At 39.2% G+C, this 71,625-nt stretch overlaps 4 protein-coding genes across 30 annotated transcripts in view; 2 read left to right on the plus strand and 2 right to left on the minus strand.

The window, feature by feature from the left end:
* Nucleotides 1-1,555, minus strand: part of LOC115430583 (peripheral plasma membrane protein CASK-like) — a 50,194-nt gene extending 48,639 nt beyond the window's left edge. For 12 of the 22 annotated variants that reach the window (XM_030150740.1, XM_030150686.1, XM_030150797.1 and 9 more), the window contains exon 1: nt 693-1,554. In XM_030150740.1, the coding sequence (XP_030006600.1) occupies nt 693-751 (59 nt within the window). In that variant the 5' untranslated portion in view covers nt 752-1,554. Of the gene's footprint in view, nt 1-692 lie in introns of all 22 variants that reach the window. The other 10 variants (XM_030150725.1, XM_030150766.1, XM_030150750.1 and 7 more) reach the window with 2 other exon arrangements.
* A 3,443-nt stretch (nt 1,556-4,998) lies between these two features.
* cenpl (centromere protein L) lies at nt 4,999-10,477 on the plus strand. Its single transcript, XM_030155777.1, has 5 exons — nt 4,999-5,070; nt 6,768-6,930; nt 7,017-7,268; nt 9,463-10,050; nt 10,145-10,477. The coding sequence occupies exons 1-5, from the start codon at nt 5,051-5,053 to the stop codon at nt 10,217-10,219; spliced, it is 1,098 nt and encodes a 365-aa protein (XP_030011637.1). The 5' UTR covers nt 4,999-5,050; the 3' UTR covers nt 10,220-10,477.
* Nucleotides 10,478-11,615: 1,138 nt separating this feature from the next.
* Nucleotides 11,616-15,769, minus strand: LOC115431159 (FUN14 domain-containing protein 1). 5 transcript variants are annotated; one of them, XM_030151401.1, is made up of 5 exons: nt 15,612-15,769; nt 15,089-15,254; nt 14,480-14,555; nt 13,300-13,434; nt 11,616-13,002 (listed from the first exon to the last, which is right to left on the minus strand). In XM_030151401.1, exons 1-5 carry the CDS (start codon nt 15,634-15,636, stop codon nt 12,925-12,927), a joined length of 480 nt encoding a protein of 159 aa, XP_030007261.1. In that variant the 5' UTR covers nt 15,637-15,769; the 3' UTR covers nt 11,616-12,924. The 5 variants fall into 5 exon arrangements, with proteins under 5 accessions (XP_030007261.1, XP_030007268.1, XP_030007255.1 ...); XM_030151408.1 differs by having other exon boundaries at nt 13,306-13,434; nt 15,089-15,257; XM_030151395.1 differs by having other exon boundaries at nt 15,089-15,257.
* A 449-nt stretch (nt 15,770-16,218) lies between these two features.
* On the plus strand, nt 16,219-55,111 carry LOC115431141 (lysine-specific demethylase 6A-like). 2 transcript variants are annotated; one of them, XM_030151383.1, is made up of 30 exons: nt 16,219-16,703; nt 16,842-16,905; nt 28,470-28,578; nt 28,933-28,982; nt 29,243-29,301; nt 31,057-31,177; nt 31,721-31,775; nt 32,648-32,682; nt 33,357-33,450; nt 33,730-33,856; nt 35,032-35,130; nt 35,390-35,609; nt 36,918-37,055; nt 39,718-39,849; nt 39,944-40,012; nt 41,246-41,347; nt 42,463-42,852; nt 44,275-45,161; nt 47,110-47,239; nt 47,747-47,852; nt 47,939-48,144; nt 48,262-48,323; nt 48,537-48,611; nt 48,722-48,870; nt 49,647-49,761; nt 49,846-50,033; nt 51,294-51,435; nt 51,522-51,648; nt 53,325-53,495; nt 54,217-55,111. In XM_030151383.1, the coding sequence occupies exons 1-30, from the start codon at nt 16,525-16,527 to the stop codon at nt 54,244-54,246; spliced, it is 4,431 nt and encodes a 1,476-aa protein (XP_030007243.1). In that variant the 5' UTR covers nt 16,219-16,524; the 3' UTR covers nt 54,247-55,111. The 2 variants fall into 2 exon arrangements, with proteins under 2 accessions (XP_030007243.1, XP_030007247.1); XM_030151387.1 differs by lacking the exon at nt 36,918-37,055.
* The last annotated feature ends 16,514 nt before the right edge of the window (nt 55,112-71,625 follow it).

The raw sequence follows: 71,625 nt of genomic DNA on the forward strand, positions 1-71,625 counted from the left end.
GGGGGATTAGGAAAAGGAAAATTCTAGATGTGCAGCCACATGAATTGTCCACACGATTCAGGTTTCAAACTCTGACTCTGTCAGCTCTTTAGACAGAAGTACTCCAATCCTTTATTTAGCCCTGAAATCTAAACAAACACTATTCAACTAAGAGCGTTAAAGAATGGGTCCTATTAAAGTACTACATTACAGAATTTTATATTATTATGCTATTATCACTGTCACAAGTGCAGATCATGTGAGGCTGATTTGAGATGTTTTGTGTACAATTGGGTTGCATTTTATGTTACATACATTTTTGAACTATAAGTACCAACTATGAGTAATGAGGTAAAAGGCACACTACTTTAATTTGAAATAAATGTATGTCTTAATGCATGTTATAACACACCCTCAACTCTCTCAAGTAAATGAATGGATGATGCATATTTCTGCTCTTTTCAATCAATAATCCTGAAGCAGTTCCCTTCTGAGAATATTACAATATAATACAGCATCCATGTTCTGACTATTAATCCCCATGTTGAGGTGAAATCTCTGCACATACAGTATCTGAGCGACCTCACATCACCTGTGAACACAGCAACCACTGCAATTATACCCGGGCCTTGCTGATGTGCTGTGTGTGGAAAAACAGAGGGATACAAATTGGGCACAAAGGGGATATGGACTGGTTTCATGAAGGTACTTACTTGCCAATCACCTCGCACAGCTCGTAGACATCCTCGAACAGCACGTCGTCGTCCGCCATGGTCTACAGGTAACAGAGGATGCTCTCCACAAGATATCCCACCCACACGGGTTTTTTGGAAAGAAATCAATGGCAGTGGATTTTCTTTGCTTATCTGGGGTGCTACTGTGGCAGACTGCAGACACCTGGTAATTTAAGCCCCCCTGAAGTCAGTTAGAGAAAAACCAGTGGGCAGCCAACAGTCCAAGTTAGCCTGCTAGCCACATTAGCTAGCGTCCAAGCTGTCACTCCGCGGCCCCACCTTCTCCTCAGCTACTCTCCCCGGTAGGCAGGCTAGCCAGTCAGCTAGCTAAACAGTAACCAGAGACCAGACTACAGGGCGTGGATATTTCCTCGCTAGTTGACAGAAAAATACCTCTTTTTGCATGCTTTGGGTGTGTATCTCACTGCTTGGTCTCGGAAGATAACGGACTCCTTCAGCAGCAGCATCCGCCGACCAAGATGCTCCCTTCACCGCAAGCTAACAGGGCGCTTGAAAATGGTTGGCTAGCTGGGTTAATATGAGCTAGCCGTCGATGCAATAACCGGTTGGCTCGCGCTGTGCACACCCAGTGTATCACAGATGGCTTATCCCAACGAAAACGTAATGTGACCGGGCTGCAATATGCTTCAGCTTCCCGAGCCCAAATGGAAGACCTTCACGTTCATGTCGACGACTATTCCGCCGCTCGCACCGTCTGCGGTTTCACCAATTGGAATTCTGTCGGATTTCAGCCAGGGCGAGCTGTCGTCCGCCGTTGCTCCAGTTCCTCCGCTGGCTCCGCTCAGATGCTGGCTGGCTTTGACTGGCTGCTCCCCCGACTTCCACAAATGCCAGGCTCCTCCCTCAATCGTCCATGAAACTGGTGCGGTCAGAGCCAAAATGGTCCGGTCCAGACGCGGGGCCCACAATGGGACTCTAATGGCGGCAGAGCCAAGATGGCGGCCACCGGGGGGCTGATTTAGGCGCAGTTTCCTAATCTCCTTCCAACGGTTGCATCCAGTGTGTCCCGCGCAAGCGTCGACCATCCAAACCCCATCACCTTACGTCAGCCTTTCCCCCCTCACATCTCCATCACTAAAGCGCACACTTATTCCCAGTAAATTGTCCCTTTTTACTTTAATAACCCAATTCACACTCTTTTGCTATGGGCTGTAGGTGTAACCTTATACTCCAGTTTACAGTATGAGGATGGAAAAGCTCATTTTCCATAAGTCATTCCCAAATTCCCATGGGTGTCATGGGTGGTTCCTCTGCAAAATGAATACATGACAGTATTTTACCCCTTTCACATCCATGTTTTGATTTATTGTTGCAGGATTTATCCATGCACGACACTGAAAATCCTGTCAGATGAGCAATCCCTGTCAAAAGCAGATATTATTATTACTATTGTGTCATAATGTGACAGCTGGTTTGATTTGACTCTCTGCAGGTGGGAATTGGCCTCTGGTGCAGGTGCAGGTACAGGGAGGCAGGTAGGATTCTCTCAGGTGTGGAGGTGTGTCAGTCATGCCCCCTAGAGGTGATGAAAGAAACCCTTATAATGCACTGTGTAGCTTTTAGTATCTTCAAAGGCCAGTACAAATATGAGGAAAAGGCAATACAATTTACCTCTTGATATTTGGTCAAAATGGACAAACTATGTAAAACCTGTAGTTGATGTGAATTGAATATATTGGTTATGTGAGAACATTAACATGATGTACATTTCTGTTTAGGTTAGTGTAAACATAAACACCTTAATGTGTCTTATCTTGTTGGTGAAGAAGAGGAGTAAGCCCTCTCCTCCCGCCCACTTGTTATATTTGTTCTATATTCTCCAAAAAAACTTGGATTAGCAAATCACTCTTCCTTCGCATTTGAGGTGTGGACATTGAATTGCATCCGAAAGGGAAGTTTTGTATGATCTACTTCTCTGCATAAATAAAAAATGGGGGGAAAAAAAAAAAAAATTAAATTCACCTCTTGGTATATCATAATATGAGCTTTAACATTGCTCCAGAGGAGGATTTTGAAATATGAATGAAGAGGTTATTCTTTTGTTTTCCTATTTTTCAGTTGCAACCATTTTAGTGGCAGAATTTCTTTGCCATTAGGTTAGACACTATGCTTCGGAATTAAGTATCATCAGCTGTTGGTTTGTTATCAAATCAATGGATCAAATGGAAAGAAATGTTTGACTTCTACAACTGTACATTTGGTGTCTTGGAAATCCTTGAGTTTTGAGTGAGAATAAACAACAGAACTGATCAGTGTAATTTCCTGTCTTTCTTATTTGTTTACATATTAATGCAGTCAGCCTTGCTTACTTGTAATATCTTGAGTGATTAGATTCTTTTATGGTTTGCAGCTATATATATTTTTTTTCATAAATATATATTATAAGAATATTGATGTATATTTATATAATAAACACTTTTATAATCTTATATGAGCACCATGTGGTTTTTTTTATACATTTTGCAAACAGGAAAAATAGCAGTATAAAGAATAAAATGAATAATGTCAGGAGTTTAGTGATATTTTTTGCTTTTGATGTGCATGTTGACCAGACACATATAAGACGGTATTGTTAGTAACACACATGCTCAAAAGACTGCGCTGTGTTCTTTTCTTTGATGCACAAAAGTAAACTTGCAGACTTGGACGAAACTGAGACAAACTGGTACCACTAGAGTGCACTGTTCTCCTAAGGCACCCTCCGCAGTTTCCATGGTGCTGCATCCCTTCTGCTCACACATGATCTTCAAGCAAGCTCCCCTGATTGGTTGGAGCCCACCAACAGCTACTCATAATCCCATTGGCTGTTGATGTGGTCATCCTGCTATACTGTATGTATGTCTGTGTGGGCTTCGGAACACACAACCACTGAATAAAACAACTGACCATCAGCAAAAAACAGACAAACGCTGTGATTATGTGACTATAAAGAGGAAAGTTAGGTGTGAGTCTATTGAACTGAAGGATGGGAGAAGGAAAAGATTGGAAGGAAAGGCAGTGGGGAACCACCATGGCACAGGAAAAAAAAGAAAGAGCACAGTTTCCATGGTGACAGGGAGGGGAATGGTTTTGGTTGTATGTGAAACCACTCACACATGCATACAAACACTGTACACTGTAATGGAAATATTAATTAACCTAAAACTCCTATTAAACCCTGCTACATAGCTAATGTCAAGCTGAAATATGAAGTTAAGTCCTTACCTTAAAATGCAATAATCAGCTTATTTTTTTCTCTAAAATCAAAACAAATTCCTACAACGTGAGTAATGTTATAACAGTTCCATGTTCAAGTCATCCAAGCTTTTTTTTTTTTTTTTTTTTTTAAATTAGTTTAATTTAGTTTATTGTTTTTTTTTCAGGGACAGTGCACAAATACATTCATCTCAAAGAGAAGAGATGCTTTACTCCAGAGTTAGCTATAAGCTACTTTCCATCTGCTCTCCCTGGGCAAGTGCGCACACAACATAGAACATTTACATTACATGCAATACAAAACTAACTTTAGCACATAATCACAATAGTTAAAAACTTATGTATTTATTTCAATTTCGTGTTTCCTAAAAATGCAATTTCATCATACCTCAATCCTAAAACACAGGTTTGAAAATCATGCTTAAAAAGTCAATTTGTTCTCATTCATCAACCATTAAACATACATTAAAAATATTTACCAATGAAAATATATTTGTTGTACTTGTAGTTCTGTAGTTAGTTGTACTAAGGATACTGGATACTTTGAGTTATTTAATTCGCTATTCTTTACTTTTCCTTTAGAACAAGTAGCAACATCAAAAGATTCACTCAGAACAAAAAGAATAGATTCACTGCAAAAGATGTAAGTAATTTATTTTAAGCAGCAAAACAAACAGTAAGTAAGAAAAACAATTAAAACTTAGATGCCTGGAAGCTGCCAATAATTCCATTTTTTTAATACTCTACCTGTAACTTAATTAATAAATAAAGTAATTATATGTAATTATTGACATATATTGTGCATGGTGGCGATAACTAGTGCATTAAATCAACATTAATAGAGTTTAAACACTTATAATTTAAATGTTTTAATTGTGATAGATGAATATTTTTGTATTAACATGACGAAATTAATTATCTCTACGGGAAAATAACGTATTGGCGGCTCCAGTCCAACAGATGGCAGTAATGAGCTAACAAGCGAGTAAAAACCAGTTTACAAATACGTAGAAGAAGACAGGCTCGCTCTGATTGGCTGATTCTAACTACGTCATCCACTGAAACAGCGCGATGTTTAAATATATTTCCGTTTTCTTTTTGCTTTGGGTGATGCACCAGACATGGAGCAAAAACAAACTAGGTATGACTGTCTGTGTTTTTAAAAACAAGTAATGCCTGTCTTATTTATTTTATTGTGATTCGCGACAGCTTAACAGGCCGTGTTTGGTGGAAGGTTTTGTCATTTGAATCTTTTTTTCGGGCTTGTCCACCGTGTGAATCCGACTTTGACGCAAAGTAACATTGAATAACACTCAGGTTTTAATGGTGCAGGAATTTCACAAGCTATATTTCAGAGCTACAGTGACTGCAAAGACCCTTTTCAAGTCGCTTGTTTCTCTTTTAAACTCGACATAACGGAAACAATTTTAACATTAAGTAACGAGACTGGACATAGAGCAGACATGCATTACCCAGGTCTTCAAAAATTAACAATCTAATCAAAATATACATTTAATTACCCAGACATGCATTTTGCCATGTGCAGAAGAATTCAAAATGCAAATACAAATGACCATACTTGTGGAATTTGGCTGTGTTTACACCACTACAGCAACTGTTGAGACAGTCTGGTGCATTTTACAATAAGATGTATGTTGTTGATTCCAGGATTTTTGATTGAGTAGTTTTCTTTTTTGGGGGTTCTATGTGGTCCTGGTTATATAGCTAACAACAACAGACAACAACCTTGTTAATGCTGATATAACTGAGGAGGAGGCAATCTGTTCCATTAATTCATGACAGAATAATAAGTCTTCTGGTCATAATGGATTTCCTTTTGAATATTTGGAAACATTCTCTAAAAAGTTAATGAACCCTCACTCTAACATGATTAAAGAAGCATTAGGTAGATAATCAAGCTTTACCATACTCTATGGTGGTTCTGTCAATAACATTAGTACCCAAACCTGGTAAAGATGGACATGACCTCTCTGCTTACTGAACTCAGACTACAAGGTTTTTTATCAAAGGTAATTGCGTTGCGTTTGGAGAAAGTCTTCCGCAAAATTTGTTCATGCAGACCAGTCCGGTTTTGTCAAAAGCAGACAAGGAGCAGAAAATATACAAGGACTGTTCCATATCACAGACACTGCACAGAAACACAGATCTAGGGCATGATTTTATCAATGGGTGCTGAGAGGGCATTCGACAGAGTACCCTGGAGGCTAAGAATTTTAGAGATATATTTATTTGATATATTAAAACACTTTTCAATGCACCAAAAGCTCAGATTATATCTGAAGGTATTTATTTTCCAACAGTTTTATTTTATCACAAACTTTATTGATCTCCACCAAACAGACAGATTCAGTTTAACATTTTACGTAGAAGATACCACACTCCTTACAGATTAAACAGTCTTAATGGTGGGGGTTCTGACGTGCCAAACATGTAAAACATCTGTTGGGACTTTTCTACACATGTTTTTGCATTGTCCAGTCCCAGGAGACTCTGTTATCATGACAATTTCTGAAATTTCAAATTTTCATATTGACTCTGACCTTAAAATCTGGATTATGATCTTGATGATGTCATATCCTTGAACATGAAGCATTATAGGAAGTATTTTATCTGAAATCTGTGGAATCCTCTAAAATAAAATACTCCGTAAATGAACTTCTGTTCTACTGCACTCCTGAGAAAATACTATATTTCTGTTCGGGGAAAACCTATAAACTCGAAGTGGGTATGTGCACCCTTTTACAGTGACTATATCTGTGATTAAGTGGAGCTGTGACAACAAATAAACTGTTGTCTTGGTCTGTTCATGATCATCAGTGTGGTGAAGACCCCTCGCAACAGTGATGGAGCTCAGAGGAGCAGTTACCGGCAGTCGTACCGCAGCTATGTAGGAGCCGTTTCACGCCTTGGCTTGACCTCAGCATTGACAGCACGGCGGCTCAACACCAGCAGAAGAGCTCCAAGGGCACACAATATCACTGTGAGTCAACAAAGGCCTTTAGTGTCATGTTTATTTCAGGCAAACGCATTTCCATAATCACTTCCTCTTCTGTCCCCTTTCCAAAGGATAAGGTGAGTCCCGAACACCTGGCCGTACTGGTGAAAAAAGAGTGGCAGCTGTCCTATGTTACTCCACTGTTCCAGTTCAGACACACACAGCTGAAGCGCTATTCCCAGCAGCTTTCAGCTTTTATCGCTGCAGAAAGGCAAGGCGTGGCAGTAGAGGTGGAGGAACCACAACACAGCTTTAAAGCCTCCTTCTCTGTGGTGCATGGGATGGCGGAGGCGGAAGAAGATGCTGAGACCATCCTCATACAGGTGAGCTGTAATGTTTTTTCTTGCATATGTAATTTCATAAGCTGTTTTTAATTGCTTGATTTGTTGGTGTGCATTTTTGGCACAACCGGCAACAGGTGCTAGTATTTTAGAACATTTGACCTAGTGCAAAAAAAAAAAAGAAAGCATATTAACCAATGTTGCTGTTAATCATTGACATATACAAGGCTGCAAAAAATAAAATAGAATAAGTAATCACATTTTTATGTAATATATTGAAAAAAACAACAACTTTTTTGTGCTTTCTGCATAAAAAATGGTTTGTTTGCATTACAAACATGGCTTTTGAAGGGTCCAAAAATATGACAGTTATTGAGTTTGTGGTATTTTTGTTTACAGCTCAAGTTGATGAAATACAAAAAAATTTAAAACAGTTCAAAACAAACTGTATGAAAAAAAAAAGAAAATTATTCCACGACTGCCTACTATGCACACTTTGGCGGGATACTGGAGGGTTAATTCAATAACACATTGTAATGGGTCAAAACATCGTAATGTCCTGTCAGAGAACGAACTTTAATTGACTGCCATTCCAACATTTATTTCAATATAAAGTAGCTCCTTGTTTTGGATCATCCCTTATGGTCCAACTAAAGCAAAAATAATTTAAAAGTAAAAATGTGGGTCATTTAGCAACACTAATCTGTCAAATTGTCTCTAAAATGTCCTGTCAGAGAGATTTTGAATACCGTAGTTTGACCCTAATGTGTTGCTGTAACATAAAATCCAAGTCAAAATGGTCAAAATGTTGAGGTAACACTTCAAACTGACTGGTTTTTAAGAGGTTGGGCTATGCAGTGCTGGTGAAAAGTTTTAGAACACCCCAATTTTCCCTGTTTTAGTCAAATTAAAGCTCTTTCACTGTCCCATTGGCAGACTGTTGATGCTCCTGCTGATGTCAGATAGTGCAGGAGCATCAGGACTCATACCAGCAGATACAAAGACTATTTTTATCCATGAGGAATCACATTACTGAAATATCAAACGAGTCAGAACAGTCCATTTTTATCACTACTGAACTATTCTTGTTTTATTTATTTTTTTATATAATATAATCAATATTCCTTCCTGCTGTAATGGAAGTAATTAAGCTTTGAAACTTGATGCGAATAATTTATACAGTTGTCCTGGCTGTGGTTGATTATTTACAGTGTCTGTCTGTATAAAAGTGGTGCTAGAACTGACTGTGTTACTTCAGTATGGACAATATCACACTGCATAAGGTAATCTATTACTCTGAGAGTGAGACAAAGGAAGAAAGACCACTGTAACTGCCATAACATCTGTATTTTCACTGACTCATCCATCATCAGATCATTTATTAGAGATGAAAAGATAGCATCCATAATCACTTTCTTTTTTTTTTTGATTTTACATTAAACTGATTTATTGAGAATAAACTTTGGGCGCCATTGTTTTAACCCATAAAGACCCAATGATACTTTTGTTGGAGTTGCCAAATGAATATTTCTGTTTAACCTTTTACAACTGAATTGTTAAAATTTCTTATAATATTATCCTCTGTATTTTGGGCTTTTTCTGTGAAAATCTGGTATTTTCCTACATTTAATTCACTGATCATGTAGATGTTCATAAAAGTTCAGAGTAAAGTACAGGGTTATTGTATCAGAAACAGAGAAAACTGAAGAAAATAGTCACTTCTAACACACTTCTAACGCAGGAAGAAGTATGAACTTATTTAATCCTACCCCCCATTGTTTTTACACCTTTATTGCTAGCTTGATACAAGAGTCAAACAATAATATTTTCCTAATTTTAACATCAAACCACGACAAATAGATAATGCAGTAACTGAATTACACCCAACAATATGATCATGGCAGTCCAGTCATACAAACAGACTCAACAATTCAACCATTTTCTTCAGTAATTTCAGCAGATTTATCAGTACAACGTCATCCATACACAAACAGTCCTTATTGTCATTATTTAATACTGTACCTCTCAAGAATCATTTTTTTAATATCTTTTTTTAAACTGAATTATGTTAGATATTTGTTTTATCTCCACACACAATATGAACCTACTCGGACTAAATGTACCAAAGACTAATAAAAGTGGGTTTAGCTAAATATGACCCCTTTAAATTTAACTTGTAGAAAACTGTAGGAACCCTGATAAGAATTTTGTTGCATATTTGTTGCTCCCTCCACAGGTCCATTCAAAGCATCATTTCAGCAGACGGGACGACCCTGAGAAATGTGTGTGGAGCGGGTGGCTGGCCTGCATTAACGGCAGTCCAGAATACATCCGCTCCCTACCCAAGGACTTCATCTGCCTCCCACTTTTTGGCAGCAGTGGAGGCGACCCCCTCACCTCTTCGGTTAAATCCTGGTTCCAGCAGACCTTCGACTGCTGCTTTGGCTCCCTGGAAATCAACCACACAAGTTTACAATGGCTGGGGTCATTATGGACAAACTGCCAACCCGAGTCCAACATCCAGCACCTCAAAATGATTTGGGCTGTACCGGTTGTGCCGCCGCTGCAGATCACGTACACAGTGAACCCTCAGGACGCCTGGGAACTTTGGACCTGCGTGAGGAAAGACGCACAGGTGGAGAAAGAGGGAGAGGAGGAGGAGGAGGAAGAGGAAGAGGGGATTATCGATATTGAGGAGGTGAATATGTTCATGCAGGAGCTGAAGAGTCACTTCTACAGACACTTCAAGCTGGATCTGTCAGCGGGAAACTTGGTCCAGGTCTCAACAGCGCTCGGCTCTGCCAAGACAAGCGGAAGGATTAAGGTACCGTCTCACACGCAGCTGTTCCTCTGGTAAAAGCCGCTGACACCTGAAGGAATTGTGTTTCTAAGTGTCTTTTCATGTCACTCCTTTTCAGATCTCCAACAGCAGATACATGATCTCCACCCTGACACTGCTGACGGAGTGTGCTCTTCTCAAAATGCCCGTTTGAGGACAACGCATCTTTTTTTTACAAATCCAAACTTGTTCCATAAACCCCTTTTGGAAGTGTGAAATCGAATATCTTTTTGACAATATGTCTATTTTTTTTCATATGTCATTTTTGCTTTTCGCTTTTCCACAGTAATAATGTTTGTGGTGTACAACCAAACCCTCTCATGTCTTGTCTCTTTTTGTACATAATGCTCATTATCTACATTTTTGTCCTAGTAAAATACTTAAATTTTTTCAGTGCTGCATAATAAACTGACACTGAATGCAAAATCATCTACTGACAATATTTGTTTGGTTTGTTCTTCGTCTGAATAATTCGTGTAATGTCAAATGAAATATTCTACAGCAATTGCAAAAATATGCCATATTTCATCATCGTCTTAATACAAGTTGTTTTTTGTTGTTCGCTTTTCGTTTTGCTTTTCACTAAGTTAGAGCCACAGTTAAATATTATTTTGACTATCAGATCATTAAAAAATTCTGAGGATGGTACAGAGCCTAGGCTTTAGTACATTCATAACAAATATTAGTTTTTTAGGGAGAAAAGCAGTCACAGAACCTACACTTAACCCATAAAGACCCAGCGCTACTTTTGTCAGTTCCTAAATGAAATTTTCTCTATATCTCACCTTTTCAAAGTGATTTATCACCATTTATTCATATTATACTCTGTATTTTATCAGTATAAATCTGGTAGTTTCCTGTATTTAATTTATTGATCATGTACATGTTCATAAAAGCTCAGGTTAATGTTGAAGATTATAATATGAAAACAGAGAAAACTGCAGAAAAAGTGACTTTTTCAGTCAAATATATCATGAACTGAACATAAACTAAGCATCTCCATCCACTGTCACTGATCAAACTCCATGGGTTTTTACTGGTGAATCAATGTTGTAGAAGATGGGTGTTTCCATGGTAACTATGCAACCTCTGAAGGTCCAAGTGGGTCACATCTGATGACCATGAAAAGACGAATAACTATTTTACGCCAATTATTAACATGTATTGATAGGATTAATGGATCAACAGTGATTAAAAACTTTAGATCAATGTATGGTTTTGGTTGTTGATGGATGTTTGGGTCTTTATTAACTTTGTATTGATTTACTTTAAATTTCAGGTCAGTTTTGGGTACATATTCTTTTTTCATTAGGATTAAAGATAATTTGTATAGAAATGGCCTGAATGTTAAAATTTATGAGCATCCGGGATACAATTACACTTCATATAAATAAAGGATAAATAAAAGATAACCATTATAAATAACTTGTCCCTTTTAAGATACAATAATAAATATTTAATATAAAATAAAGCTAAAGATTTTCACTTGCACTTTAGAGGTCTCCTTGGTCTAGTAATTTTCTACTAAAACACACGTGACCTTTTTATTGTTACTTTCAACAAACTCAAGCAACTTTATTCAAAAAGAAAATAAACACTCAAACAAATTCATACAGTTTAAACAAGACTTAAAAAAATAGAAATAAGGAAATACCAGCTTAACAAAAAAAAACCCAAAAAACAGTTGGACACTCAAGTTCTTTAAAGAAAAACGACATGACTCGTACATTGCACTGGTAGAAAAAGGCAGAAAATTAACATAAGCAACTTGTGATCAGCTTAACTGGACTCTGGTGTGGATGTCCAATTTAGACAAAGTGACGACATACGACTCAGCAGCATCACTGCAGCGTTCCACTGACGTTACCAAATGCACAATGACAATAGCTCAGGCGTGGGAGTCACAATTGGTTCTCCATTATGCTCTTTAATGACAGGACTGGTATCCCTTTTGGCGGCTAGCCTGTGATGGCGGTAATTAGTGTACAGCAGATGCTCATCCTGTCATTAAAGGCCAATGAGGAGCGGAGGATTGTGGGTATAAATGAATACACTGGTATGTAATACTCTTCTGTCAGTGTAAGAAGAAAATATTCACAGATTTAACATTTAGTTGAGTTATGATCATGATATGTGTTGTATATCCTCACAGTGGGAATGTTTTTTCCATCCCTAAGCCAGTGCCATTCTTTAAAAAAATAGTGCTTAAACCCAAACTTCACAGCTACGTTAAAAAAACCATCTAAGCACTAGACTGGGGGATGGCGCTAACTTCCCACTCTGCCGCCATTCATGTTGTTTATATAATATTTATTCTTGTGTAGGTATTTACAGCTCTCACAGGGGGCTGGCTTTGTATTTACAATAGTGCCCACACATTCCAACTTAAACCAATCTGAGATCACCATCCACCAGGCAAATAATTAAGACGGATGGAGCGTTTCAACTCAGATTTGTGTTGAAAAGCCAACAAAAACACGCTACCTTGTGGCAACTTGGCATATTCTGCAATCTGGCAAAAATCCACACGGGGTCCCACATTATTATCTTCACAGTATAGTGTAACTGAGACACTCTGGTTCTATATCACACCCCTCAGACATTCTCCAAAATGCGCAGTCAGTTCTATCAAATGACCCCGGATTGGAGTAAAAAACAGCAGGGGTGTAGGAGAACAAAGTTATACAGTTTATATCACTGTCACAACAGAGCATGCTTAAATGTTGAACAGAAACACCCCCCTATTCCATTCATTACAAAATGATTTAATGACACGGAGAGGTAAACGATAAAGGGGAAAGTGACCTATGTAGTGATGTATTTCACAGTTCCTGGAAGTGGGTAAAGCATATGGCGGTTTTAGGATGCCAAGCCCAGAAAGAAGCCGCCGACAAAGCCACTGGACAAGACGATGTTCCTCTTTATGAAGTCTGTGGCCTGTGAAGGAAGGAAAACAAAAGACAGAGGAAGTTGTGATAAGGTCCAACCAAACCAGCATGATGCATCAGCTCAAGAAAAAGCAGAGTGCAGTGGGAAAACAGCAATACATACATATGGCACAATTGTTTTTATCATTTCTACACTAGAGGGCATTGTTGATTTGTGGATGAAGAATTAATAATCCCCTCCCATAAGCCACAATATGAAGAAACTGCTTTTGGTTGTTTAGTTTTGAGTTACTATCCTATGAATAAAAATGAGTAGAAGCTTTAAAGAAAGCGCAAGCTCTGGTACCTTTACCTCCTCAATGAATGTGTTTATTTCAGGAGCTGCTTTGTTTGCTTTCTTCTTCAGGTGCTTCTTTGCTTTGTTCACGTCTTTCTCCACTTTTTTCCAGTCGACCTGCACGTAGCCGCTGTGATTGGCAATCTGTGGAGGAGGAGTTGTGTAATAATACTGTCTTTTGTGAATTCAACAAAAAACACAAGTATGTAGTGTAATGGTCAGTGGGTAACATTTTATGGTGTGCTACTGGCCTACTGACTGGTTATCTGGGCTTATCAACTCAGTTTTTATGCTGTATTGCATCACTGTTTAAAGGTTTACTATATGTTGAAGTGTGTCAATATCTGTTGAACTAATACCAGGTATATAGGTCCCTCTGCAGAATAAACTCTCCTCATATATGCATCAAAAATGACTGAAAAAGTGGATTAAAAGCCATATTTACCCATCACCGTACAATGTAACCTGGTTTTAAAATGGCATATACACACAACAATACAGCATAAAATCTTTACTAGGATGGAAACTAGACAGTAGAAATATGTCTTTGACATCCTAATGGAAGTCTAATTATAAAGGAGTTGGTCCATGCTAATCAATTTCGTCTTCTTACCAAACCATTCCATGTGTTATAATCTACTCATAAGACAGTATGTTTTTGGAGACAAAATACAAAAAGGTATATTATGGCAAATCTCAATATGGCAAAGTGCAATATACTGCAAAAACAGCTGGAGCAGCAATTTTTTGATAAAAATTAAAAGGTATCATAATGCATCATAGAAAATCAAACAATGTGAAGTATAGAAATCATATTATACACGTGTAAATGAAATACTCAGTTGGTACAGTCCCCAGAGACAAATATCCCAACATAATGATTTGTTTAATTTCAATGAAAATGAAATGCAGAATGACTATTCATTAAAACCATAACTCACAATAATTGTCTAACCAATAATGTGGCTTTTCTGTATATTGTTCAACTGTACAATATAAGTCATTAGATGGTCTAGATTCATGCAAACCAAACTAACACAGAATCCTGCTTTTTTTATTGTTTTTTCCTTGAGAATGGAACCAACTGTGCATCATGGTGACCAGCTGGCCTCTTCAATACTCACTATGTGAAAAGATACACTGATCAGCATTCATAGTGTTGCACAGTAATTAATGCATTAACACTTGCCTGTAGAAGGAGGAACCCTCCACCTACTGCGGTCGCGGCTATTTTCCCAACTCTCTGGAACAGGTAACCAGCACACCTGTAAAATAAGATCCAGATCCTTTACTAAGGTAAAAGTGCTAGTACCACACTCAAAATGCATTAGAAGTCTTACTTGAAAAATTGCCTAATAAAAGTGATCATTATGCTTAAAATGTAATATGCGCTTTACTACAGCATATATGACTGTAGAGTTGATACAACATATCTGTAAGATCATGTGATTAGAGCTGCTGTCCTGTGGAAATCATGGAAAACAGTTGTGATTCCAGTTTTCTGACTATGCATTATCCAAGAGATTCTTGGGTAGGAACAGTTAACCTGTTAGTTTATCACAAACATTCAAAACAAACACATTGACACATGAGTGGGTTTCACTGGACAGGATGGGGGTGAAATATGAAATGTGGATGATGACTTAATGCTCTTAGACAGTGCAATTTTTGAGATGTACTTGCATAGAATGGAAACACTCAAGTCATTTCTACCATACTGGGTGTTTATATTACACCACAGACAATGAAGTGGCATCACAATGTTAAAGGTTAAGTTGTTACTTCCCCCAGGCCTTACCATCCAGTCACCCCACCCATCATGAGCTGCGTGGCCACAGAATACTTCTCAGCAATTGGGCCAGAGTTGCTCCCAAACACCCTGCTCCACCACTGGTGCCTCCGGGCATATTCTGTCAGGTCCACCACCTCGTACACCTCATCTTCACTCTCTGGGTCGTCCTGACCTGCTTTGAATAAAAGATAAAACAATAAGGACGACTGCTGAAGAGACGAATTTCAGAAAACAGCTGAGTGGTGGATGTTCTAACTAGAAAATCACTCACTACTTGACCTCATTTCACCTCATGACAGTTTAGCATTGCTATTTGATGCTATATAAATGACTTGACAAGCTAATGCTAGCTAGCTAGCGTCAAATGGCTACCAAGCCAAAATAATGCTCAATAAATAACACTTTCACCTGTCATTAGTATTTAAGCCTACAAGACATTTTAAAATGAATGTCGCTTGTGTAAAAGTATCAAATTGTGATATTAAAAAGGGCAACAGCGCCAGTATTTCAGCCTAAGACACTCGCTAACCTTCTCTGTGATCCGCCGTCGCCATTTTGGTGAATCGGGTTATGTCACCAGGATGTTGACAATACTTGCCCACGCCCACTACGTGATGCTCTGCCACGTCAGTTAAAATGCTTTGATCTCGGTTGATTGGGGACAGTAATATTGCAACTTTTCCACTAAAATGCTGCAGCTTTTCCCTGCGTGCGATGCAGCTTGTTCAGTACTTTGCAGAGTCCAAACAGGGGCTACAATGTGTGCAAGATGCGGAGCAAATAATGCTGTGCATCGATCGTTCAAGCAGTGATTGAGGGAAAACGGCTGTTATAACCATGTGTCTGTACTTATTAAAAGATAGGAGATGATATTTTACTGTAAGTAAAGTATTATCAATCTGGGAAAGCGAGATAATGCATTCTAATGCGTGACACTGTCAGACATCATTTATCGACAACGTGATTTTAATGCAACACTTCGAAAATAATGGTGGTATAAAGATGAGAGGTTTGCAGAGAAAATATGAATATTGAGGATAAAAGAATGATATAGCAAGGGAGGTCATATGGTGGGATGTCGGCGCTCCCATTGGCTGAAGAGGGAAGAGAGGGCGTGGCTAGGTCGGCGCGTGGGTTCGCTTGGGTGATACAATTATAACAACTTTATCTTCGCGGCCGTAACGCATTTTATTGTCAAATTCTCATATCTTGGATATTATACTCAGTTATTCGCATTCAGACACAGGAACAATATCACTTTGTGGTGAAAAATGTGACGTTTGAGGATCTACCCGGAGAGCGCTTCTGTCCCCCCGAAAGGATTTACTATATCGAATCGCATCTTTTCATCCTGGGAAAAAGTTTTTGATCATTTTGTTTTCATCGGTTTTTCTTCTTTGATTCGGCGGAGCGAACCGTTTGTCCCCGCGTCGCGATTTTCCATGCAATCGTGCGGTGTGTCTCTTGCCGTTGCTGCCTGCGCTGCTGCTCGGAGTCTCGGCTCGGCTTCTTGTGGTGGTGATGAGGAAAAGAAAATGGCGGCGGGAAAAGCGAGTGAAACAGAGGAGGACTTTCCGACACTGACAGCCCAGGAGAGGGACAGTTTGGTCGGGATTGACAGGTCGGAATAGTAACCTCGTGCACTCACATTAACGCACAGTTTGAAATTAAATTGCTAATCATCCCTTGCATGTCGAAAAGCTGTGTGAGCCGCTCTGCAAGTGATACTGAGCCGCCTATGTTGTCTTCTTGCTTGCAGCTCACTGTTTGGATTTCAGAAGCTTCATGAAGATGGCGCCAGAACGAAGGCCCTATTAATGAAGGTAGCAATTCTAACTGTATTTATTTCAACACCAAGCAGCACCATGTCCAATGACCACACTCCAACCCCTCCGCTAACACACAGGGCAGTGAATTTGCTGTCAAACTAGCTAGCCAGCTTGAACGCAAGTGGCCCACTCACTATGGAGACCAAGGCCAGCTAGCCGCAGCCCCTGTTTTAGCCAGTGAGCTAGCTTGCTAGTTAGCTGCTCTCATCCGATGTACAGCGACCCTGCACCTGCGGCTACGCGGCGTCGCTAGCAAGAATAGCACACTAGCGGTGGCTCTCATGTTTTAACCGGGCTGTTAACGTACATGTAGTTAATGTTTGTTAGGCAACCGCCCATGTTAGCTTGATAGCTAGTATATGCAACACATCTTTGCACAATGTTACACGTATTTCCATCGCTTGTAGACACAACGTCATCATGATTAAATGTAACCTTAGCATATTGACTGCTGGAATCGTTGCACTTTAATTAGGAAAGTTTTATGTCTCGATGAGATGGTTTTTATTGCAAACTTTAGAGTCTCGCATCAAGCCACATAAAATGACAGTGGCCTTAAATGGCCGTGTGGCTACGGTAGTTGTTACACTGCTGGAAGTAACGTCAACGCTGGAGCCGTGTTTTAGGGTCCACCAAATTCAGCTCCCTCGTTTTGTCGCTTGGTTGAGGTGAACGTATATCACGTAGCATTGCTCCAGTGTCCTGGCCCAACCTAGTGCCAAGTTGAATTTGTGAATTGCATGGCTTTACTGTACGTACATGTCGTGCACTGGTAGTTTTATCGTTTGTGAACGAGTTGACAAACGTTACAAGTAACGTTAATGGCTGGCTGCCTGTCCAAGATGGCGGGACATGGCGGAGTGACACCGATAACTATATACCCAATTTGATGTGAATATGTGGTTGCGTATTGTCTGCGAATGACCAAAGTGTGTCTCCACTTCCCTCCCGGCTCGTGTTTGTCGGTTAGGACGTGTTTGTCTTGCGGACCTAGATGGTGTCACTGCCCTTTGTTTACAATTTTTGTGGAGCCTGTGTGGCTGTGCCTGGGCTCTCTGTGTGCTCGGACTAGAAAGCTACGCACAGTCTACCTGTAGGTAACACACTGCGGTGATACAAAAGGCAGAGCTCTTCTCTTGGGCGTTTAATCTGAGCTGTGGATGTTCAAAAGATGATCCTGGCTCGGAGCTCCTCTTTTCAGGGCCCATCCACCAAACATTCGCTAGGTGGTGTGGGATACCTAGGAAGTGCAGCTACTCATCCAGCTACACCGGAGCATTAGAAAGCAATGGCCTCATCATCCTTGCTAGGTAGTGTAGACGGTGTGCTATGTATTGACCTTAAATTAAACTGCAGGATCAGTTATTGTACAAAATGTCCCCTGACTTGTTTATTTCTTGAAAGAATTTCAAATCAAACACTGACGTAATGGCTGAACAAATAATGTGTTAATAAACTAAGAGAGCAGCTTTGTGCTTTTGTTTGGGGGCAATAACACAAGCATTGCTCCGTTGTTGAAATAGCATACCTTTACTGTAAAAAATGACCATTTAACCATGTTACATGTGTTTGGATGGAACTGGCCGGTGATTCAACCAACTCAATATTCTTTCTTCTTACAGTTCTGTGTTGTGATTGTCACTGTGATATTTAACACTGTCATAAGCCATGCTTAGCTCTGAATTCAACAGTATCTATCACCAGGTGGCCTACATCATTGCAGGCCAATAAATGTATTTTTTGTCAAACCACTGTATGTGTATCCATTCACCTCACCTGTGTTGATGCAAACATGGTGTTACGGACCACACTGAATATGACACTAGGGACAGTATACAGTATAAATTACATAAGCCCAAGTTTAGCATGGGTCTTACTTTCTTATGGCTGTCACAATACCACTTTTGCCCTTCTAATATGTAAAATCGTTGCTACCATTGGCGGATCAACTGTTTTAGGTTTGATCACAGGTGAAGATGTTCCAATGATCTACCAGTAGATTTATGAAATGTTCTGACCACAAAGAAGAGTTTGAAACCTTAAATAACTGTCATTTTCCTCTGGTTTAATATGTAGTCAAATATTCTTGATTTTAATTTAATGCTGTGAAAGCTAGTGTACAGTTTTCTTTTCAAATAAACAAAGGGAATAAACACGAACTCAAAAAAATACACGACAAGACGTATTTTTTTCTATTGTTACATAATATTTGTCTCCATGTTGTTTTCATCTTAATCTGAATAATTTAATTACACTTATAACTATCAAATTTCTCCTACTTTTGCTCAAGGCCAAAAATCTGCTTTTGAGCTTGTGGATACTTATCAATATACACTTCATTTTAGTGAGACAATAACTTGTTGGCCACTCGACCCTCTTTATACCTGGTTAATAACGCCCATAAGTCACTCTATATGTAAAGAAGTACATATGTTGTTTTGCATTGTTGTTTTTAAGTGGTGAGAGGCAACAATGAACTCCCTGTACCCTGTCTGATGAAAATTTAAATAGATGAAGGAAAAAAATCAGAACAATGCATGCTGGGAATATTCCTTCGTGTGTTCCAGGCAAACAAAATTTCCAGAGATTTTTGACACTCTATGGGATTTTTCACATTTAGACAAAGCCAGCTTACAGGATTTAACTGATATGACACCGTTCTTACACAAGGGAATTTGTAGTTTGTTGCATATGTAGAGAAGACATTAAGTAGGTGGTCCGTCAGTGCAGCCCAGGAAGTAGCCCAGATATGTGAAACAAAGATGATTTATGTGGTTTACACCTGTATGTAAGAGCTTTCCAATCATGATCAGATCATCCAAGATGCAGGAACAGCATTGGTATCAGCAAATGATAGAAGGAACAAATGGTTTTCACATTGATTCCACCAGACGCAAAGTTATCACAAGTAACCGTTGTTTTGTCAAGAAACACTCCCATAGGTCTTAGTCACTGATTGAATGTCTTCTGCCTCCGTAAAAGCATGCTTTGGGAATTATTAAGTGACGAACCTTCATATTTTTGTTAAAAAATATAGTTTCTTTGTGACTACCCTGTCTGGCATCTTGTGTAGGTTGTGCTGATGCACTGTTGCTCTGTCTACATGCAGATAAGTGTGGGTCCAGCATTCCTGACAGAACTAGGTCACTGTATCACCACCAGTAACTTAGTTGCAATGACATAAATTCATAGTATATGGAAGATAAGCTTTTCATCTCTAGTGTTGTTTCCTAAGCATGAAAAGACACCATTTTTATTTTGTTAATTTTTTGTTTTATTTCAGTTTTTTATTCTGTACCGCCTTCCACAAAAATGTTTTTTTTCTGACTTGTTTCGCCCTTAGCAGAGTTTGGTTGTACTCGCGTTGTCTGCATGGGTTTTTTCCAGGTCACAGTGGTCATACCAAAAGACAAGCATTTCAACCATTACTAATACTTGTTAACCTGCCTTTGCCTATAGATAGACTACCGAATTTTGGCTGGAAAGTGCTTGTAAATAGTGCTTTGTCTTTCAGAGACCTAAAATACATTCAGTAGAAAATTGAAATGCAAGCCAAGTCACCTTAAAATCACTGTTGTTGGTTCATTCATATTTGTGACGTTGCATGAAATATAAGATGTACTTTGTTTTACTTGTGGAGTCTTGAAACATGTGTTGTTATACACAAACTTAGCCTTTTTTGGCAGAGGTCACCATGAATGACACTAAATGCTGTGTCAGCGTAGCCTTCATCGGCAACTTGGTGATTCAGTCCAAAAATAAGTCATCCATTTACCTTTTGTGTTTCCATTTTGATTGACTGTAGATTGCCTTGGGTAATATCTGATCAGAATTAATGTAAACTGTAGGTTTTTCTTGGACTTCGGATCTCTTACATAAAAATATTTTTATTGGCATACCTGCAATTGATTTCCGACCGGCTCCTTCAGTCTGAAGATTAAAATACGAGATGTGAGGATGAGGGGCTGGGGGCGATTGTGGAGTTTGAAGGTAAAATGCTAAGTGACGAAGACAGATGGGCGGTGCATGATTGGGGGACAGAAAGACACACTGAAGATCATTCTAGTTTCAGAATTTGATTAACTTACTTTCACCTGAGGACTGGTTTTCTGCTTTTGGCATCTGTACAATGTAGGGCTGAAAGATGTGCCAAAAGAATAATAATTTGGTTGTTTTCACAGATATTATAATTAAAATAGGAATGGTATTTTTTAGTTGGTATTTAACAAGAATATTAACCCATGTACACAGGTGTCTAGATGCAGCCATTTTGTTTGTACCTTCAACCCAATATTTGTCATTAGAAAGAAAGTATTTCCATTGGTCACATCAGTATGTCTGCTATTTAGCAGGTCTGCTTGGGTGTATAGTGTTATGTTTTTCCCAACCCCTATTGTATGATCAGCCCCTGTTTTCCACTGACTGTTTTTCTTCTTTTATAATCTTCATAATTGTATCGTAGAAAGTTTTGTTGTTGGGATGGACATTTGAAACACAAATACTACTCAGTAATTGCTTGGAAGTAGTCAGTGACAACCAGCTATTTTGTTAGTTGATGTCAAAATTACAAAGAAAAGATTTTTTATTATGGATCATCTTTGTGCATCTATCTGACAACAGGAACAGAAAACTAAGTAAAAAAGAAAAGTATTAATGTGACCGGATTCAGACACTCAAGAGTACACTGAACTAATAATGTAATGCCTAATGCAGGATTGTGACCATCTTCAATCTGTATGACAGTCAAAAAGCTGAACAAGACTTGACCGGTGACCTGTTTCTGTGTTATGCTATACATTAACTCTAAAGCCCTGAAAACAATCGTCTCGTCCCTTTTGCATTAATCTGGGTTGCTTATGAACATGAATTGAATTGGTTGTGATCTCCCAGTGAGCTCAGTCCGCGATCGTATATGCAGCATGTTATGTCCCATAACCAGCCAATGTCTGATGGTCCTAATTGTGTAAGAAAAGAGGATAGTTGTAGGAACAAACAAAAAAGTCACAAGATGGCCTTTTTAAATATTTAGTAATCATGATCAGGCACTATAGGAGAACATGTGGAAAACCGCACCCTGTACTCCTAATTGAGTGAGAAATTTACAACATACCAGTAATTCAGAATGATGTTTTTGGTCAGGATAAATGCAACAGTGGGTGGGACCTTTCTGTGTGGAGTTTGCATGTTCTCTCCGTGTACTCCGGCTTCCTCCCATGATCCAAGGACATGCACTGATAGGTTAATCGGATAATCTAAATTGCCCATAGGTGTGAATGTGAGAGTAATTGTTTGTCTCTAATGCCGCGTTTCCACTATGTGGTATCGACTCGACTCGAGTCGGCCTTTTTACGTTTCCATTACGAAAAAGGACCTGGAATCTGGTACCTGGTACTACTTTTTTGGTATCACCTCCGCCGAGGTTCCAGGACTGGTGAACACATACTAAAACATGATGTGTGAACACTGCAGATCACTGATTGGTCACAGAGTCGTCTCTGTGACCCGCCATTTTCCAAAAAACAGAGGCGGAAGTTTACAGTAAATATAGCGGTAGGTTAATCCACATGATGACAGCCCGCAAAACTACACCATGGTTTGTCGAGGAGGATCAGACGTAAAAATTCAGCGTGAGCTTGACGAGACAACATGCAACGAGTGAGTTTATCAGCAACTCTCTTAGCAGATGACGCGGAAGTAATGTGCCGCATCGCTATGATGTCCAGGTACTGTAAAGTGGGTAGTATCCTGTAATGGAAACGGCCTCCAGGAATAGGACCTGGTAGCTGAGGGAGCCGAGTCGAGCCGGTTCCACGCAGTGGAAATGCGGCATGTATGTCAGAAATGATGACATGTCCAGGGTGAACCCTGCCTTCGCTGATAAGTACCTGGGATAGGCTCCAACAACCCCCTTGGCCCTAGTGCGGAATAAGCGGGTTCAGAAAATGAATGAATGAATAAATGCCCCTATTGCTGCCCCTGTCCATAGTCCTGCAGTGCACTATCACAAGCAGAGGCGATTATCCCACCTTCATTATTTAAATCTCCAAACATCTGTGGTGAAGACCCTACCGCATACAAAAAAAGGCTCCTGCATCTAATACAACTGTAGTAACAAATGAACACCTAAAAATCAAATTTTCAGTTGTAGCCTAATACTATAATTATTAGAATATCAATTAATACATTGAATACTGTCATACTTCAAATGTATTATTTGACTGCAACAAAAGGCATAGTGACATTTTTAAAGAATACTTTAAGCACAAAAATGTCACCAATGTGGAAGTCAACTAATGGACCGTGCTTACTGATGACATAATTGCTTCACTTTTATTTCCATTACACACAAACTGGAATCTTTGTAATAGTCAGTACAGCAACAGGACTTCACAGTAAATATATTAGATCAACTTCAAAACCTCAGCCATGACTTGTTTTCATTTCCTGCACTATGTGATGGACAGTCATATGTTAAACCATCCAGTATCCATAAATGTCAATTAGAGCCCGACCGATACGGGATCTTTGGGGCCAATTAATCGGTCGGGCTCAAATGTCAATAACAGTAAACAGTCAAATTGGGCGAAAATTAAGGTGTGAGATTAATTTGTGCGATACTCTTCTTCAGTATTTGCTCCAACACCACCTTGAACACTTTTACATTCCTGTTTAGGATCAGGTTGATTTCCCATTTTATTCGGTAATTCTGCACGTCTTGCTGTGTTTTTTGGAATTAAAATAACCAAGTAAGAAGCAAAGGACTGTGAAATTTACTAAACTATTTGAAGAGGAAAAAGCTGCCTTTCACATTGAGATTATGAAAGTGCTGTTTAAGTAGAGAACCTTCAAATAACAGCTACATTCTGAAGTTTCCTTTGCACACTGTTAACATCCTTTAGTAAAGTTGTAGTTCATCTCTTGGCAGCGCCATTGCAGAGTTTACTCAGATATTTTCATCGTGTCCTTGTTCCTCTGCAGCTATTTGTTCCTCCTATGTCTGCTGCGTGTTGTCTTGGTAAAAGACACTTTTAAGCACTTCTTTTCTCTCTCAATACCCATTGACAATAAACGTATTTGATTATCTTACTGCTTCTTGGCATTGATGATGCGTCTCACTAAGAGTTAAGAGCTGGCATTTGTGTGGTTTTGTTTTTTTGAGGATTAAACATAGTGAATGACATTGACTATAGAGCATTGCAAATATTCTCTGAGAATTTTGAATCATAACATGAAATATTATCCACCTCAGTGAACTTGTAATTTCTCCATTTTACTTGAGTGGCTGCCTCTTTGGCTTTCAATGACTGAGCAGCATTCAGCATTGCAGACCACTGAGCTATCTTTTGAAATGATCTCAGTATGCCATCAGAGAATCCTGAGTGCAAGTGTAGGTCACTGTTGGTTGTATTTGCTTTGGTGTGGGAAGAGTCATGGGCAGTACGTGCACACATTTTAAAGATACGGTGATGATGGTGGTGGTAAGGGTGCTGACCTTTCTTTAAAGTTGCTCTGAACTGGCTTTAAAATGAAGCACACTGACTGGAGTCTGTGGTTATGTATTGTGTCTCACTTTATCAGGACTCTACATGTGGTGGTCCTCTGATATTCTCAATGCTGCTTACTGACACTGATATATAAGGATGACAACCACAGTACACTTAACCTGATACAGTAGGATAGCTATAGATGATGATGGGTGTAATTCCAGTGTCATGGTAAAATGGCATTTACAGCATCAAAACCTTGAATATTCATGAATTTTATTCTTTACATCTGCACATGTTCTGCTGTGAAACATCAAAAATTACAGTAAAACAGGAACAGTTGTACAGTATTATGGGAAGTGAGCAGTATGTTTTCTTAAAATGGACTAAATGTCTCGTAAAATTATTTTGGTCTCATGCTTACCTAGACGGTCTCGCAGGACGTCATCTGTTGTAGTTGCTTGCGATTTGCTTATGATTTCAGTCAGCATTTTCCACTCCCTCTGCTATCTCCAAGTCTGCCTCGCTACATTAAAGAACAAGTTATAAGCCATGTCTGATTGCGATTATTTGTGGCCATTTCTTTTGCCGATATTAGGCAGTTTTTTTGCTAGGGTTTGACTCCGTCACTGTGCAAATGTTAACCAGTAAAAGTTCCTCCCTGACACTTTTTGCAACGGCACTACCTCTGTATCTGTGGCTTAGTATTATTGCTGAAGAGAGGCTGGATTGGTTAAAAGAAATACAGACAAGCTCACAGAATGATAATGCATGCAGCCTGACCTTTCCTCTGTGCTGGACCAAAACTGAAACAAAGTATGGAATAGGTGTTGGTATGTGAGACATACTCAGAGTGCTGCAAAACAGATGTTACTGTAAATCGTGTGTGGCGGAATGTTAAAAAAAATGGGAGAAATGGTTTTTAAGAATGGCAGATGAGACATATGTGACAGTTCTGTACTAATACATGTAATGTTCTAATTTGTTCCCTATTTAATCCTTGCAGCTGTTGTTTAAGCTATGATACAGTATGGCAGTATAAGGAGAACTCATATGGAAGAGGAAATTAGAACCAGTCTTGTCAAATAGATTACCAAGCATGAAGTTGTAACTTGGGATGGATGGACAGGGCTCAAAATTAACTTTTTGACCTAGGAGCACTGTGCTCCTAACCCTAAAAAGTTAGGAGCACAGGCTAAAATCTAGGCGCACCACTATTATATAAAAAATTTGGAGAACAAGCAAAACTCTTGGCCATACCAAGTAATATTCCTATATGTATTTAAGCAATGTTAACAACCTAGAATAAAGTATTTGAATAGAGTATGAAAGAAAAAACTTACATTGACACAGGTGCAAAACAATTGTCAATGTGTGGTATATACTTTAGTTGGTTCTTGGAGAAGAAAGACGAATCACACCATTATTTGCAACAACCAACTTTTTTATTTCATGGCCTAAAGGCCCTTAGTCACTGTGGTCTACACCACGCCTGAAGTCAAGTCTCCTTGACCTGGTGCCAGAGTGTAGGTACTTCCTGACCGCTGGCAGTGCATCGAAGTCATGCAGTGTTGGACCATCCGCAGAGATGCGCACGCGAGGGGGCGGGGCACTAGATTTTCCGCTTCAGTCAGCGGGGCGTGGAGCTTGTTTATTTTCAGCTGACGAGTTACTTCTGCAGCCATTATTCTAGGCGCACGTATTAATTTTCGCTCATTTTTTTATTGGCGCACCGTGCGATCGTAATCTCAAAAACAGTCGCACTACCGAAATTCTCAGGCGCATGCGACCGTAATTCAGTCGCAGTCACGAGCCCTGATGGATATATCAGCTTAGTTTTGGTAAATAACATCTCCTTTCACTAATGGCAATGTCTAATGGCTGATGTTTGTCTGTTGTTATATTAATCATTATTTCATAACTTTGTCTCATTAAATTTGTACTTTTCTCTGTCCTTGTTGAGACACAGAGTAGATCAGCAGAATCACATCCAGGTTGCATTTAACGGTCTCTGATCAGTGATTGGTAATTACAGCTATCAGTCACATATTTAACCCTCTATCTGTATGAAAATTCATGTGATACGACAAACCCTAAGCATCACAAGGTAGATTTTCTACAGTCTGAAACATAGGCAAGGACCATTAAAAAAATAAAATAAAATAAACTATGGGGTCACGTCAAGCAGTGACATGGTTACATGTTTTTTGTGTTCAATGGGCTCCAACTTTGTACATATATAACCTATATCAATGTGTGTACCATATTTCAGTAGGTATTTGTCAGTACTTAACGCATAAAGATCCAAACATTCACCAGTGACCAAAATCATCTACTGATCCAAAATGTTTAATAACTGTTGATCCATTAATCCTATCAATACATGTCAATAATTGGTGTAAAATACAATTTGTCATCTTTTCATGGTAATTAGACATGACCCATGGCAACGTTCAGAGGCTCCATAGTGAACATGGAAACACCGTCATCTTCTACAACATTGATTCACCAGGAAAACCCATGGAGTTGGATCCATGATAGTGGATGGAGGCACTTGTTTTATGTTCAATTAATGATATATTTGCTGAGAAAATCACCTTTTCTTCAGTTTTCTCTGTTTCTGATAGAAAAACCCTCAAGTTTAATCAGAGCTTTAATGAACGATTACATGATCAGTTCATTAAATATAGGAAAATGTGTGATTTTCACTGAAAAAACCCAAATTACAGTGGATAATATTATAATAAATGGTTCTAAATCACTTAAAAAAGGTGAAATCTAGAGTGAAATTTATTTGTGAACTACCACAAAAGTAGCACTGGGTCTTTATGGGTTAAACATTGTAAGGATGATGACTGTATAAAATAAAATTTTTGATCAAGAATATTTTAAGATGTGCTCGGTAACACGGTTTCATCGAAATATCACTGATTTTGGCAAGGTTTATGCCAAAGTGCTTAACATGTGGTTCCCACTGGAAATTCACTCAGATTTGCCTATGATGTGTTAAATAACATATTAAGCTACACTGAATTCAAAATTTTGGAAAATATATTGGAAACTTTTGGACTTATTGACACAGATTTAAAGTGACACTGTTTCAATTCTTGATCCTATCATGATGTAAAAGCCAATGTGCCTGAAACAAGTCAAATATTATTATTTTAATACAAGCATTTATTATACATCACAGTAATAAACTAAGAAATGAGTGCATACAGAATAGGACAAGAAAAACTTTTATTTTTCTCATAGATGTGCGTGTTCCCTTGACCTGACCGTATGGGACTGTAGCTTTAAGTCAGTTCAGTTATGTTTTATAATGAAGATTTCTTTGCTTTTGTTGCACAGACGCTGCAAAAATCCCAAAAAAACAAACAAACTAGCATCAGATTCACATTGTTATTTTAAACATCAGTATATACCCAGATTACATAATCGGTGCATCCTCTCTCAATATCTCATACACCTGTCCACTTTCAACAGGGATGACTAGTGCAGTTGGCTGTTACTGATCAGATGCACATGATATGTTTCTTATTGGAAGACTGAGAGTGTCTGGGACCAGGTTTTGTGTTGTTATGGGCAGACTGAGTGAAAGCACCAGCGTTGTCACGTAAGAGGAAATGATATGCAAGTCTCTGGAGAGAATTCCACCAATCTAAGCTTGTGCACCTTGCACCAGTGACTCCTTCCAGTCTGTTATTTTCAGGAAAGTAGTAAAACACTTCATAGAGAACAATCATCCAACTGCAGATTTAATACCTGCAATCAAACCAGGAAGGTGGAAGTATTTTCAGCAAGATCTCTAAAGTACAAGTCCTTATCTACAACAAACTCCATTCCAGTCAGTTATTCGAGGGCTGATATTTATCTCCTGAAAAGAAATTTAGTCAGCTTTGCCAGAATCATGGAGCTGGCGCCTGACGTCAGCTGTTCAGTGACTTTGAAAAGTTCTGTGTGACATTATGTTCTGTAACTCAAGGTGTGTCTCACTCTCTCGCACACTGTGTCTGAAATACACACACATGCACACTGTCCTGAGGACCCTGTTTGTTTGTGTGTCTCCGCCAGGCTGTCCGCTGCTATGATTCGCTCATCCTTAAAGCCGAGGGCAAAGTGGAGCCTGAGCTTTTCTGCCAGCTCGGGCACTTCAACCTCCTCTTGGAGGATTACCCAAAAGGTGAGTAAACTCCGCCTGCTCTCAGTTCAGGACGGGTATCAGTTATTAGTACTGAAATGAGACTAAATTTAGAATAACAGGATTCTTTATTGGAATCCATTCAGTTGCAATCTTGAGAAATACAAAATAGCTCCCCAAAGGTTCTATGAAATAAGAAAATTAAATTGCCACTTAAATTTGTTTTGAGCTTGATTTGCAGATATGACTTGACATATGAGCAATTTTTTACGGTGGAAATTGGATGATCATCTACAGACACATTTGTCTGGATTCCATTCTAAACTGGCACAGATTTTGTTGAACCTTTTGTTGTGGCACAGATTAACTCAGTGCTTCTCTCTCTATGAATCACAGCATTATCTGCATACCAGAGGTACTACAGTTTACAGTCAGACTACTGGAAGGTAAGACGCACAGACTCATTCAGTTCACCATACTCTCATGTTCCACTTACAGTCATACTGTCACCTACTCAGGAAGCATGTACGGTCAAATTTGGGTTAGATAATGGTGTAAGGTGCAGTTTCACCTTTCATATTTGAGTCATGTTGAGTTTTCTTTCCTGTTGCAAAGAAATTTAGTGGTGAGAGTAGATGCTCGTTTTTTACTGTTTATCATTTTACTACTTGTTGTAATTCCCTTATACCTGTCTGCTTGTACACAGAATGCTGCCTTTCTGTATGGCCTAGGAATGGTCTACTTCCACTATAATGCCTTTCAGTGGTGAGTACTACATCTCTGAATTATTGTTCGCAAAAGGTAGGAAAATGATTAACACACAGCGCTCTTTTATTGAAACTATTCTGTAATCTGCAACAGTTCTCAGGGTTTCTGCGGGTCATTAAAAAGCATTAAAAGTCATTGAATAGATTTTGTGAAAATTAAGGCCTTAAATGGCATTAAAAAGCATTAAATTTGATGTCCAGAGGCATTGTAAAATTAAAGACACTTGATGGGAAAAAAGGCATTGTTATTCATGATTTATTTTGATTATATAAACATTTTATTATTTTGATCGGAAGTATATTGTGATGATTGAAAGGTGGAACCCTTTAATTGGCTATTGTCTATGGCCGATGCACGAGGTCACAACACCGGATGCATGGAATCCAATATGCTGTGCCGAAAGAGCGGAGGGAATATTAGCAAATGTCAGAAAAACGGGAATATGCAAGTTTCAGCAGAAATGATTGGAGATGATTGGAGACACCACTGAGAACCTGGCTTTAGCCTTTCGACGGTAGAACGTCATGTATGTATAAAACTATATATAAACCTGTATCTGCAGTTGGACATGGGTATTAAATTTGTTTAAAGTGGCATTAAACAGGGCATTAAAAAGCATTAAATGAGATTTGCTGAAACGCTGGTTCTATATGAACATGTGACTGTCTGAGAAAGTTAAAAAAACATGTAATCATATTTAGCCCAGTATTAAACAGTTGGTGCCATGCACATTCCTTGCCAAATCTGGTCACACCATGACAGTGCCGTTTTTGAAGAAGAGTAACAGAAACTTCAGATGTTCAAGATTTCAGAGTAGCAAATGTAGACACACACCTGAAGTCACAGAAAAATCCACCTATGTGTTGACTGCAGAAAGCATCCTTCAAAGAGAAGGGATCAAATAACTGTTTAGGTCATGCTCATGGTTGGGCACTTATGATGGCTGAACGTGCTGTGAATTTAACAAATAAACATAACGGAACATGAGATGCATTGAAGAAAGAGAGCTTATCCACAAAAGAGCATTTGTGATTGCGGTGCCAGGATTACATACCTCTGCTGTATGTTTTGGTGTGTGTATTGTTACCCTCTGAAAAACAGCTTTTGAGTCAGGCTGTCCTATTTTGTTTCCATGGAAACGCTGCAGCCAGATAACATTCAGTTCTGGCTGAATTGCCAATAAGAATCAGGCAGCTTAAAACCTCTGGACAGATAGAGTCAGATGCAAGCATCAGCACTTACGCTTATTGTTTTGAATGGCTGAAGCCAAGCTTCAGTGAAGAAAGAGGAAAAAAAGAAAGCTTCCCAGGCTCACATACATCCTAGACAAATATTTTTTAACATTGCCAAACTCCGCTATGCCAGACACATTTTTAATTACAAATGCAAGCTGTCAGTCACTACAGTCTCCCAGTCAGGTGTAACAAATAAACCTTGCATTGAGTAACTTTCAGTTTTACTTGTCTATTGATTTCGCTGCCATCTGATTGTGAAACAAACACAGAAAATTAAGTGGAAGTACTTTCTCAGTCACTGTGGGAGAACATCTTTAGTATTCAGTGTGCGATGGCACTCTTGTAGCGTGACTTGAATCAGCATTCGTTGTCTGACCAACAGAAAACACTGCAGCTTAACTAAGCACCTGATGTTCAGTTCCTTTGATCTAGAACAAAAAGCACTTAATGTCTGACTCTAAACTTTAGCCTGTTTTGGGTTCAGTTATATTTGACGTGTTCTCCATCCTCTCCGCAGGGCAATCAAAGCATTCCAGGAGGTGCTGTACATCGACCCAGGGTTCTCCCGAGCCAAGGAGATCCACTTACGCCTGGGGCTCATGTTCAAGGTCAACACAGACTATGAGTCAAGCCTAAAGGTTGGTTCCCCCCAAAACGCGATCACACATTTAAGGTTTAATGTCTTCAATTCAATTAATTCTGTCATCATTTTAATATTTAGTATGTGGGCTAATGCGGTAGCTCTTCTCTGAAAGAAAGTATTAAAGTATTAAGTTAAAACTGTTATTCTTATCAAGTAGTGTAAGCTCACTGCCTCAAGAATGACATACGGCAAAAAAAGTATTTACAAGTAATTATTTGACTGTACTTTTCATTCTTTGTACCATTTGTGCTAGTAGTGATGTGAAAAGAGTCTCCTATTGTTTCATAAAGATATTAAATATAACTTGTCAGGAGAACTTGTCGCTGAGTGGAACAGGAGATAATAGGGTTCCGCTGTGACATTACCAAAGAGTGACAGTATAGCTGCTAGCAGTTAATGACAGAAGAGACTGCGTAATGCACCAGTTATTCCCGTCACGCTGAAAATCCAAGCAGTCGCGAGGCACATGACTCAGCGTAAACACTGGAACTGCTTTTGTTTGTTGTTTTTACTAACGTGTACTGATGTTCTCCCACAGCATTTTCAGCTGGCTTTGATTGACTCCAATCCCTGCACTTTGTCCAAAGCTGAAAGTAAGCGTTTTCTTTGAATTGCATTGCTTTTATTCTGTATAGATGAATTTTTTATCGGATGCCACAGGGTGTTTGGCCAATAATCACATGTATCACTGTAGTGAAATAGCGTGAGTACAGTTAAAAAAGAAAAAAAAGTGCATATTTATTATGTAACTTGAATAAAATGCATCCAAAACAGAAGCCTTTCTTAGAGTGCAGAGCTCCAGGGAGTCCCCTTCATTTCTTTAGCCAACGGATTTGTTTTCTTTCTTTTGAAATAAAGCAGCTCTGGGTTAATGCAAATACTATCTCCCTGCACAAAGCGTTTGATTATGGTCAGCTTTCGGGGTTCAGTCAGGGTAAAACACCAGTATCATTTGATATGCAGCTGCCATCTCATCTCGCCCGCCCCTCTACCTGTTACCTTGGAGACAGCAATTTTCATTTTTGCCCAGCCTCTCACTGTTTGCCTTTCCCTCTCTGTGTCCCCCTCATTTATGTTCTCACTCACACACATTGCAAGGGCAGCCCCAGTCTTTCTTCCCCTCACTCTCCCTCTATCTCTCTCTCTCTCTCTCTCTCTCTCTCCCTCTCCCCCTCCCTCTCTCCATCTGCTGAGAGTCACTCAGGCAGCTTAGATCAGACACTGCAGCGCTCCAGACAAAGGAAGGTGCCGTTAGGAGCACAGCTACCTATCTGGTGTGTTACACTTAATGTAGACAGACAACCTTGGGCTGCTAGCATCTGTTTTATTGACAGCGCTGCACTACTTTTGAAAGCCTTGAAAAGACTATGAGGAGGACCAACTCTAAAAAGGGGTGGGAAGCTTTTCTAAATTGTCAAATAACCTAACATGTGTTTTTCTTTCACTGTTTTTTTTTTTTTCACAGTTCAGTTCCACATTGCTCATTTATATGAGATTCAGGTAAGTGTCTACTCGTTTTACTCAGTCTATGCTTAGTTTTGTTTCCTCCTGATAAACAGTGTTTATTTCCCTGTCATCTGTCAGTGTTAGAGTAAGTGCTGTGCGTTTATTGAATGTCGAGTGCTTAGGTTATGTCTGGTAACCCACTTACATTCTTAAATCACAGGGCATCTAATTGCCGGGGTAGCCCTTTTTTGTATTTTGAATCAGGTTCTAACAAATTGAGGAGGGTGCGTGCGTGAGTGGGTGGGTGGTGTGCGGGAGGGGATAGGAGATTACTCTCAGTCGATCGGCAGGGTTGCCACGGAAACAAGAAAGTCTGTCTCCCCCTCTTTTGTATGCTGGTGGTCTCTCTCCTTATGTCTGTTTCAGTAGAGAGGTACAGTAACACTTGCCAACTCTGGGAGTAGCAGAGATCCACAGCTAGTGTTTTTTTTTTTTAGTTGTGGTTTTTTTTTTTGTGCTGTGTCAGAACACAACCCTGCAGTGGATGTCTCAGCCTCGCCACTCAGCTGCAAGTACGGAATAAATGTAGAAGAAGGCCACAACTTTTCTTTTATGCTGCTCAGAATCACAGCTAAAGATGGACAACAACAAAAGGGACTGGAGATGTTATCTGTTGAGGGGTTTTGGGGTTTTCTCTGATCTCCTTTGTCACATGTTTTGTTATACAGAAGAGATACCGGGCTGCCAAGGAGGCCTATGAGAGCCTTCTACAGACAGAGGATCTACCTGCACAGGTGAAGGCCACTACCCTGCAGCAGCTAGGTAAGAGTGTAAAAAGACTTCTTCTATTTATTAGGTTTGATGTTGCACTAGTGTTTGTCTTTATATTGTTTTAAGATAAGACTCTACAGCCATTAAATGTACAGTTCCCTCAAATGTGTAGGGGTGTTAAATTCAGCTTAAAATAAATACACATTTGCTCTTGGTTTTCTATTTATTTATGTTCATTATATGCATTTCTATTTTCCCTTCTAATTCTAAAAAAGCACTCAAACATCGATATTTATTTTATTAATTTATGTTTTTGGTGATATTTTCAAGGCTGGATGCATCACACCGTGGAACAGCTCGGAGACAGAGCCACCAGGGACAGCTATGCCATCCAGTGTCTGCAGAAATCTCTGGAGGCTGACCCCAACTCTGGACAGTCCTGGTACTTCCTTGGCAGGTACATCCACACAAATGTCGACGCTATCTGTAGATACCATTTGTGCCATGAAGTTGATGAAGAAATAAAACAGAGCTGTAAGTCTTCTGATCCAGGTTGCATATACTTACCATGGATATGATGTAGGTATTATTTGCAGATGGTGTTCCTTTGCTTTCTCACCAGTTTGTTTATTTTCAGGATGTAGTTACACTACATACAAAAAAGCCTGGATAAAACTGAAAGGCAAATGTCACAAAATTACAGCGTCTGCAACTTTACATAAGCATCTAAAAGGTTATAGCCCTTACTTTATATATATATATATATTGATGTGTGCGGTCATTCCTAATGTCATCGCTCTAGGTTCAGAAATGGAAAGTTGCTTGAGGAATAAGTGATGTGGTTGGGACTTTGGATGTAGAGACAACTGGTCCCTCAAACTTCCCCCAGTGGCTACTCGCAGTATTGCAAAGAAAACAAATCTCATATGAGCCACAAACATTTTCCCCCCTCACAGTAAAAACAACATCTATAAAACTGCTAACAGGCCCCTGCAGCTTCCAAAATGGTTTGATGTTGCACCCTGTTTATTATCAGTCTTTACAACATGGAGATTTTATTTGTGTTAAATTGTCTGAACATCCAAGAACATACAGCTGCGGGTGAAACACTGGTCTAGAGGCTTCGGCAAGCATGTGCAATGTACTGTACTACACAGAAATAACCCAGTAGCCTGAAATTTTGGGGGGTATGCATCAATGAACCACTTTACACTGAAAAGAACAAGCACCACATTGGACGCACAATCATATTCCAGTACATCTATGATTAGTGCCTACAGGTGTCATGCAGAATTGATTAAAAAAAAAATGTTTAGGCTTAAATTTTATTAAGGTCTTTAAAAGTCGTGTTTTTTTTTTTCCATTTGTAAAATGCTGCTGGTATCCTGTATAAACAAGGATGATAAGCGCATTAGCACATTAATGCACATTAGAGCGTTTGTTTTTTTTATGGCATTAGTGCCATTCTAACGCGAGAGTATCCTTGTAAATGCTTTCAACAAGCACATTGTTTGTCTGAAAATATTATATATACAATAAGTAGAAAAGAGACATTGATAATAGATTTTTACTTCATTTTTTTCCAGTTTTATCTCACCTTTTTCCAAGCCTGACATTCTGTTTCTCTTGCAGGTGCTACTCTAGTATTGGGAAGGTCCAGGACGCTTTCATCTCTTATCGGCAATCCATAGACAAATCAGAGGCCAGTGCAGATACCTGGTGCTCTATAGGGTAAGGCTCCATTGATTTATTTTATTACTTTAAACTGCACTGCAAACTAGGTTTTCTCTCGCATGTTTTCCAACTTATTTGACTTATACCTTCAACTTCATTATTTCACCCATTGATTTATTATTTTTTATCTGAAATCTCCATTTTAAAAAATTAAAAAAAAAAACTTTCTTCTTCTGTTCCCTCTGTCCTCCCATTTTTATCTATCTCATCTCGATGTCTCATTCACACTCTTCCACCCCCCCACTCCCACCTGCAGGGTGTTGTACCAGCAGCAGAACCAGCCCATGGATGCTCTGCAGGCCTACATCTGTGCTGTGCAGCTGGACCACAGTCATGCTGCTGCCTGGATGGATCTGGGCACACTGTATGAGTCGTGCAACCAACCGCATGACGCCATCAAGTGCTACATCAACGCCACACGCAGCAAGGGCTGCACCAACACCACTGCGCTAACCCACCGCATCAAATGCCTGCAGGTGGGTGGAGACAGGAAGCTGAACTGTCCCGTAACGCCAGCTTAAAATCCCATATATAGTATAAACTCAGAGCTGTCATTTTGCATGTAGGCACACACTGTCCCTGTGCTCAAAGTAGGGTTGTCCCTGTGATGTTTTGCCCCCAGTTCTGATAGTTTTGTTCTCTGGAGGGTGTATTTGTCCCAAGTATCAGTGTGCACAGAGTAAGCTTGCATTTAACAACTAAAGCACGTTAAAAGTTTGACACAATCAGAACTAAGATCAGCGTTTCACTCAAAGCTGCTCTACTTGACCCACACTGTCATCATGTCCTTCAGTTAAAGCACTGCATCTGTCCAGAGCTCAGCTGGGTGCATTCGACAGCTGACACACACAGAGAGATTCAAGCTTTATAGTAGATACTGATCTGTTAAAAAGCCCTGGAGTATCTGGGGTATCCCTGATTAAAACAATCAATTGTCCAATTTATTTTTGATGCTTTGAAGTTTAACCATTTAAACCAGTCTCACAAACAGCTCTTTAATGTGACTGTGGAGAGATTTTAGTGAAAAAGGGAAGGCCAGACGATAGCTGAAATGCTCTACTCTTTTTGTTTGTGGTTGTCGTTTTGGGAGTAAGTTCGGTAGACTAGTGTTGACCTGTCCATCTGATGGTTGGCTCCTCCAGTCTCCTCAGTTTCGACTCTCCCAAATACAAACTCCACCTCATTAGTACAGACACCAGAGGATCAGGGTCGCCACGGTTTTCTCTGCAGGACATTTACTGTCATCATTGCTTTTTGCTGTTGTTAGCTGTTAGTCATTTAAGCGAAAAAGCCAAGCCCCATTGGAATAATATGTACCGTAAGAGGGTAAAATAATGGCTTAATCTAATCATAACTGGCTGAAAATTACCGTTAGCCCCACACAGGTGTATCAATTGGTCATCAGTATATCCTAAATCAATGCCATTTTCCTTTACATATGCATGAGGGAATGTTACATTTTCACCAATTGTGTTAGCATACTTCCATGGCATTAAGACAAGCTCACTGGCTTGTTTTAATGGACTTGTGACTGTGTTTGGGATTACTGTTTGGAGATTGTCATTCCTTGTGTGGATGATACATAATGTAGGACCATTAGCTAGACCATGCATCCAATAGGATTTAAAAGCACAACCTTGCATTCTGCTGTCAACTTAGCGTCTTGTGTTAACCTCTATCTATTTGCCATTGCTGATCATTTCCTTGTTTTGAGGTCATCGTTTTTTCAAAGCCTGTGTTTTTATTATTTTTTTGATTTTTCACGTCGTTTTCCATTCCCCTAGGCTCAGTTGAGTAACCCCCAGCTCAGTAGCCTACAGGGTAAAAGTAAAATGCTCCCTCTTATTGAGGAGGCATGGAGTCTACCAATCCCAGCTGAGCTAACCTCCAGGCAGGGAGGCCTGAGCAGTGCACCACAGCAGGTGAGAGACCAGTTAGAGCAACTTACACCTCCCCCTCCCTTCCCTCCCTTTGACTGATGCAGGCACGCAAACACACGATGCACACACAGACATATGGGTCAACACCAACGCATGCACTGTTGAAACGTACTCATGGGTAACACTTCAGCCTAACTCCGCCCTCTGCAGCGTTTGTGAACACAGATGTCTAAAGAAGCTGCATGAGCTAAAAATACCTAAAACAACCTACTTGTCTACTTCACTGCTTAATAAAAGCAGTTCTAGTGAGATTGGAGACATTGTGAAGCCATTACATGTTGACGTCATGGCTACTTTATGGCATCTGTTAAACCCGAGGAGGGGTCCAGACAAGTGTTACCCAGTCCCGCACTCCCTTTCTTGTCCACCGCACAGTAGTCACTCGGCTTCACCCATCACGCTCAGTTTAAGAGGAAAAATCCGTAAGGCTTTGTGTATGCTTGTTGAAATTCCAAAACTTTAAAATTAATTTACAGTCAATCCCATTTTTAATCTAATGTGGTATTCAGGAGTAGCCCCCTGTGGTTCATTAACAAATCCAGTCTGAGGTGAAAAACTGGTTGAACTTGCACCTCATTGTTGTTTTCTCTAATCTGCTTGAGTTTAGACTGTGAACGATTGCCTTTCTGAACAGATTAATGTGCTTTAATTCAAAGCCAAGAAGCTGCGTTTGTAATTCTCACACTCTTTGACGCATGGCCGTTTGGCCTCTGACCCTGTCCCAGTGTGATCGGTGAGGTCGTGCTGCCGTAGAGTATACGTAGGCTTCTCATTGGTTCTGTCCATCTTCCTCCCCCTTCCGTAGTTGACCTTAGATGTCCTGCAGCTGCTCACAAAGCCCCAGCAACGCCCCCTAGTGTCTCATTCTCACTTGCTCATTCATGCCCATCCAAGATGTCAGTAGTTCTACTGCGTCCATGTTTGTGCGTGACCATTTTTGTGTTCCTGACTTGGTACTGAAATGTGTTTTGTTTTTTGTTTTGTTTTTTCTGGCTGTGACTCGGTAAAAGTGTTTTACCGTGACCCTTTACAGACCGGTGTGTTTGAACTGAACATTATGGATTAACATTGAGGTTTGGGTTGTCAGTGGATCTGCTGTGACTCCATGTCTTGGTAATTACTTTTTAAAGCTCGTAGACATCACAGCTGGGCAATATCCAGTCCAATCCAACTTTATTTGTAAAGCCCTTTAAAACAACCGCAGTGGACCAAAGTGCTGTACAGAAGAATAAATAAAACCAAAATAAAAGAAGAAAAAAACAGAATAGATTAAAAGACATAGAACTGTCCAAAAAAAAGAAAACAGTGCTGTACAGAAGAATAAATAAAACCTAAGTAAAAGAATAAAATACAGAAATAGATTAAAACATAATAAAAAGCAGTACAGTTTTAAAAACAAAAAATAAGAACAATAAACCAATTCCAAATAAAACAATAGAATAAAAATAATAAATTCAAACATCTCACATGGTTTCAATGTCTATAAAACACACCTCAATACACTAAAGTGAAATGCCAGAACATAATGTAACTCCTAAATAACAGTATAATGTAAATGATAATATAAATAACTCCTTTGACATAAAAAAAAATCAGCATTTATTTGGAACCACTAACACAGTAGAAAACATCACAGTACATGTCATTTGTATTTTAATAAATCGGATGATGATTGTTCATACATCTTACTGTTAAGTAGGCAATTAAGGATAGATGATTCCAACATAAAAACACAAATCTGTGCTCAAATTTGAATCATTTATGTACTTGCATAAACATAAATTGCATTGCTACAGATACTGTTTCTGCATCAAGGAGGAAAAATGGTATAATTGACACAACACTAGAAACTGCCTTCTATTTGGTTGGTTTAAAATGGAAAAGGCACATATGAGGTAAAGTCATCTTAAAGTATGAGCTTTTATAAAAAAATGATATATCAGTTGCCCAGCCCTAGTAGATATTGCGCAACCTGCAGAGTCATATTTCAGTCTGAAGGTGTTGAAATAAAGCCAGATTTTGATCAAGTGAATTTCTAAGCAGCCGTATCCCTCAGAGTCCGTTCCAAGGCTGAGTGTGGAGTGTGTTTGACCTTTCTACGTAAAGGTTAAGTTATGCCGCTAAACACTCAAACAGCTGCATTATACGCTCTGACAGTGCAGCTAGGAATACTTCTGCCATGAAGTAATTCTGAAAACATTAACTTCGAGTGTGGCGGGTATTGATTCTAAACATTAGTGGTCAATTTCCACTGGAATTCATGCAAACGGGAGAAATGTCGGGGAGCTGTTGTTGGCCTAAGAAGCAACACCTCCTAATACACAGCTCTGTTTTGCTCTTACCTGTTTTGTCTGTTTAAGCCATCGCCGATTCACAGTATTTCTTTTTTTCCCTTCGTTCTTTGCTCTGCCCTGTCCTCTTTCCTCTCCTTTTCCCATATTTTGTGCGTCGACTGTTTTTTCCCCTTTAATTTTCCTCTATTCTTCCTTAATCCTTTTGTGTTTTCTTACCACACATCTCCCCGGCATTGCACTACCCTCTGTCTTCCATGACCTTTTTGTTATTCTTTTTCTATTTTGGCTTGTTTCTGTCTTACATTTCTTTCTTTGCTTTTGCCTGCACTCCTGCCACTGCTCCCTTCTAGGCTTGTAAGCCCAATCACAGTGCAGAGGGTGGGGGCTCAGGTCAGTCTCTGCCCCCTCATGTGGGCCCGCTTGGCCAAGCAGAGGACCAGTCCTGCCCAGCCAAGAGGAGGAGAGCCTCCAGCCCTGGCAAGGTAACTCCTCACTGATAATACGACTCAAGATATTTCCTGTTTTATGTGGTGCTTAATAAAGTGCTTTTATTCACTCATCTCTGTTTTTCTTCAGGGTGATTCATGGGCCAGTAATCCAGCACAGCCAGTTCCCAACTGGTACCTTTCCCCGCAGAAATTACAGGTTGGCAATATGTCTTATTTCTAATTTTTTAAGCCTTAAAAGGTCTTGGAAAAAACTTTGTCAGTTTTTTTACTCCCCAGCTGATAGGTCACGAGCTACTGTGAAGGCACTGTGTCTGTATCTTCTATGAAACTACTGATTGGATTCATTTCAAATTTTTTATGTGGCTTTCTTAGGACAATGTATACAAAGTCTGTTCACAGTTTGAACAAATTTACATTTTTACGAGTTTTTTAAATGTTAAAAAATTGCCTTTACTCATAATGGGCCTTATTTTGGTGGTTTATAACATGTTAATGGTTACAGATTTCAATATAGTTGTTATTGAGCACTGATAGGAAGTCGTATGTGGACTTTCATTTGGTTCCATGTCCTTTGACCTTGAATGACCTTGAAGGGTCATACTCATGGCCCTCAATGTCTAAATTTTAACAATCCTCTCCAAAACTATTCATTTAGAATTCTTTATGTAGCTTCTTTGGGATCATGCTTACAGAGTTTGTCCACAGTTTTGAGAAATTTGTATTTTGGAATTTCTTTTTTTTTTTTTTTTTAACCAATTTTTTTAAAATATTAAATATGTACCTTTATTTATAATGGTCCATATTTTATTCAAATTTTTATGCAGAACAGTCTCATAACATATTACACAGGACATCATTGGAACCAAGTACACTGTTCTTTCTTTTTTTTTTTTAAAGAAAAAAAAGGGTGTCAGTATTGCTCACTGAAAGGAAAAGTAATTTGTGAATCTTTGTTACATGAATGTCATATAAACGTAGACTTTGCAGTGTGAAACATAACAGAAGACTGATTTGTGAAGATCAATGGTTTTCATGGTCATGCTACTTTGTAGAGCAATAACATGAATAGTAATGAAGATATACGCAAACAAACATTTACTTCCATGCACTCACATTTATCTATGTGTATAATGGTCCATATTTTGATGGCTTATAAGATGGAAATGGATGGAGATATTAATATAGTAACTATCAAGTACTGACATGAAGTCATACATGGACTTTGATTTAATTGGTTGAGTTCTTCTCCAGTGAAAGTGCCGCCCCTATTGGGAGATTGATCTCCTACATCCAGACCACAGGACTCTAACATAGAGAGAGAGAACCTGACAACCTCTTAAATTCAAGTTGTTATTGATTCTTGATAGAACATTTCTGGGCCGTTGTTCTTATTTTTACTCTTGTGGTTATTGTTTCTATGTCTTCACAGCTGCTGGAACAGTTGCGGGGTAACCGGGCAAGCCTGAAGCCCCCACAGCTTCAGATGTTGGAGCAGCTGGAGGCTCAGCTCGCCATGATGCACCAGCACCAGGTAAAATCTACACACATAAACATAATAATTCCTTTATATAGTACATGTATCTTTTAGAATGTTTTCTTTTAATAATTTATTGGTGACAACGTGAATTATTTACTGTCAGTTTATGGTGCTATATAGAACATGAATAATTTAGATGCTGATACAAAGCTTTTAAATGTACATGTGTCACGTAGCGGAGAATTTGTTATGACATGTGTACAAGACAGTGAAAGGCTGACACCAAGATACCACAATCAACATCTCGGATGCACAAACACTGATTTCATTCACTCATGATCCACATCCTTTCGTCGTTTCATTTACTGTCACACGTTGCAGACTGATGTGATGAAACATGTGGAGCGCAGGAGGCTTGGCTTGTTTTTGAGTTGGTGTCAGTCAGTTGTTTGTTTTTGCTTCAACTGTATTTAGGTAAATCAGGTTCTCCGAGCAGGTTAAACCAGAAGAACAAAAGTCTGGTTTCCTTAATTTAAAAAGCTGTTATTTTGAGTCTTAGTGTCACAAGGGGTTGTCACTCACATTTCATTTTCAAGATAAACATGAATATAATTAAGATTGTTTTTAATTTTAAATTCGGTAAATGAACTTTTTTTTCACATGGACATTTTGTTATGGTGCGTCCATTTGTAATATAGTACTGTGGATTAAGACATGTAAAGCAAAAAAAAATAAAAAATATTTATACATTTTAAGTTTAACAGTTGTTAAAAAATAGTTTACTGTTGCAAAAAGGGAAAATATAATCGACACTCATCTTAAAACGGTGTATTTTTCTGTAAGTTAGAAAGAGTCAGTGCAAAGTTTGGGTTACGTTTTTTGAAAAAGTTAAGCGTTTTTGTCACTTCAATGCTGGATGAGGAACAGAACTGACAAAGTTATTTGACCCATTTACTGTGTTGTATCAAACATTAGATTACAGACTCAATGAATGGATTTTTTTTTTATTATCTTTTTATTTGGAAAGGCAAATGTCCATCACATACATTAATTTCAGCCTTAGTCATTCAAGAACATATAAAGTTTGAGTGATTGTGTCCATACTGCCCTTTCAGGATTTCCTAAATGAATGGATTCTTACTACATGTTTGTCAACTACTCATTTCCAGATGAAACAGAATGCCTCTGGAGGTCAGGTGCGCCCCTCTCTCCCAAATGGACCCACCGCCAACTCCCTCCCCTCCCCCAACCCCAGCCTACACCCCACCCGACCCCAGCTGGGACCCCATCGGCCCCTGTGCCCGCCTCAGCCACTGGCCAATGGGCCCGTGGGTCCTGGCACACATGGACACTCGGACTCCCTCCCTGTGGGTGATAGTAACAGTAGTAACAGTAGTAATAATAATCAGCCAGGGCCCGCAGCCACAGGACCCAATGGAGACGTGCCTTACTTGCAACCTGCCGGCAGCGGCGGCGCAGCACTGCTACCTCACACCTGCACAAGCACGCAAACACAGGACGCCACGCCACGCCAGGCCCTGCACCAAAACTCCTCTCAGGTCAGATTTTACAGCTTTATCCTTCATTGCCAAACATGCTTCACAACATGAGGATTATTCCTGTGATTTAAAGCATTTTTGCAACTCTCCTTTAATGTTATTTCTCATAAAGTTTCAGCATTGAGTTTTAGTCCACCCATGCAAGTTGATTTTTTTGTAAAAAGGGTTTGTGCAGGTCCTCCATGACCCACGATAGCTCAGGTTAGAATATAGAATGGGCGTATTTTTCCTCTTAAATGTTTAAAATCCTATAATCTGAAATCATTGATGTTAACATGATCATGGTGCATTAACCTGAGTTTCACTGGAACCAAAATTTAATACAAACTTTATTGGAGCTAATTCACTTGGTGTGTCAGGATCTGGTGTTTGGATTAATGTGGTGCCTCTTTTATCAGATAATTGCTTCTTCTACAATTTAAAGTTAGAAATGTTTCTGATGATGTGAGTGTGAAGGGGGAAAAAAAAACAAACTCACCATAAAAAGCTTTTGCTCTGTGTTCACATCAGGAGCATCACCAAATATGGAGTGGAAAAACTGAATTCAATATGGTCTTAAAAAGTCCCAAATTCAAGATTTTTTTAAATTTTTATTTAACCTTTATTTAACCAGGAAGTCCCATTGAGATTAGAAATCTCCTTTGCAAGGGAGACCTGGCCAAGGTAGCAGCCATACAAAGTCAAAAGTATATATAACACATACATGACACACAATAAACAAAAAAACAGAATAATTATTCAACCATAAAGGCCTCTGAAGAAAAACAGTGACATTCCTCCTTCACTGCATTCTCCATACAGAATGCAGTGGTGAGTGAGGGATTTTGCATCTGAAATGAAATGTGAAGAAACATGATACACTGAGTTAAGGCTCCTTAAAGTGGACGTAGCTGCATGCCTGTACAGTATATCACCATAATTAATCACAGACAGAAAGGTTTTTTCTTTGCGGAGAATGTGAAACAAAATTTATTTCTAAAATAAAAGCCAATCTTAGAAATATGAACTTTAAAAGATGAATAAAACATGTATAGTGGTGTTCTCTTTCACCTGTTTGGTTCAAGGCAAGGCAAATTTATTGTGTAGTACAATTCATACACAGGTCAATTCACAGTGCTTTACAAAAATGGAAAAGAGACAAGTAAAAAATACACAATTGCAATTGAAACATAATCAATAAAACACAGATAATAATTAAAATAAAGTAAAAGAGATGAGTGCAGATGGAGCCCTTTCAGTTGTTCTCTGTACAGTTGAACAGAGCCGTTTTCAGCCTGGACTTAAACATGGTCAGAGTCGAGGCCTGTCTCACGTCATCAGGAAGACTGTTCCAGAGTGTAGCTGTTTAGCTGCTTCTCATGGATGCGACCCTGGGGCTGGGGTTACCGTGTGTTTTAACGTGTTTTCTTGTCCTTTCACCAGGGGCTACAGAAGGGGTCTGTTCAACATGCAACAGGCTCCGGTGATGAGGGGACTCTCTCTCACTCTCAGACCCCCAACTCCACCGCCCCTCCCCTCCCCAACAATCAGGTTGGACATTCCACTAATACCCCATCACCACGGCAACCGGCTCACAACCACCTCCCATCCCCTCCCTCCCTCCCCCACTCCGCTACCTCAGGTGGAGCAGCGCCGAGTGCATCCGCTACCAAAGATAGCAACACCACAGCCGCTCTCGTCACGGCAGCCACGGCCCTCGGTAACGGGGGCTCAGAGGGCCAGGCGTCATCGCCGCCGCCGTCGACCGATGGTAAAGCGGCGCAGACAGACGGTCTCGCCAATCACGTCCAGTCGGAGGAAGGCGGCAAAGTGGCGGACGGTGGTGAGACGCCGAGCCTTAGCGCAGACAATCCCAGGCTATCTGCCCTGCTGGCAGGGGGGAAGGGCCCCGAGGAGGGCAACGGGCAGTCAGAGGGGACGACGGCCGCATCCTCCACTACGCCCGAGACACACAAGAAAGTCAACAACATCCACCCGGCCGTTATGCCCTCCACCCCCCACGCCCAGGGCAGCTCGGCAGCTTCCTCGCCCATCTCAGCCATATCCACCGCCACGCCCTCACCAAAATCATCAGAACACACCCAAACCGGCGCACACAGTCCTCCCACCAACACCCCTGCTGCACCCGCTGTCAATGGCAACGGCAAAGGAGGAATCTCTGAGGACTCTCAAAGCCCACTGAAGGCTGAGCCGCCTGTTGTCTCAAGTCTCAAAGCTACACCACCGCACGGACACAGCTCCTCGAACTCATCGTCGTCATCTTCGATATCCATCTATCCCAGCTCCACAGACGTCCTGAAGGCCTGCAGGTGAGACTTCAACACTTTGTTCCACACGTCTTCATGTTCTGCAGGCTTCTTTTAATGCTTGGAGTTTTGGGAATATTATGGTTTTCCCCTGAACGGCGCTTGGTATCCTTCATGTGAACTAGGACAGATTTGGTTCGATTTTTTTTTTTTTTTTTTTTTTTTTTTAAATCCCTTGATAACCAACATAGGGGACCCTTAGTGAAAGAACCCTAATGATTTCAGCTTCTCTATGAGTATTATAAGTCATCCAAATGGGGGCGCTTTAGTTGAAAATCTGTTTTTTGGACAGAAATCAAGCAGTAGTAGGCTGATTGATCAATTTGGTTCATATTGATCGTCTTACAAATGTCCATTTTCTGGCTATCATTCAGAGTTTATAGGGAAAATGGATTCTCTGACCATTATTCTGCCACTATCATGTCGATGTAGCTCAAACTGAGTTCATATCGATTGTCTAACAATTCTCTTTCTTCATGCCACTACCTTGAGTTTACTGGATGTTATATTTTAACACCAGGTGGTGTGTTTTTTTCAAAATGGTTGGGGGAGCTTCTGTTGAAAAATCTGTTTTTTGGGACATTATTAATAGATACATTAGGCCAATCAAGCACAAACTTGGTTCATATTGATCGCCCAACAAATATCTAATATCTTTTCTGACATTATGCAGCAAATAATTTTCTGACATTATTCAGACCGAATATCCTTCGTGTGAACATAACTGTCCCCCTTTTGCACCAACATTGGTGACCCCTAGGGGAAGAAGCCTGTTGATTTTGGGTGTTCATGAATATTATCACTTGTCCAAATGGGGGTGCTTTTGTTGAAATATTTTTGTTTGACATTATTAATAGATATATTACGCTAATCAAGCTCAAATTTGGTTCATATTGATCATCTAAAATTAAGTTTTTATTTGTACATTGTGTCGTTTATGTGCTTTGTTATATAGCAGAGGATTGGGTGGATTTCGGGGCTGTACCCTTGCTGTCGGCCCCCGACAGCGTAAGCCTCGTTTTATTTATTGTCTTTTTGTCCTTTGCTGTACTGTGTCCTTGGGTTTGGTAAAAGGCGCTTACAAATAAAATGAATTATTATTTTTATTATTATTTCTTGTTCCAGCACGTTATAACATTTCACAATGGAGTTTTAAGTTGCTGTACTGGACCAGATTTACAGTATGTACCAATTAAACTGACAGAATGGGGCTGGTTGAGATGCAGTGTGTTATGTACTAAACCATGAGAAGATGACGATGACTACACACATTCTTTCGGCAGCTGCTCAACTTATTTCTTGTATGCTCAAAATAATAAAAAAAAACAAAACAGATTTTACTTGAAGATGGTATAGAACCCCTAAGGCCTTGAATCGTACCAATGTAGCCATAAAAATGCAGAAAAACCTCCTTTGAACCCAGGATTCTCAGAAAGTTACAAGTGTCAAGTTTTGACTTTTATTTCTATTTTTACATCTGCAGTAAAAATCCAATGTTTTCTTTTTTTTCTGTGCTTTGTGAGATACAATAAGTTGAAAGCCTTACATTGAAACATTGAAGGCTTTCCCCTGGTGTTAAATGCAACAAATGGGAGAGACATCAGTTGGAACTGCAGCATTTTGTTTGGAGAATGTCTCCTCCCAGTGGAATTACAGGGTAACTACAGAACTAGAACTAAATTATTATGTAAGAGTAAATAACACTGAAGGCTACTGGGCAGCCTTGTTGCCATGCAGATATTATTTAGCACAATATCCAGCTAAGTTGATTATGTGTTTTTATTATTTCAGATATAAATCTTATCATTGCTTATCATCTCAGCCGATGAGATTCCTTCAAAGGAAAATAACTATAAACTTCCATTTATTCCACTTCAGTAATACTACTCATGCCTTCTTTTAACATTTGATATGAAGCATGTCCCTTCAACATTTTCTGTTTTCCACACAGGAACCTGGGGAAGAACGGCCTTTCCAACAGCAGTATCCTCCTTGATAAGTGCCCCCCGCCCCGGCTGCCCCCTCCACCTACACCAGCCCTGCCCAAAGACAAGCTCAACCCACCCACACCCAGCATCTATGTGAGTGTTTGTACCAGGCCTCAGGCTTGTAGTTGGAGGTTTAAAGCTGATTTTTAGGAACACTGTTACCTTCAGTGTTTGGTTTTTGACAAATCTTTTTATTTTTAGCAAATATCAATGCATAATTTTCTATATGTATGAACACAGTTTCTACTTGTAATGTTTTTAACCTTAACCCACAAGTCTTTTTTTTTTTTTTTTTCATTTTGTTAGCTTCATAGCATTTTTGCTGAAGTCGTATTTTTGGTCAAATTATGATTTCTGCGTAACTTTACTTAATTTTCATCATTGGCTATGACCTGAAAAAAGTATGACATAGGCAATTATGCCATGAGGCTAACAATTTGTGTTTCTGAGCTCTTTATCAGGTCTCTTTGTTGATGAAATTTCAGTCAGGGAATGCTTTTTTTTATTATTTGTTTGCCATTGGTTTTGGTTCTTCATACATCCACAGTTAAATACTGTTTGACTGTTACCTGTTTTTTTTTTTTTCTTTCTATGACCCAGTTGGAGAACAAGAGGGATGCTTTCTTCCCCCCACTGCACCAGTTCTGCACAAACCCCTCAAACCCTGTCACGGTCATCAGAGGACTGGCTGGAGCACTCAAACTGGGTAAAATGCACCAACTTTGACTTAAATCAAAAATCTCGTGTGGTTTGATGTGAATAGTTCCTTGCTGATCCATGTCTTCTCCATAGACCTGGGTCTGTTCTCCACAAAGACGTTGGTAGAGGCCAACCCAGAGCACCTGGTGGAGGTCTGGACTCAGCTCTCTCAGCCTGCTGATGAGAATTGGGACCCAACGGGCACAAAGAAAATGTGGCGCTGTGAAAGTGCTCGTGCCCACACCACCATCGCCAAATACGCCCAGTACCAGGCTGCGTCCTTCCAGGAATCACTACGGGTCAGTTAGAGAGCAGGAACACAACTCTGTGGATGCGAACATCTAGGTGACTCTAACATAACAACTGTTTGGAAAAAATAATACTGCAAACTGAATGCATTTTCTGTTTATATCCAGGAGGAGAATGAAAAGAAAGCACTAAAAGAGCCTGCAGACACAGAGCCAGCGTCAGCAGACAGGTACGGTAAACTAACTTATTTAGTTTAAATTCAATTACTTTAGGCCGATCATATTCTCTGAATCAGGAGGTAGCAAGTTATTTTTTATTTAATCTGCTCTTTGTCCTTAGTTGATGTTAAAATTGAAGCTTGTCAGTCCAATTTCTGCCAGTACTGAGTGATTTCATAAACCACATACGACTAATCCCATTTCATCTATGTGTTTGTTTTCAGTGTTGCGCGCAAAAGACGAGGACCTTTGAAGCACATCAAGTTTGGCACCAACATTGATGTGTCAGATGAAAGGAAGTGAGTGTTCACTTAACTGCTGTCATTTTCCACATATTTAGGAGCATTTTAAAAGCAAAGCGCTCCACTGATCTTCCAACATGTGATGTTGTGATCTCACTGTGCACCAGGTGGAAGCAGCAGCTGCAGGAGCTCAGTAAACTGCCGGCGTTCGCTCGTGTAGTTTCAGCTGGTAACTTGCTCAGCCACGTGGGCCACACCATCCTGGGGATGAACACGGTGCAGCTCTACATGAAGGTCCCTGGCAGCAGGATACCAGGTCAATACACGCACATAGAGGAGAATGGAATAGAATACATCTTTATTGTCACTGTTACAAGAACAGGAACAATGAAAATCTGTTTCACAGCAAAAACACAAAATATGATACAAAATACTGAAAAATGTAGGCAATGTGCAAATCTACAGGATAAAATATAAAAAATATACTTAAGTACTTTGATATTATTAAAAACTACTGAAATATACAAAAAGCTAACTCTATACGACAGATGAGAGACATGTACAATATATAAGGATATGTACAGGCAGTATAGGTTATATACAAGGTAAGATCATGAAAAACAAGGTGCATGGGTTATTATTATTATTGTTATTATTCTTATTATTACTACTACTACTGTTGTCACGAGGCTCTGTGAAACCTAGTCGCTCTAATAAAAGTTAATTAACAGGGAATATTGAAAATTTTGGATTGTTCATCTGGTCTTCTGAATAAATGCAGCATTTCTATTTTTCTTTTTCTTTTTTGCCCAAAACCTTCAGAATCACTCGTCCTGAGAAGAGGTTATTATTTCAGTTCAATAAAAGCTAGAAAAGAAAAAATCTATAATGTATAAGGCAAATAAGAGTAGAGAGAAATGTGTAAATGTGTAATTCACTCTAATATTTTAGTCTATGTTTCATAAACAGTGATTACAAAGTTTAGATTATCTCAGATGTAAATTTTTTCTGTCCAAAGTAAAAACTCGATTCATTCAAATCCACAAGAATCATTGGCTTGTTTCAAGTGTTAACAGTGTTTTATCCTCACAGGTCACCAAGAACACAATAACTTCTGTGCAGTCAACATTAATATTGGACCAGGAGACTGTGAGTGGTTCGCTGTACCGGAGCCCTACTGGGGAGTCATGAGCAACTTCTGTGAAAAGTATGACCACCTGAAAACATCTCCAACTTTGATCTTTTTTTTTTTTGTCTGTATTTGATCCTAATTGATCCATTCCATCACCAGAAACAACATCAACTTCCTGATGGGCTCATGGTGGCCCAACCTGGAGGATCTGTATGAGGCCGACGTGCCCGTGTACCGGTTCATCCAGCGTCCGGGCGACCTGGTCTGGCTCAACACAGGAACCGTCCACTGGGTCCAGGCCATCGGCTGGTGTAACAACATCGCCTGGAATGTAGGACCCCTTACTGGTACGTGAGTGATACTGGGATGTAGATTTGAATTATTTATTAACACGATTGTAATGTGAATAGAATAGTTAGTCTTCCTATACTCATCTTCTTTGTTTACTGTCAATGACGTCACATGGGATTAGATTAGAATAGATTAGATTCAATTTTGTCATTACACATGTACTAATACAAGGTGCCAAAATGCAGTTCAGCATCTAAACAGAAGTGCAATCAGGAGATAGTATGGATATAAATAAACTGGATAGATTTTTTTTTGGGGTGCTATAAATAAACTATACAGGTTATTTTATACAGAGTAACCCATAAGGACCCAGTGTGACTTTTGTGGCAGTTCCCAAATGAATTTTTCTCTCAATTTAACCTTTCCTAAGTGATTTGTCACCATTTGTTGTAATATTATTCTCTGAACTTTGCTTTTTTTTTTTTTTTTAATGAAAATCATCTATTTTCCTAATTGACTGATCATGTAGATATTCATAAAAGCTCAGAGAAAAGTGAAAGGTTATTATATCAACACAGAAAAAAAACTGAAGAAAAAGTGACTTTATCAGTCAAATCTGTCATTAACTGAACATAAATCCGGTGTGTCCATTCACTGTCATTGAGCCAACTCCATGGGTTTTACTGGTGAATCAATGCTGTCGAAGATGACGGTGTTTCTACCTTCACTACGGAGCCTCTGAACGTCCAAATGGGTCATATCTGATGACCATGGAAAGACGACAAACTGCATTTTACACCAGTTTACTTACAGGGATTAATAGAATTAATGGATTAACAGGTATTAAACAGTTCAGATCAGTTGATGCTTTTGGTCGACAGTGAATTTTTGGGTCTTTATAGGTTAATAAACAGATTACAATGTAGAGTTTTAAAGTACAATAAATAACAGACATAATAAATAGATATGTTTGACTGAATATACATATATAGAAGGTATATGTAATGTTTATATATAGAAAAGTGCATATATGGACTCCCTGAGAGATCGACTAATTCACAGAATTATATTTGACCTTTACACTGATGTTTGAGATACTTGTGACTGATTACTGACCTTTCAGAGCTGATTACTGAGTCGATCGCAGCAGGATTGTACATCCTGTCAACACCAGCTGAATTTATCACCACTCATGATAAAAACAATACACTCCACTTTACATTAGTTCCCCTTTTTACAACATAAAGCTGCTTTTTCCAAATTGTTGTTTTGGTGATTATGTCAATTATTTACAATTTTAACTTTTTTCCCCCCAGCTCATCAGTACAAGCTGGCTGTGGAGCGTTACGAGTGGAACAAGCTCCAGAGTGTCAAGTCGATGGTTCCCATGGTGCACCTCTCCTGGAACATGGCCCGTAACATCAAAGTGTCCGACCACAAGCTGTTCGAGATGATCAAGTGGGTCTTTGTCGTAGTTTCTCTGCTGTGTTTCTTTCTTTGGCGTTTCTTTGTCTTCTTTAACGCTCGTCTCGTGCTGCGTTCAGGTACTGCTTGCTGCGTACGTTAAAACAGTGTCAGTGGGTGAAGGAAGCCTTGACGACAGCCGGGAAGGAGACGGTGCTGAGGCCGAGGACCAGGGATGAGCCGGCCCACTACTGCACCATCTGTGAGGTCAGTGAACACACCACCAACACTTGAGCATGAGCGGTGTGAATTTAACAGGATTTCACATCACAAACAGCTCCGCTCACACTTAGTGAAAGATAATTGTTTCTCCCTGCATGTGTTCGGCCGACATGAAACTCAGCTCTCTACTTTATGAAATAGAACCAAATGTTGCTACGGCCCTGTTATGTGTCCGTCTTGATCTGCAACTGAAGACAGTAGTTTAGGAACATCTTATGGATCCATTTCTAAAGGAAATTGTTAACCCTTTAACAACGGCAATCTCTCCGGTGCTGCATTTTGTTACTGTAACTCCTGAACCGTTTGCGCTATCCACAGAATTCAATTGGCATCGGAAAACTGAGATCTTGAGTTTTCCAACACTATATAACACTTTACGGCAGCAATGTGGAACTCTATTACAAGTAGAAAGGAACAGTTTCAGAGACTAAAAAATGCCTGGAAATAATAAAAAATATGAAGCCATAATATGACCAAAAAGCATGTTTGAGCAGATGTAAGATAGTTGAAAGTTTATATCTGCAATCTCAGAAAGTTTTGTAATGGACATTTACAGTTGTTTCTGATCCATAAATTTGCTAAAAAGTCGGGGGGGGTTTTCTTTCGTTTTTACTAAAATGCATTTATTATCTATAATAATGATAATTAATGGCTAGATAATGAAAATTAAGTTCTTCCTGAAATCAAAGGTGCAAGTGAATCGGTATAAAAGACGTTTTCTGACACTTTTATTGGAAAGAAAACCTGAACACACCTAGGCGGCCTGTTATAATGGCAGGTCTTGAAAGGATTAATGTAGGTTTTGTTGCACTGTACACAAAGAGAACACAGTGGAAGTGGATGTGTTTCTTAACAGTTGTCATGGTTACTGTCGGCCATTAAATGTCAAAATCCTATCATTTGAATTTAGGGCCTTTGAAGCATTTATAGTATAATTCTGACAGGTCGTATTTAATTGATTTAATTATGAAGGTAGTGGACTTTTTAAAAAGGTGCTTTAACTTCTGTGTTGCTGAGAAAATGTACATGGATCATACTCCAAAATCTACAGAAGGAAACTAACGTGGATCAGAAACGCATTTAGGTTTGACTGAAGTGCACTCAGCTAATGTTACAATCAGTAGCTGGATCACATTACATCTGATACCTGAGAAGATTGTTCATGTAATTCTCAGTATTTATTTCTCACGGAGGACACTTTAACAGCACGCGCTGTGCTTTGAGATTTCCCTTCTCTCCTTTTATATCTTTGCGGCATCTGCACATAAAAATGAGGTTAATTTAATCTAATGCGGGTAAGTGTAAGTTCACTGAGACCTGGAGATGTGACTGGAGCACACACGGTGCTCTTTTGAAGCTGTTGAAAATGATGAATTTGAAGCCTATTGTACCTTGTGCAAGAAAAGCCTGAATTAGGACCTTTTTGGGCGTAAAGGCTCAAGAGTCGCGTGTGAAACATCAGAAAACATCAAGCTGCTGTAAAAAGCCATCAGCAAATGCCTGCAGGTAATTCTGAGACTCTTAATTTCCCCTCATCACCTTCAGTCTTTTTGTCGGTACCATAGTGAAATAGGTCTTGAGTTGCTTTCATAATGAGGATTTTTAGAAGTCAACTTTCAGAGCCCTGAACTCTATAATTATAAGGAACTCTCCGTTTTCAGGTGGAGGTTTTTAACCTGCTGTTTGTGCGACGGGAGCTCCTGTCCAAGAAGCAGTACGTGGTCCATTGTCAGGACTGCGCCAGGAAAGGCAGCGCCACTTTGGATGACTTTGTGGTGTTAGAACAGCACAGGATGGAGGACCTCATGCAGGTCTACGACCAGTTCACATTAGTAAGTCACCGAACTGAAACACACACTCAGACCATTGTTTTCTGTTAAATCTGCAGCCTTCAGATGTCACAAATGCTGTGGTTTTCTCTAGTTTTAGAATAAGTTTTGTGTGAAACAGTGAACAGGGTCAGCTTTAACATAAGATAGGTTATTTGTTCATATTCAGGTACATATGAATTATTATGCAGAGGTCTCAGAGTACAAGTTTAAAAGATAAAATCAAGAACATAAGATACAGGGTGCTTTCAATTAATTTTCAAGGTCTGAAAAGTGCTTGAATTTTAGTTGAAGTGCTTGCAATTTTAACTCTGATGTGATTTATTTATGTATTTTTCATATTAACTCAAACTAAAGCTACTTATACAGAGGTGATACATTTTGAAAAATAAAATTGTATGTCAAAAAATAAAATTTCCAACTTAACTTAAACTTTTTGCTTTTATGAAACATCATTTTAGATGTTTATAGCATAAGACAATGTACGTCACTGTGATAAAAAGTGAAAAAAGTACTCATGAGTATATGTAGTCCAGTAGATATGCGTTTAACCCCAGCAATAAGGTGAAAATGACCCTTGAAAGTGCTTGAATTTACCTTGAAAAATGTGTTCGAACCTTGAAGATATGAGCAGTATTAGTATATTGCTCATTTTTTTAATAATGTTTGTGGTTGTCGGCCTTGTGTGTTTGTTGTCGTGACTCCTTCTCCTCTCCCTCCCCAGGCCCCTCCTCTTCATTCATCTTCATCTTGACATTAGGCGACACCTCTTCTACTTCTTCTGTGGAGCCATGACACTCATTTCCAGGAACTTGTATTAAGTAAAAAATAAATAAAAACCAGAACAAACATCCACATACACGGACCATTTCTGATATTCAGGAAAGCCAAGGCCGTCTCCCCGCTCTTCACCAACCGCCACTTCCATAACGGCCCGTCTCCATAGCGACGGATGGAGGCTGAGGCGGCCATGTGTGTCTGTCTATGCAACCTGTTTTGAAGTGCAGGGCTGGGGCCCTTCCAGAGGGGGGCGCCACCGAGCGCACTGCAGCAGGACTTGTTCTCTCTTCCCAGCCCCCTCTAGTGACAATGGTTCAGCCCAGTTTTAACGGAGGACTTAATCAAAAACGGTTGGGAGCAGGGGATGGGGGAGGACTGGGATTCTTAATGCGTGATAAAAATGTTTTGTAGATACTTGTTAACTGTCACAACTGGCAACACCACCCGTAAAAGACTACTGACTTGACAACCTTTCTCCCCCCTTTTTTCTCTTTTTCTATTCCGGTAACCGATGAAATGTTGGCTTCAGCTTTGATTTATAGATTTTCCCAAATTTTCTTCTGTTTGTCCTTCTAAGGAGCACTAGCCTAACTGGTCTTTTCTATGGTAGATAGTAATTTTAAGACTCTTTGGACAGCAAAATCTCCAAAAAAATTTGTAATGTGAAGAGTTTAGGTGCATTTCTTTTTGTTTTTCTTCCTTTCTTTTTTTTTTTTTTTTTTTTTTTTTTTTTTACAGCTTTTATGTTTTACCTTTTTTTTCTTACTGCTTTTATGTTTTATCTTTGTCTCATTCTTTTCAAAACTATGACATTTTCTTTTGTTTCTTAGGTAAAAAAAAAAAAATAAAAAAAATAATGGAAAAAAATTCAGAAAAAAAAAAAAACTTAATAGCCAAGTCACAAAGAAAATGGGTTGCACATAGACTTATGGAATAAAGTTTAATTTGTGATTTTTGTTGCGTTATGTTTCTAATCTTGATGTAAATTTACACTATTTATAAATACATATTTATTGCTTGAAAATATTTGTTGATGGAATGCTGTTATTTTTTCCAGAGTACCTGCCATTAAATTTGAAGGAGTTTTGTCATTTTAACACAACTCCTCTTACATTTTCTATATATAAATAAAATTGCTTAGCAAGCATTGTACAGAAACGGACATTTAAAATTGTTTTATTGTTTGAAGAATGTTTTATGATGAGTCAATAAACACAAAGTTGTCAAATTATCCACATTTCGCCACTTTTCTTTACAGGAAATAATGCCTTAACTCTTAACCACAATCTCACTGGCGCTACATTTTGCAATTCACAGCAAAAATACTCCTGAACTGTTTACACTAGACAAAATTTAAACTGCATTGGAAAGCTGAGATCCTGAGCTTTCCGACACTATATAACACTTCACGGGAGTGATGTGGGACTCTATTACAAGTAGAAAGGAGGCGTCCACACAGGCTAAAAACTAAAAAAAAAAAAATATATGTATATATATGAAGCCATAATATGGATGCTGAATGTTCAAGACCAAAAAGCATGTTTGAGCAGATGTCAGAGCTGAAAGTTTATTTCTGCAACCTCAAAAAGTTTCATTATGGACATTTACAGTTGTTTCTGATAATAAATATTCTGAAAACTTCAACTCAAAACACACTGTTTTACGCATTTATTACTCATAATCATGATAATTAATGGGCAGATACTGAAAGTTAAGTTCTTCCTGAAAACAAAAGTGCTAAAGAATTGGCAAAAAAGACATTTTTATTGCAAAGAAAACAGGAAGACAGCAGAGCGGCCTGTTATAATGGCAGTCTTAAAGGGTTAAAAACAGGGTGAATGGGTTTAGTCCTGAAACCCAGCAGACAATGTAGCTGTAGACTGACACACACAGAATCCTACACTGTATGCCAGGTCCAGAACCAACCCGCTTTCTTACATGTTTAGTCTGAAAACTAAATCCCTCTTGTCCTTCAAAGTACAATTAGCTCTGCAGGAGGCTTCTTTTTTTCACAGCGTGCAGCCAGGTAAGACATTTTATCGAAACGTAAAAGCTGCACATCAGAAACAATCACAGCAAGACAGGTTGAACTTTACAAGAGTATTAACTTTGGAAAATATACCCCATTAGAAATGATTGGCAGGCAATACAGAAGTGGTAAAATAAATAATACATGCAATCATAGGGTGTAATTATCATTCCCGGGGTGATTTGGGAAGAACATGGCAGCCAGCAGAGACCCAGTAGCCAGATGTAGCTGCTGTCAGCCCCACAGGATCTACACTGACTACTGAGCAACCGCTGGACGCCCCACGGCTCCACGGCAACGCTCCCAGCCAAAATGGCTGCCGGGCTGTGCCAGGAGAGGAAGCGCAGAAGAAGAAAACAACTCCGTGCTGATTACCGAGCATATGACAAACAAGCAGGTTTCTTGGATGACGGTTTTTACAAATAAGTGAAAATCATGAAGTGAAATGAGAACAGGCGTATTTAGTTTTGGGTTTTTTTTCCACACTTAAATGCATCACTCATGTTCTGTCCTCAAAGGCTCTGATTAAAAGTATGTTCACAATGTCAGTTCACTTATTTAACCCCTAAACATCTACAATATTTATGTGGCAACACCCAGAACCTTTCCTTAGTCACAAAGGAGGGAAGTTTAATAACTGACCTGTTCAGTTTTATGGACTGTATACATTAGTTTATTTTATATTATTTGGTTTTTTTGTATTATCTTTTTTTTTTTTCTTGCACTTCATTCTATTGCTGCCTTGTGGGATCAACAAAGTCTAATCTAATCCAATCATATTACTTATTTGTTTTGAATGGCCACCAGCGATACTTTTTTTTCACTATATTTATTCCTTTCGTACATATCATCGCTGTCTGGTGGAAACCTCGTAAGTCCATTTTTGGTTTTTTTGGTCATAAAATGATTCTATTGGTCAGTCTTCATGTTGTCCTAACGGTTTAAGAAATATTTAACCAATGAAAAGTTGAAAATGGCTTGTGACTACATTCCTTTACTCCATTCATTTATTCAGAATATACATCGTTTTTCCAGTTTCCTGTAAAATAGCCATTTTGGACATAAAAGGTTTCCTTATCTTTATCTTTATCTTTATCTTATCTTATTTTACCTTATCTTACCTTACGAGCCACAATGAAATCGTTGTACGTTGTGTTACTTTTTTCTTTTTTGTTTAACTTCTCTTCTGTTTAAATTTGTGTTTTCTCTGCCTTTTTTTCACCTTTATATTTTATTCCTACTTATGTTTGATATGAAGTTTATCATTTCATAAGTAATTTATCATATTACATTATATCAAAACCGGAAAAACTGAAGAACAAGAATATTTTAACAGTATCACATTTTTGCATATGTGACGTATTAACCTTCAAACACCTACAACTGTATTTACCAAAATAATCACCGTTTATCATATTATCCACTGCTTATTTCATTGAAAACCTGTTATTTTCCTATATTTAATTTACTGATCATGTAGATGTTCCAAATAAAATCAAAGGTAGTTGTATGAAAACACAAAACCGAACCAAAAGTGACTTTTTTGGCAAAATATATCATTAACTGAATATAAAAACAAGCACCTACAACCACTGTCATTTATCAAACTTTATTGGTTTTACTGGTGAATCAGTGTTATAGAAGACGACGGCGTTTTCATGTTCACTATGGAACCTCTGAATGTAACTTTTTGCGTGATTTTTTGCAGATTCTTACCAACAGTGTCACTTTTTTGCACCAAAACAACGGATAATTCATGTGACATATTAGACCTAGAGCTATATTTGCAGCAACTTGCACAATAACTACCATTTATATTATATTACCCACTGCTTTTTTTGGTAAAAAGCAGGTATTTCGCTTTATTTAATTTACTGGTCATGTAGATATTCAGAATAAAATCAAAAGTAATTGTATAAAAACAGAAAACTGACTATTTTTCTGCAAAATATATCATTAACTGAACATAAACAAGGGTCTAAAACCACTGTTATTTATCAAATTCTTTATCTAATCTTTATCTTTCTATTGTATTTGATGCCTTACATTTGAATTTCCCCCTTGGAGAATCAATAGAGTATATTTATCTTATTATCTTGGTTAAAACTACATTTTACCTGAATTATTTACATGTATTGATAGGATTCATGGTTATAAAACATTTTAAATCAGTAGATGCTTTTGGTTGCTGGTGGCTGTTGAGGTGAAAATGCAGATTTTTTTTTAGGAGTTGATGCATTCATATCAATCTGCCCCCACTCATGTTCTCATTTTTCACATCTTTTTCTTCCGAATATTGTTTTTTTAAGAGCATTTAAAGGCGTGAGGTGCACGTAGGAAAGGCGCTAAATGCTTCCCTCTTCCCTCCCTGGCATGGCACAGTCCGTCTGCTCCCTCGATGAAAAGGAAAAAAAAAAAAAAAGGGTCCATGTTGACTGCCACAGATGGACGCTGGAGGAGTGTTAGCTTCTTTCCTGGGGTGTGGATCTGCTGTTTACAGTCTGACAGGAGCTCTGGAAGAAAGAAGACAAGAGCATGAGAATCACTTCTGTCACCATTTAACAAAAAAAAAAAAAAGGATGAATTTATCCTCATGGGAAATTAAGTTCAACATTTGCATTTTGGTGCTACATCAGTGATGATACACACTTTTTTTTGTTTTTCCTTCAGTATTTTCTCTGAAATACTAAACATTTCACCACCTACGAACTCTTTTCTTCTGGCGGAGGAGGACAGGAACAAAAAAAAACAAAAAAAACAAAAGAGTGTGGGCTGCAAATCGTGATTCTAGGAAACGAGATGCCAGTTTTAATGTCAGTTAAAGACGATGAAGACTTCCTGTTGGCTGTCTGACTTGACAAAGGCAGGAAACTTTGCGATACAGTGACAATGTCAAGAAAAACTGGAGGGGGAGAAGGGGGGTGGGGGTGGGGGTGCAGGTGGCAAGAAGGGGCACTGGGTTAAAAAGCATTCTTGCAGCGCTGCAGAACTGGCTCTAAAAATAAATATGCATGTGACTATTCTTATTTTACCCCTATTACATTCCACATCACACTCCAAAATGTGTAAATACATATAAATATATTTTACAGCTTCAGGTATCGATTATTTACAAAGAGATCAGAGAGAGCCGGGCGAGTCCTTTAACTCTTCATCGGGCAAGTGACTATTTTTGGTCATTTTCGCACATGTTACAAGACAGTGATAACAGTTACAAGGAGTCAGTCTCAGGTCCAATGTGGTCTACAGGGTCTATAAGGTCCACCTGTGCATGAACAGTGAGTGGACCTGCTTTGTTTGGTACCATGAAGTAATGGTACTAATGTAAGGAAGGATGTTCAAAGGGATCATGTGTCTGGATCAGCTCTTATGTTGGTCTAATGTTCTAAAAAATACATGTTCCTTTCACCTTACATGTGTTTTTCTTGTCTTGTTTATATATATTTCTTGGATTTTTTTTTTATTTTTTTTTTTTGCCAACAAACTGGTAAGGAACCAAATATGGCAACTTCATTGGCCTTGGTTTTCTACATTATACTTTTTTTTTTTTTTAATTTCACAAAAGGGTTAATGTGGATGTTGACAGGCGTCTGGATCATGCGTTTTTCTTGTATTTTTATTTATTTTTTTGACACTTATGGGTAAGGAAGCGAATATGGTAACTTCACTGACCTTGATTTTCTACTTAAAAATAAAACATTTGGAAAATGTTCATAAAAGTACTAAAATATGTCCTCCAATAACACACTAAGGTTGTTTGTTTTGGGGTTTTTTTGCACTTTTTTTTACACTAAGGTTTTTTGTTTTGTTTTGTTTTTTATAGTTATATACCTGTTGTGAAGCACATTGAGTTTGCCTCATGCTTTATGAACTGAATTGAATTAAGGTTGAAATGTTTTTTCTATCTATGAGGGCACTATAATATGGATGAGGATTAGGACCACTGGGAAAAAAATAAAAAATTAAGGTCCAATATATATATATTTTTTATTATTTTTATGAGAAAAAAGTCTGAATTCTGAGAAGAAAGCCCGACTATTTTCTCAGAATTATGACTTTAATCTCAGAATTATGACTTTTTTCTCAGAATAACAAAAAAATATATATTGGATGTTAATTTTTCTGTATTTTTCCCAGTGGCCCTAATCCTCTTCCGTACTATAAAGGGTTAAGGCCCTGAAGTCTATTCTCTCTATATCTTCCTGCTATATCCTCTCTGAAATCTGGCCCCGATCCAGCAGAGAGGTATGTGAACTCTGCTTGGCCCGGACCACCAAACCCCCCCACTCCTTAAATCCCAGCCGCCTAACAATGTCTCCCTGTGTCACGGTGGAGGAAAAAAAGGGGAGAAAAAGAGCAAGAGAGAAGGAGTTAAACCAGCAGTGATCAATGGTTTCCCTACCTCTTACCCCCACCTCCTCCTCGTCCTAATTTTCCCCATCTCCTTCCTTCCTGTTCCCTCCATCCCGGCCCTGCTCGCTCGCTTCCGGCTTCGTGAGAAACAGACAGGTGGCCCTGACTACTAATTTTAACCCAGCCGATTGTCTGCCTGCATTTCCCACAGCTATGTATAGACGCCTGCAATAAACCAAGTAGGTCAGTATGTGATGCACACACACACACACACACACACACACATACACACACATGAAGGACCCTGACCCCTAAACATGTCTGCCTGGTTAACTCTTCCATTCATCCACTCCCACCTCTGTTGCAAATGACCCTCTCTGATTGGCTGCAGCTGTCAGCCAATGGCAAAGCTCCATGCTGCCCATTCATAAAACTGAGGGTCAGTGAAGATATAATGTTATGAAGCCACAAGCAGAGAGGCTTTGGAAATGACACAAAACCAAATAACCTAATGTAAATATAAGAAAATATGGATACCTTTTAGATTTGTATATATTTCATTACTTTTTGGCTCATTTTCATAGTTACTGATGGAGCAAACTGGGTAAAAATAGCAGAAAATCCTCCAAAAGATCCATTTAAAGACATTTTCTGATTCCGCACGGAAAATACTTTTTTTGTTTGTTTTTTCTTGTCATACATTTAAGTTCATGCCAAAAACTTACTTGTGTAATCATGAAATTTCTGGTAATTTAAGTCAATTTTTCCCCTCTTAGCAGTCATTAAATGCACATAGTTGCTCCCCTACAATGCTAATAATGTTGTTATTATTAGTCGAGTGGTAATACCTGCAATTTTTTTGTCCAGTTTTCGACTGTTTATGTCACTAAGTGTATTACAGACAGTTTAAATAAAGTTTTTAAAGTTTCATGCAAGAGAAAGGAGCGAATATTTTCTGAAAAACCTCTGAATTTTACACATTAATTGCAAGTTTCCAAGAAAAAAAGCAAAGAAAAAACCTGATCAATATGTATACTATTTAATTTTGTGTTTTTTTTCCTCATAAATTTACTTTATTCTTACAGATTTTCTTGAAATAATATAACATAACCCCCTCCCTCTTGCTGGAAATTCTTTTAATTTCACCCTAGTATGCCCTTAATACACTATCATACAAGTTTCTTGTTCTAAAAACAATGCACGCAAGCTTCAAAAATGACCGACTGACCCTTTAAACGTGTCATAAATGGTCTCTGCGTCCAGTCTGAGATGGGACATTCCTGTGTGTTTAATGGTTAATGAACTGAGCCCCAGTCAGACTGTGATAATCTCCCCCTTTTTTTTTGTTTTCTCAGGCTATCGCGCTCCCTCCCTTTCAGGTTGGTGGTCGCTGAAAGGCGCTAACACACACTCCTTGAATCCACTCCAATGTTGACCCCCTCCCCATACCCCTACCCCCTCCCTCTATAATTACCACCTCTACTTTTTTCAATGCCTCGTCTTTTTCCCCCCTCTTGAGTTACACTTTTATATATAGACACGTGTGACTGTGTCAAAGTGACTCACTTATATGTGTGACGGGGGGTGTTATGGTGTGTGTGCGTCTGTGTATGCGTGCGTGTGTGTTTTGGGGGGGGGGGGGTCATTCATTCATACAGCCTGAATAGTTCCTTTTATAATAACATCATGAAATATGCGACTTGAATAAACAACGTGGCGTCTGATTCATTCATGAAGGTGAACATGAGGATGAATTAAATCCCCAAAACAGACTGGGAACAAATAAACACTGAACAAATTAAGATTTATTGTCATTTTACAAAAGATAAGAAAAAAAAAAAAAAAAAAAAAAAAAATTAAGCTATTTTAGGCTGTAGGATTAGAAATAAACACAGATAAGACAGACACTAGACATGCACTAAAATGAATAAAAATGCAGCTAGTGCTATTCCACTATTCACCAATGTATAACCGTTTACTGAGGCATTCTGGGAAATGTAGTTAAGTTAATGTTTAAAGTAGAATTGGGCTTTTAAGGCAAGAAAATGCTACTTCTTAGGGATGCATTGGTTGATACCAGTGCTGGTATTAAAAATTACATTTTGATTAATAGCCGGATGCTACTTTATGCTTGTTTTTGTTGTTATTTATCCCCAAGTTCTGCATGTTTTTTTCCATTATCTTTTAACTGTTTTTGCATACCAACACTAATGTAATTAAATTATTTTCATTCTGTATCCTTTACTTGTTTTTTATGCCATTGCAAATGAGGCTTAACCTTAGTAGTTCTATTATGAAGTCTTTCAGTGCATCGTTATATTATCTTTCAATGAGCACAGACTCATACGGAAATTTATAAAATGAAAAGACTTAAATTTTTCATATATTGATACAGATATTGGCCAGTATTAGTAAATATCTGATATATTGATGTATCGCAAGTAATTATGTGTATAAATCAAGTGTAGATTATGAAGAAAAACTTAATCTGAGTTAAGAATATCGCATTTTGTGATGTACAAATTAAGTTTACTGACTTGATGAGACAGATCAGGTATAGTTCCTTTGCTAATCATGACGCTTGATTAGAGAGGGCCCAAAAGTTAAAATCTATCTAAAAAGACATTTAATCAAGTCAACACAGGCTGATTACTTGTGACTGCAGCTTGTTTTTAGACATTTAAACCCCTCACGTGCCATATATGAGTTTTAAAGGGTGAATTTAACCAGCAGAGAGGACTAAATTTGTCCGAAATTCGGAAAACGCAACGATAAAATCAACCCACTCAACAATCTAAGCTGTTTCCTCAGTCGAGTGATGCGATGTGAAGCATGTTTGCGACGGGCTATCAATGATAACAAAAAAAAAAAAAAAAAAAAAAGGGAAAAATTGAGGTGCTACCAATCGCCATGGAAACGGGGAGTAATTAGTACAGAGTGCTGTTCAGAGAAAAGGAGAGTGAGATGGAGCATGATTTTGTGCGTCTGTGTGGGATGTTGGCGAGTTTTCAAGAGATGAGCAATGAGAGGAGGAAGAGGAGGAGATGAAGCAACACACACACACACACACACACACACACACATATATATGAGGCTTCAGGTAGCATTACACACCAACAAAGATAATTACTTTCTCAGTGCTGAGTCATAATTCTTCCATGAATTTAACAAAATAATTTCTTGCTAAAGGAAAAAGAGTCAAAGATTTTGTGTCTTCTTCCTCCGCCCTCCCCTCCTTTCCCTCCCCTCCCCAAAGCGACGCCGCATGTACAAACAGGGACTGTGAGTGGAAAGCTGGGTTCAGCTGTTGAGCTGGCTCGCAGCGCTACAGTCCCCCATGTACTACGGATGTGTCTGCCCATCTGGTGGTCATGTGACATCAGTATCGCTGCATATGATGGGATGGGATTCAATAGGAATTCAATTAGGGAGACAAGAGCAGTTTGGTTTGATGGTCGGGAACAAAGAAAGAGGCTCTGTGATTTTGACATGTTTAGCAAAATCAGATGCTGCATACTTTTTAAGTTTATTTGAGTAGTTGGATGCTGTTTGCTGATTAGCTGTCAACGGCTACAATAACTGTTTTGTGCGATTAAGTGGTTTGAGTCGTTTTTTAGGGAAAAAATTCAAAAATTCTCTGTTTTCAGCTTTCTAAATTTACTTTCTTTCATCTTCGATGACAGTGAATTTAGTGTCTTTGAACAGCAAACCAAATTACACATGGGATTGGATTAAAAAAATGCATTAATTGAGAAGATAAACAGATTAATCAATTAACTGACAATGACATGTTGTTTGCAGCCCTTATTTTGTCATTTTAATGTTTGACTCCAGTGATTGTGGAATAATTTTCTATTGTATTGAGATCATCATTATGAAAATGTTCATATTTTTCTTACTTTGTCTAGTAAAATAATACATTTGCCATGTGTACATTGATGATTTACTTCATTTTACCTATGTTTCTGCATGTTTTGACATTGAACATTTTATTTCAGCAAAACAATCAACACATGGGATTTGATAAAAAAAAATGGATTAATTGAGAAAATAAACAGATGAACCAATTAATTGACAATAAAACATTGATTGCAGTTTATATCTTGTCATTTTAATGTTTGACTCAAGTGATTGTGGAATAATTTTCTATTGTATCGAGATCATTATTATCAAAATGTTCATATTTTGTTCTTTATGGTTTACTTTGTCAAAAAAACTAGGAGTAACCATCTGCAAATTGATGATTTACTTCATTTTACCAATGTTTCTGCACGTTTTGTCATTGAACATTTTATTTAAGCAAACCAAACAACATATGGGATTGATAAAAAAAAAAAAAATTAATTGAGAAGAATTACAGATTAATCAATTAATTGACAGTGAAATGTTGCTTGCAGCCCTCATCTTGTCATTTTAATGTTTGACTCAAGTGAAATAAGGGCGATTGTGGTATTATTTTCTATCATATTGAGATAATTATCAAAATATTCATATTTTTCTTACTTTGTCTAGTAAAGTAATAAATTTGCCATGCATACATTGATGATTTACTTAATTTTACGACTATTTCTGAAAAGTTATGACCACTAAATGTTAAAACACACATTAATGTCCACTCAGGACCAAAAAGTTGCCTTAAAAAAGTACAATTAATTCCCTGCATGATTTGACATGGAAAACTTTTGGTGTGTTAACATGTTCAGCTGTGTTTTCCAGCCTTAGTTGGCATGATTCTGTGTCCAAACTTTAAATTTAATGCTGCCTCCTGATTGATCACAACCCCACTGATCATTGATTGTGTGTCAATCATCGCTGAATGCCGACATGTTTAAAACGACAATGCTCGGTGGAGTGACTAACGCACACTCTGAACGCCCCCACACCGCTGGCACACAATTTGCCGCTGTTCTTCGAGCATGCAAAGACTCCTCAATCACTCTCTTCTGTGCAACAGCTAATGGTAGCCAGCAGCCCACAGTGGGCGCGTATATGCTAAGAACAATTATGCAGATGTGCGCTAAAACCACTTTGGTGGTATAATCCAACAATCAGTCCATTATAGTAATTGTCGTTAGCGAGTGGGCGATTATGGTTTTGACAGAGATGCTGAAGAACAAGCAGAGCTCCGCTGGTTTTATGCAAATCTGGCAAGCCCCATTTAATATGTCAGATGTAATGCTGCTGTATTTCCAAAGTTAAAAGGAGCCAGGGTTAGAAGTGTGTATATGTGGGACCACCTGAGGATTTAAAGACTCTGAAAGGATGAACTGAACTGAAGTTTAGCTGTTGAAAAGGACCCCAGAAAACCCCATATTATGACATTATTTAGACTGTACACCAAAACCAAGAAAAGCGATTGTCTTCCAAAAGCACAAACAGATCTGGATCACATCAACTTTATGTCTGCGCTAAAAACAAAGCCATGTCTCTCTTGTAAAAGACGCTTAATCAGGCTTTTACGCGATTATGTCCAATCCTATAGCATTGTTTCAAATCTTATTCCTAATAGCTCAATTAGGCCTATTTTTGGAATTTAACTGCATTTAACATGAATTACACATCAGTTATCTCAATTATCCTCATATGCCTTATTTTAGCTGTAACGTGGCTCAGATTAGAACCAATTCAATCCTTTTTGGCATTGATCTGACTTAAACAATGCTCCTCTGATCCCATGTTGTTGCTGATGCTGTTGGTGAACATTCAGGCCTTGAACTGAACTCTATAGAAACATGGATAAACAAACACACGTCCAAACTGTGGGGGAAAGGAGTGGGGTTTTGAGGGTCCCATAACACTGATCCTACCTCCAAACTGCTCCATAGACCCATGGATCACATTGTCACTTCAGTATTTTACATGCATGTTGCTCAGCTTCTTTAACATACCATCTTAAATGGCTTTTGTAGTTCTGCTGCGATTGTTTTTTCTTCAGTATCTGCATCTTTTCGCCCTCAGTGCTGAGGTCATTTGACCACCTTGTCCAGTCTGTAATGCATCAGCTGCGAGCTTATGGGTGTCATGTGAGGAGGCAACATGTCAGCAGCTCAAATAATGTGGTTAACTTAAAGAGGAAGGCGAGGAATGTATCCTAAACTCAACCCCAGGCCCCCCCCACCCTCTCCTCCTATTCCTCCTCCTCCTCCCCTTCAGTCATGGGTTCTCCGCTGGGTAATCGCATACCAAAAAACTCAAGAATTTCCCCCTCTCTCCTCTCCAGGCAGGGTCTACCCCCCTCTTTTAATGGTGTCAATCTCACTATAATTTTTCAGCAACAAACCGGAAAACAACCCTGGGTTTGGCATTCAAAATAAAAGCATTCCAATAAAACTTGGACGCTTTCTTGCGCGTTTGGTTCGGTTAGATATTCCAAATTACGCAGCGCGTTTCTTGTGTTTGCACGTATTTATTACTGCATACATGATTCTTTTATCGATGCATGGGAGTGACAGCTGTCATCTCCATGGCAACGGAGTCTACATTTCTATTTGCTGCAGGAAAAAAGATGAGACGTAAACGCAGCAGCCAAGGATTTTTTTTTGGACAAAGTGTGAGCATCCCGTGTCTTTCTTTGCGCAGTAAAACCTGTCAGGTGCGGTATTTCCTTAGTTTGCATCACTTTTTGATATCGCATGTGTATAGGAGACTTAATCTGAAAATGGTGTCCGGAAGTGTGGGTTTTATTGCAGCTGACTTGCGCTGGTGGCAGCGGTTCAGAGAGCGGCTTTGAGAGCGGTTCCCAAACTGCTCTTAATGTGAAAAATACAGAGAAAACGCCGGGCGCATTCCTGAGACCCAGAGACATCCATGCCCGACCGTGACTGACGGAGCTTGTGTTTGTGTGCGTGTGTGCATGTGCGTAAATGTGTTTATGTGTGCGTGCGTGCGTGCGCGCTTGGCCGTGCGTCTCTGCGGGGGTGGAGAGCTTGGAGACCACACACTTTGCGCATTGCCCCCACACACATACACACATACGGGACCAAGAAGCACACTTGGCCCCCAAAACAGTGAAACATTAAAATCAGAAAAATGAAATGCATTGTTGAGCTGCGCCGTGGATGTGGCTCTGAGTTCAAAAACGACAATCTGCTGCGAGAATTCCCCCTTTTAACCAAGTGGAGGGAGTGAAATGTGCTCCACGGTGAAGCCCCGCATGGTCCAAGCAAAGCAGAAAGCACATGATGAGATGCACTTTTGTTCCACAAAGTGCTTATTAACGACACTGGTGTCCATTTGAGGCAACAATACTGAATTGTTTTAACGTTTTTCAGGGCGATTACACGCCGCGTTGCGCAATCTGCATGGATAGACTGTGATCGGTGCCGACGGACGAGAAAAAGTCTGTTAAACTTCGCTTTCTCCGACACGGACAACAACAACAACGACACACACGAGGCTGGAAAGTTGCTAGAGGGTCTGGGGAGGATAAAGCGCCGCGTGAAAACGGGCTCCACTTACCGTGGCTGCGTCTGCTGGCCGCATGTCCCCACCAGAGTGTGTGTGTGTGTGTGTGTGCAGGAGACGCATACCGATACTAGTGGTCGGAAGCGCAGCGCGACACGTCAACGCGTGTTGCCTCCATATCATAAGGGGGATTCTTCAGCTGCTGGCTGGCTCAGTGGTGCACAATCTGGGGTCCGAGGACCTTTAGGGGGACTCTGATCTCCGATCCCACCCCCCCCGTACACACACCACCACCTCCCCAAAGTAAAACATAGTTCGGTGAGTGTTTGCAAGTGATGTGTAGGAGCTGAAAGGCACTGGTGCGTAAAGACAGTGTTATTTGATAGGATTCCATGTCTTTATTTATGTCACAACATCCAATGAAACTCCTCCAGACAAATGACAACAGACTGGCAAGAAATCTGCTCATTGCATGACAGACAGACAAGATGAAGTGGGAAAAAAGGAAAGACAAATAATAACAATAATAAGACCAGCTTTTTTATGATGTTCAAATGGAGACGTCGAACTCCTGCCACGTTTTGTTGCCAATCTATTTGGAATTGCAATTTTTATGAGAAATGAAAGCACACTGAGCTCCAGTCGATTGCAACAGGCGTGCTGATCCTTGGTTGGTGCATATTAATATTTAAATAAACCGTGATGCAGTTGCACATGTGCATTTATTGGTTATTTTGCAGCAGCTCTGCCAATTACAAACAGGCTACAGTGCCATGTTTTTTTCCTCCACATTTTTTTGCATTATTGTCTGAATGTCGGTTGTTTTTTTTTTTTCTACAGTTTTTATAAGGCTGGAGAAATTCTGTATGAAGTAATAATCTACTGAACACCAGGGGAATGGCAGTGCACACTGTTTTCAGGGTCATCTGATGGTTAAAAGGCTGTTTTAAAACTGACTGCATTGTCACTGGATGCACCTGCTGGAACAGTACTGTCTAATAATCAACATTCAATGCTACTGCTGCTGATTAAAACACAAAACAACATCAAGTCCACATTTTAACTGAACTTATAATTGAGTCCCTATTGGAACATATAGGATGTGATTTGATTTGCATAATAAGAAGGGTTGTCCCTGCAGCACAGTTGGATATAATGTCCTGTCTGGTGATTTATTTAGGATGTGTGGAAGTAATGGAACGATACAATGCATCAATCAGTCTGTTTTCTACATCACATTTCACATAAAAACACTTAAACACATGCACTAACTGCAGACAGGGAGGGGAGGATATGATTGTTCCTTTCCTCATGTATAGACAACAACTTGAAAAAGCAAGTCTGTGTGTATTTTTCCCACCCTAACACCTTCTCAAACACACACATACTGCCACTCGTACACAGTCAGTCACAGGGACACGTACAGTACACTCAGTCTGAATGAATCCTGCAGCAGCAGCAGCAGCATCTGCCCCGAGCGCACTGCTGTTTTTAATTGAACAGATAACAGACTGAATGGTTTGTCTGCAGTGGACGCCTGGAAGATTTGTACTCCTCCTGCTTTTTTTGCTGCACTGAGGAAGACGAACGCCTGGCATCCCTCTCCCTCTCTCTGCAGTGGCTCAACGGCAGAAGCATGGGCAACACGAGATGCAGGCAGGCATACAAATAGGCAGTGCACGTACATACATGGCACGTAGAAACACACAAACATCAAGTGCTTACCGGCAGGTTTCATCCAGACTGTTAAAACCCAGGGCAACCCCAGACGCTGTGATGCGATTCTTTATGTCTCCCCTTGCTCTCCTGTCTATCTCCTCACTTTTTCTGCACACTCTCTTATTCCCTCCCTTCCTTCTGCTTCTGTTTGTCTCAAGCAGGACCCGTTATCCTCCTCTCCATCCCTCTCTCTGCTCTCCACCAGTCTCTACACTGATCTTTTAAGTCTACCAACCTCTCCACTGATCAATGGACAGCCGGCGAAGCAAGCTCTGCTGCCTCCACCTCCCCCAGCTTTGTGTGTGTGCGTGTGTGTGTGTGTGTGTGAGTGTGTGTGTGTGTGTGTGTGTGTGTGTGTTTCACTGCGAAGAGAGGAGGCTTCCAACCCACACACCACTCTCCAGAGCTCTCAGCCTCCACAGTGCTTCATCAGTTGACCACTCCACACCCCTACGCATCAGTTGTGTGTGCATGTGTGCTCACTCAGTGCACACATACACACACCTACACACACAGTAGGACCATTAAACCCAAGCTGAACATTTTCAGAATCACCTGAAGTTTTTTTTTTTTTTTTTTTTTTCCGGGTATGTCTTCAGAGAGGAGGGCAGCTGCAGGAGCATCCTCTGCAAACAGCGTTGGACACCTGTGAGTCATCCTGATTCCCACAGGGTAGCTCGTAATGGCAGCAGTTATATCCATTATATGCATAAGCAGGTGGCTGAGCGTTCGGATAGGTTGCTACAGGCCATCAGGCAACTTCCACGAACATGACAAAAGCAGAGAACTCTACCTTCTGCTTGTTTTTCATGCATCAAAAACAGAAACATGGCTTTGTGGAGGAGTCAGTGAGAGGAGGATGTGGGGGACACTATTTCCTGATGAAGTTTGGGCGGTGAAAGCTTTAGATAGAATACAGTGAAGGTTTTGTACTTGTATTCATGCCTAATATTGATCCTAAATGTGACCAGTGCAGCCATCCTTCCACTTATGTTTTGGTTTTCTTAAAAAAAAAAAAAAAAAAAGTTGCTTCTGGGAATCAATACTGAAAACCCTTTCAGATGTTTGAGGAGGGGCTTTGTAGAGCAGACTGAGTACCCAGGTTTCTAATGGAAGGCTTATTTTAGCTAAAAATGTTCAATTACATTGGAAATGATGCTAACATCACATTCATTCAATCACTGTATTTTGCTTTTAGGTTTCTTGTACCACAACACTGGGGGCTTGTACGCTAAGACAGATAGATTTAAAGGGGTCATATTTTGCTAAACCCACTTTTATTAGCCTTTGGTTAATTTATTTGTGTATTTGGACCCTAATAGTTCATAAAGTTTGAATTTGAACCAACCAGGTGTTGCAAAGCTATCTTTATATTCTGGATTTCTACAACCTGTTTTAATTCCGTCTTAATTTGTTATGTTTAATAACTAGTTACGTCACAACATTTGTACATATAAGGTCAAGACTTCTGATGAACATTTCTCAGAGTATGACATAATTGTCAGCAGCAGCGGTTGGAGTAAAAACTGAAAATATGTCCAAACTTGGAGCTGAGTACCTCAAATATTCACTTGTTGGTTGTATTAATGAACTCAAGTGGCTGAACGGGACAGAGCAGCGCAGTCAACAACCTGGAGGTGGTGGGGTCATGTACATTTAAAGGGCCAGCGCTCAAAACGACCTTTCTGGTGTCATTACTCAGAAATAAGGTGGAGTTGAATTAATGAAGAATTGTAGATATTGAACATAAAATTCATAATATTGTTTTGATTAGAATAAAATCACATGAAAATGTGAATATGAATATAATTCTAGAGCAGGGATATTCACCTTTTCACCATGTTTCTA

The sequence above is a fragment of the Sphaeramia orbicularis genome, chromosome 2 (assembly GCF_902148855.1).
Source record: "Sphaeramia orbicularis chromosome 2, fSphaOr1.1, whole genome shotgun sequence".
In the NCBI taxonomy this organism is placed as follows: Eukaryota; Metazoa; Chordata; class Actinopteri; order Kurtiformes; family Apogonidae; genus Sphaeramia; species Sphaeramia orbicularis.

What these genes read in the sequence shown, in the direction of transcription:
- cenpl (XM_030155777.1), top strand. Translation starts at nt 5,051, where the DNA reads ATGGAGCAAAAACAAACTAG. An exon ending in CTGAGACCATCCTCATACAG is followed by an intron (nt 7,269 to 9,462) that starts GTGAGCTGTAAT and finishes CTCCCTCCACAG; the next exon opens with GTCCATTCAAAGCATCATTT. An exon ending in AGACAAGCGGAAGGATTAAG is followed by an intron (nt 10,051 to 10,144) that starts GTACCGTCTCAC and finishes ACTCCTTTTCAG; the next exon opens with ATCTCCAACAGCAGATACAT.
- LOC115431159 (XM_030151395.1), bottom strand. Translation starts at nt 15,636, where the DNA reads ATGGCGACGGCGGATCACAGAGAAG. An exon ending in GACGGCGGATCACAGAGAAG is followed by an intron (nt 15,258 to 15,611) that starts GTTAGCGAGTGT and finishes TTTTATTCAAAG; the next exon opens with CAGGTCAGGACGACCCAGAG. An exon ending in ATGGGTGGGGTGACTGGATG is followed by an intron (nt 14,556 to 15,088) that starts GTAAGGCCTGGG and finishes CTTATTTTACAG; the next exon opens with GTGTGCTGGTTACCTGTTCC.
- LOC115431141 (XM_030151383.1), top strand. Translation starts at nt 16,525, where the DNA reads ATGCAATCGTGCGGTGTGTCTCTTGCCGTTGCTGCCTGCGCTGCTGCT. An exon ending in ACTATGAGTCAAGCCTAAAG is followed by an intron (nt 31,178 to 31,720) that starts GTTGGTTCCCCC and finishes GTTCTCCCACAG; the next exon opens with CATTTTCAGCTGGCTTTGAT. An exon ending in CTCATTTATATGAGATTCAG is followed by an intron (nt 32,683 to 33,356) that starts GTAAGTGTCTAC and finishes TTTGTTATACAG; the next exon opens with AAGAGATACCGGGCTGCCAA.